The following is a 66,883-nucleotide window of genomic DNA, read 5'->3' as shown; positions in this document are numbered from 1 at the left end:
ATATATATATATATATATATATATATATATATATATGTGACCCTGGACCACAAAACCAGTCACATGGGTCAATTCTTGGAAAATGAGCTTTATGCATCTTCTTAAAGCTGAATAAATAAGCTTTCCATTGACGTATGGTTTGTTAGGATATAACAATGTTTGGCCGAGATACAACTATTTGAATATCTGGAATCTGAGGGTGCAAAAAAATTAAAACATTGAGAAAATCGCCTTTAAAATTGTCCATTTATGTTCGCGATTGTTCTGCATTCACTCACAAAAATAAATGTTTTATATATTTACGGTAGGAAATTTACAAAATATCTCCATGGAACATGATCTTTACTTTATATCCTAACGATTCTTTGCATAAAAGAAAAATCGATAATTTTGACCCATAAAATGTATTGTTGGCTTTTGCCACAAATATACCTGTGCGACTTGTGACTGGTTTTGTGATCCAGGATCACATATTTGAGGGTATTTCACTATTAGAATTATTGTGGAATGCCTAAAAACACACAGTCTTGCACTTCTGGACTATTGCGGCGGAGCCATTATTTATTTTCATAAAAGCGCCTGTTATCATCTTCCCTCACATGCTGCAGGATCAAAACAGCACAAAGTCTTTTTGAAAGAAATTCAATTAGAAGTTTTCAGTCTCTATGTTTCCACCATATAGCTAGAATGTAAATGAATGGATGCCTCACAAAATTATGACACAAAACTAGAACTCGACAGGGATGTCCCCTGTCTCCTACTGTTTACTGATTATGTTTGATTATTATTATTATTATGAGTCTCTTGCTCAGGCAAACAGACAAGATGAGAAAATACTAACAATATACAAGCATAAACCTTCTTTATGCTGCTGATACTAGTGTATCTGTTCAATCGTTTACCTAATTTGACCTTCAATGGTGTTTTGATGGTTTTTAGTGCATTTTATGAGATTATCTGACAGGTTGTATGAAGATATACAATGAAGATATATATATTTATGTAAAAGACCTACAGTGGACAGATCTTTAAAAGCCATTTAACCATTCAGGCTGTGACGTTATGCAGAGCACCATGGTTGTTACCTATGGCATTTGTTTTATTCCAGGAGGTCCAGAAAAAACAACAACATTTTAATAGAATAATATGTTATGAACCAGTTACATCAGGTTTTATATATGTTAATATTATACCTACATAAAGGACTATTTAAAATAAAGCTATGATGCAACATTCACAATGATATTTTAATATTCTTTGTTTACCTACAAACTGTCATTGGCTTACATTACACCTCATTCCAAGTGTGAGTAACTTTTTCAAAATATATACTTGAATGATATATTCTTGTTTTAGCAAGAGCAAAATAAGAAACAATAAAAAGAAATTAAAGAGAAACAAGATATTTTTCACTGTTCGCTGTGATTTTATAATTCATCCATCAGAGAGTTAAAATGGGGAAAAGAACTGGATGTCACTCCTGAGCAATGGGACATAGTGTGCACTTCTCAGCACACTTCCACAAGCTCGAGAGTGTGGTGTGAGTTCTGTTGGAAACAGTGAGTTCTGTTCTGTTGTCCTTTTTTTTTTTTTTATTAGCCCAAAAATTACAGCTTTACTCCTTTAGCTCCGCTCCTGTGCTGGAGAAATTGTAGTGAGAAATGCTCATCATTCTTATATTTTTTCACAATGCCAAACACTAAATGGGAGGGTGTAGGGTCAACTATTAATACAAGTTTGGACTTCTTTCTGTCCTTCAGTAGATAGTCCAACAGAAACAGAAAAATAAGTAACAAACAGTGTTGGGGAAAATTACTGTTAAAAGTAATGCATTACTATATTGCATTACTCTCTAAAAAAGGAACTAATTGCGTTATTTGGTTACTTTTTAATGGAAAGTAATGTTACATTACTTTTGAGTAATGCTGAATCTGTTTTTGTGCAAGTGAGATGAGTAAATACACGCTCACATTTAGTGTAGATCTACAATAAGCATTGTGTTCACACACACACACAACGCCTCTGCACTTACTCCTGATCTCTCTCAACATGGACAGGAGAGCTCTCAGTTAATTAAAGGGAAAACTTGCGTTACTTATTTGAAAATGTAAATTTTTTGTTGTAAATTTAAGAGTAATCCACTACTTTACCAGTTACTGGAAAAAAGTCATCGGATTATTAAACTTGTGTTACTTGTAAAGCGTTTACGCCCAAGACTGGTAAAAAGCCTGTTATGTAAATGTGACCGGACTTACGACTATGTTTGTTTGTAAAACAGTATTTCAATAACAGTATTTTACACTTTAACCACATTTCAAATACAATAGAAGTAATTATGATATAAATATTAAATGAAGTATTATTAAAATGTTCATTAAAAATTTAAATTATAAACAAAAAAAAAGTTGGTCAAAAAAGTAATTGCAATAAATTGTCCAAAAACATTACATTGCTTTTGCTGTTAAGTATATTCTTTTAAAGTATATTATTTCTATAATAAGTACATAAAGAATGCTGAAGTGCACTTCTTTTTCACAATGCAAAGACATGACAATTACACCAGAACATGAGTTTAACGATTTTTTCTTCACACAGCTCTTTACAAGGACAGTTAGATAACCATCTGAAATTACCCATAACTACAAAATGAATCAATATATTCCAAGTCTTTTGAAGCATATGCTATCTTTTTATACACAAAATCTTCCCCATTTCCGAAGCATTCAAAACTGTTTTGCGTACACATTGAAAAAGAGACGTCATTGAAGCCCAGTGCCATCTTCTTGCATGTGTTACAATCAAGCACAGCACACCAGTTCAAATATTCGAGAGCCGGAGGAACAACGAAATTTCAGTACGTTCCTCAAACAAAGCTTTCGATTGGTTCAGAAGGCTTCATATGGTGCACAAAACATATGGACCACTATTTTGGTACTTCATTGGTATGTTTGACCTTTTTGAAGCTTTGTATGGAGATGAGCTGCATAATATTCTCTAAATAACTGCAAACAAGATGAGAGTGAATACATTTAATTTTGGGGGTAAAAGGAGTGTCTTTTCTCAAATTTCTCATAGTATGCAATTTTATTTCTGTGCAGATATGCTAATGACAATATGCTGCACATTAATTGCATATTACCCTCCTGTATCATCTTGAAAAGCGTTCCACAATGCTAAGTTGTGCGATTTGCTCCTAGAGAGCTGGAACGGAGCCAAATCCTCATGGAGGAACATAACAAGTGGAAACATGCTGTGCACCGTGAATCTCAAAGACTGAATGAAACAGTGCACTTCCACATATCACTCGAGTCTGGGTAAAACATGCTGATTTATCACATATATTCAGTGGTTCACAGCTTAATGCTGTGAAAGTTTTGCAACAAAACCAGCATCATCCTCAAAGCTGACTATGAGAAAACTACAAGCCCTTGGAATAGGGAGGTATTCAGATAAGTAGCTATTTATGTTCTGAGAATTATGACTGTTGCTTTGAGATAAAGTCAGTCTGTTGAGGACAGAGCTAATGTTCAGCGAGTGGCCATGAATAAATGGCCCATTTAACTGTTCTTGTAATAAATTCATATAATTAATGGTAACACTTTACAATACGGGTGCACTAATATGCATTCATTTGTGCTCTAGTATTAACTAATAGTGTAAATTAATGTGTTTTACCGGGCTTCTACTGAGCCAGATGAACTGGTGCATGTTACCTAATGCCTTGTTGGTCATGGCACAGGAATATTTCTGTGGTTACACTTTATTTTGATGGTCTGATTTTGACGTTCTAAGTAACTTTGGGTAACACTTTAGTTTAGGGTCCAATTCTCACTATTAGCTACTTGCTTATTAACATGCATATTACTAGGATATTGGCTGTTTATTAGCATTATAAAGCACATATTAATGCCTTATTCTGCATGACCATATTCTACATCCGTTCTACCCAATGCCTATACAATACTTGAACTTAACTACCTTACCAACTATTAATAAGTAGTAATTAGGAGTTTATTGAGGCAAAAGTCATAAACGCTTGAACCTCTGATACTAAGGACAAATGGATTTGCAACAGTCTCATTGTTGCATCCAGTGTAGACCATGGCAAGCCAAAAGGGTCGGAATTACACTAAAGATAAATCATGTTTACATCCAAAAATTACATATTTGACAGCGCTAAAACGGTTTTAAACACCAACTTTTTGGATGTAAGCACAATTCTTTTATAGCAATTATCATAATTATGACCCTTTTGGCTTGCCATAGATCATAGAAGATTCTGGTGTGAGTGTGGAGGTGTGGCCTGCCATAACAATTATGACATATTACCTAATAATGAGTTAGGCCTATAGTCATGTGCCTCAACAATTAAAGTCATAACATAATGTTATCTTTGAAAATCATTAGCTAATGACTGAATGAATTAAAACAGGCGGTTGGAAGTTGAAATACTGGTTTTGACCCATGGTAGAATTTAACACATTCATTTACACTATTAGTAATATGTCAGCAAGTGTGTCTAGATAAGCGCACGACGAGGAGGATAATCCAAATGGGCTTTTAATGGAATAATGAACAAAATAACCAGGAGAATACTAAGGAGAAACACAACCACGTAGCACATTGACATTAACAAAGAACAGACAGAAACAGAGGGCTTATATACAAGGGCAAACTAAGGCGCTGACGAGTTAATGAAACACACCTGAACTGAACTAACACAATCAATTAGAAACCATAGTGACAAACTGACAGGGGACAAAGGATGGCAGAACTAATTAACAACCTAAGCATACTAGAAATACAACAAAGAAAAACAGAACACACATGTGACATATTACTAGATGTTTAGGGATCCATGTTTATAGATGTTTGTTAAATCCATGATAAAACATTTTAATTAATATCAATTAATATACTTTAATCTATTATTAATATACACTCTTTATCATTTAAGAATTGGTTTAGTTCTTCATAAGTCATACACTCAAGATTATCTGGGCATTAGCCTATTTGAGCATGAATGTATTCATATTAGTCCAAAGGTATTGTAAAGTGATATTGTGTGGTTCTGTTCATGGTCCTGTTATTCCTGAGTGTTTTGTGAAGGTTTGAGTTTGTTCTTGAAAATTAAAGTTAAAAGCTACTGCACTTAGATCCTGATTCATCTCTGCTGCAACCAACGCTGACAACACCACACTGCAGTGCTGATGGTCATTTGCAATGGCCTTGAGTGTATATGGATTTAAATGGATGCAGGAAATGTGGGGGATGTATAAGGACAGCTGAAGAATGATTTATTATTTCAGCCATATTTATTCACTTCTTTTTCAGTAAATGTCACAGCTTTCATGTTTCCCAGTGTGTCATGTGAAATATGCGGTAGCTGTTTCTTTGTGGTTTTCTGAGAATACTCAGCGTTTTTCATACACAGCTGCTTGTGGGCCGTGTGGTCTTGTGATTTTAAATTATAACAGGAGCATTGAACAAGAGTTAAAGGAAATGCAGCTTTTTCTAGTTTCAGTTCAATATTGGCCGTCTATTATTGCCACGTTCCAAATGCAGTTTTATTGAAAGGGTAATTAACAATCGTAGTCAAAAACAGGCAAGAGGTCAGAGCACAGTAAATCAGTCCAATCAAACAAACAAACAAATCTAGAGAGTTAGACAGGAACAGGAAAACCAGGAACATGGAAACCAGTAAAAACACTCAAATGCAGTGTTACACATACAACTAACAACCACTTCACAGAGACTAACAGAATGAAACAGGATTTTATAGTGTGAGCTTAACAGGATAATGAGACACAGGTGAATGTGATAATGGATGATGGTCAGGGCAAAGGATTGTGGGAAATGGAGTATGTTGATGGTTAACCCTCTGATGGTTATCCCGGCCACTCTCACTGGTGATCGTTACAATTATAGTGTCTATTACACATATACAGTGCTTTTTTTTTTTTTTTTTCATTAAAAATACATTTAGATGAGACATAAAGGACTGCTTTTGAGCTAACAGATATTATTTTTCCTTGTGAAAATTAATCTTAAGCTTACTCTTCTGAGTTTGTGGTAGCCTGTGTTATTACATTTTTCTTTTAGCTTGGTATGCTTGATAAAATATTTGGAAAATTAATTTAATTCCGAGGAATGCATAATAATGTAAGATAATTAAAGGGGGGGGGGTCTATATAAACATTTCTTCTTTGAAAAATATTATTTTAACTTTATATTCAACATTTGATTTTGCATGTATTGTATACACTAATGTTCAAATATTTGTGGTCTAAACATTTTTTGAGATTTATTAATACTTTATTATTCAGCAACAGCAAAGATGTATTGAATTGATCAAAGTGTCAGTAAAGAAAAAGATTTGTTTAAAATTAATGCTGTTCTTTTGAACTTTCTATTCATCAAAAATCATATGAAAAAAAAATGTTTTCCTCCACAAAAAAAAATAAAAAATATCACAGCTCAACTGTTTTTTAACATTGATAATAATAAGCAGTTAATTATTTCTTGAGCAGCAAATCAACATATTAGAATGATTTCTGAAGGATCATGTGACACTGAAGACTGGAGTAATGATGCTGAAAATACAGCTTTGCATCACAGGAATACATTTTATTTTTAAAATATATGAATATAAGAAAAGATCATTTTAAATTGTGATAATATTTTACATTATTACTGTTTTTACAGTATCAAATAAATGCAGCCTTGGTGAGCATAAAATACTTATTTTAAAAACTTCTAGGCCTGTTATTCATGTATTTTGGAAAGACATAAAAGGGGAGGAAACGGTCCTGGAGAGGGCAGGACATTCTGAGAATGAGGCAGAAGAAGTATGTAAGGAGGAACAGAAAGCGAATATTACAGTACATACCTGCACATGAGACCTGCACATCATTTTCTATCATCTACACAATTTAGTAGTGGCCCTTTATTCCACTTTTCAGAATCAATTGTAGATTTTGAATGTTTTGTTTGCACTTACTGTTTACTTTGGCAGTTGCTCAATAAAAGCCATTAAAGATTGACGGATGTTTTTTTGCCTGGCAATCCTGATGGGCTTCAGCACAATAGTGATTAAAGACGTCTCAGCCTGTTGTTGCTCTTCATTCTCTGGTTGTATTAGAGTGTTTATAAACTCAAAACTACTTACAGTCATTGTGAAGTATAATGCAAAAAAAAAAAAAAAAGTAAAAATCCACCATCCAAATCCATATGTATATTTATACAACAACGATGTTTACTAAAAATGGAAATGTTTTTTCTTTGCGTTTGTTGCGTACAGACGACAACGTTGTCAATATGATCCTCCTTCATACTGATCCATGAAAACGATTAAAAACACTGTATTCTGCTACCCTGGTAATCCAGAGTTCTCGCGAGAGAAGTTGAATTTGCTCAACGAGTTACTCTGGTGTCGAGTAATGATGCTCATTAAATATGCTCCTCTATCTGAGCTGCACCAATCACATCGGGTTATCTGATATAGGCGGGCTAGAGGCGAGATGACGACAGCGCTGTGATGTCGAAGTCATTAGTAAACATTGCAAGATGGCTATGGATGAACACCAGTTGTTTGAAACGGCTTTGGCCGCTACAATGAAAGATTTAGACTTGGCTTTTTATCTAAAAGAGGAACAGAAGACGCTGCTCGAATCGTTCCTTTGCAAGAAGGACGTTTTTGCTGTTTTGCCGACCGGATACGGTAAGAGTATAATCTACCAGTTAGCTCCGCTGGTAGCTAAGCGATAACTTGTTGTGATTGGTGGTAGTGTTATCCAATTGCGTGCAGTGAGATTTTCAAATGCATACTTGGTGTCGCCACTCGAGCTGGCCGATTTTCATTAGTCGATGCCAGACCATTAATCTTTTAGATTTAGGTCTGGATTTCCAGGCTAGTATTCTGCTGCCAGGCCAGTAGTTGGCGATGTAATTTTGTAAAGAAACACTACGCGCTTATAGACTGAAAAAGTAATATGCATGCGCAAGACGTCACCGCTTTCACAAATTCGCATTTTTGTAGTTTACATGGAGACGACAATGATATCATTTTCAAAAACCTGTTTTCAAACGTTTGCCTTTTCAGGCCCACAAAATGCTGTTTTCGTGTAAATGAACGGCCAAAACTATGGAAGTAAAATAATGACAAATGTATTTGAAACAAAAAAAGATGGTTGAATTAAACTAATTGGAAAAAAAATATGCATTAACCGTGCATTTTTAAATTGTAATGCATTGTGGATTATTGAATTTTTTATAATAAAAATGTGTGTGGAATGTTTTGAATTGAAATATTCACATCTTAAATATACGACCATGTTGAATTTCAACCCATAAAAATATAAGCCCTAAAAATACAATGCATTAAAATGCCAAGCACTGTTAATGCAATTCTTTTTTTTTTCTTTTTTTCAATTAATGCAATTCAACTAGCTTTTTTTGTTTCAAATATCTTTGTCATTATTTTACTTCCATACAAAACACATTTAGATGAAAACAGTGTTGTACAAATGGCCCCTTATTCAAGAGATCAAGAAGGATTTCTGATGTGGGCCAAAGAAACTTTTTAAAAGGGATTCAGAGATCATTTTTATTTGTTTCCACTCCATCATACTGTTGTAAAAGTGAACCTGACTTGCTTTGCACTTGAAATGGATGCTATAATAAAGCCTCAATACAGCACTTGAAAACACCCCAAGAATAAAAAAGGCACTTATTCTCCACTTGTCTCCACATGTTTAAAGGAAACTGAAAGTATGACATGGTAGAAAATTCTCAAATGCAACCAAGAGATGAGGCAAAGTCCATATGTGATCTCTCAAGTAATAATCCGAGCTTCAAATTTTCAATATGACAACCATTGTCTTTTTTTTTCTCTGCATGGGTTTATCCATGTCATAAATATTTATGTTGTCCAATCCTTCAACAAAAAAAAAAAGAAAAAAAGAAGCCTAATCTCTCTTCATACAATATTTGAAAAGCTGGCTTCAGCTAAGGAATATTAATGCATTAAATTAATACAAAACAAGTAACTTGTCTGCCTATGGATATTAATGTATTGTTGAGGAGAGCTATTCATTTTCTATGTGACCATTCCTGCCAGACAAAAAAAAAGAGATTGCAAAGATAATGTGAACTAAGCCATATCTAGGAACCAGAACCTGCAATGCCCTAGCAACCATCAAAAACACCCTAGCAACTTCATAGCAATTCCCTCGCAACCAGACACATGAATTTTGCATTTAGCTTTGAAATCACATTTAGCTTGAAAATCACATCTCTTGTGTACAATCTTGTGAACATCCCTCAGATGTATCAGATGTTATTCTATTTTTAAAAAGTCACGAAATGTTCACTCATGCCCTGTGTCAATGAAATGAGCAACTTGTTGTGGCCTTTTAACATTATATAAAGAGCCTTTGATCAACAAGAAAAAAAGTTGGTAGAGTGAGGGCTGCACAGATGCCTCACTGCTTTTATTATAGTGCTTATTCAAGTGTGTTTCTCTCCAACATCCTCTTAACTTCAGCGTTCAGATTGGATGACACACATGGATGCCACAAATAATTAAGACTGAAGTGTTTTGGATGCTTTTAGAGTGCCATGCACATGCTATATATATAAGTTGGGGCATTCAGACTCTTCCATTTCATGGCTATGTGCTACTGTGTCTTGATAAATGAAAGTAATGTTTTTTAAAACAAGGTTGTGGCCTCTGATATATTGTCATTCGTGACACTGAATTCAATCTTGCTTTGTGAGGTTTGACATTATAAAGGTGGTTCAGAATCCAGCCAGGAGACAAATGTTCATGTGGCCAGTAAAAACTGATGTTTTAACACCAAGTTGTTTTAATAACTCCGGATAATACAGGTAATGACAAGCGGTATTAAGAATCAAGTGTATTAAGTTTTTTTTAATGCCAAACTTTTGAATGTTATACCTATTTTGTATTTTGTACTATATGTGGACTATATATATATATGGTCACACTTTAGTTTATGGTCCAATTCTCACTATTAACTAACTATTGACTATGGCTTTTGACTCAATAAACTCCTAATTACAGCTTATTAATAGTTAGTAAGGTAGTTGTTAAGTTCCAGTAGCGTATATAGGCTATAGGATTAAGGGATGTAGAATAAGGTCATGCAGAATAAGGCATTAATATGTGCTTTATAAGTTCTAATAAACAGCCAATATCCTAGTAATATGCATAATAAGCAACCAGTTAATGGTGAGAATTGGACCCTAAACTAAAGTGTTACCATACGGCTTTGGTTGAATTAATGATTCAATGATTCAGTTATAACAGTCATATGTTTTGCATCTATTTCACTCACCAGTGGATCATGGATTTAAAGCAGGAATGAAGGATCATGGCACAGTCTACAGTCTTGGATTGGATTTTAAAATCAATGGTCGATAAGGATTGACCTTAAGGTGAACGTGATTTCACCAAGTACATGTTTCTGGATCAACATATTTGCTGATCCTGGAACAACATTGCAATCAACCAATCAGATTTGAGGATTTGAGGCTTAACCCAGAGTTAGAAGCTTCTACATCAGTGTTATTCATCTATCATTTCCCTCTGATTTTAGGGGAAAGTTGTAGGGTTCGGTTTAAGGGTAGGGGATAGGGTCAGGACTAAACTTTTGGACAGAAATGTTGTTCCAGAATCAACAAAATATGTTGATCCAGGAAAATGTTGAACTCGGCAAAATCACAGTGACCCTTTTTAGAGCACCTTTTTAGAGTGGGTGTTTGGTCAATCTAAGAGAAGCTAGTGAAGACACAGCTTGACTTTCGTCCATGCTTAATTTTGTTTTGTCCAACTACTTGACCTTGAACGAAAGAAGACTTTGCACATCAGCTCAGCTTTCATATATGAGCCACAGCACAAGCCAGTAATCCACTGTAGAGACAAGCCAGAGAAGAAACAAGCTCCATCGCTCACCTCTACCCATTTCCTTGGCACAGAAACCTCTGCACTGATTGCATTTGTATGTAAGGATGTTGATTCTGCACTCATTTATGGCTTTGCAGTAGCTGGAAATTGAAGCTGCACATGAGGCCCTTGGGGCACCTCAGACACAGTGTGATCTCTTTACAGAATGAATCAATTGAAGCCTAGTTGCCTGCTTGCTTTAACAAATAGCTCTGAACAATAAAGGGATATTTGCCTTTGCATCCACTGAATATATTAATTTGAGATTCTTTTTTCCGCTGCTCCTGCATGCCGAACAATGAAACGGTACATAAATTGCTTATCATTCAAATTTGATGAATTTTTCAAGGACAGATTGTAATTGTATGTTTATAGGCTGTAGTGAAGGGCATGCCTGGAATAGAAATGCTTTCCAAGCAGTACCGTTTATTCGAGACATGTTTTCATTTGAATACTGAGTAGTTGTTTAGCGTTAGAACAAACGTTTAGCAGTTGAATTAAAGGTGAGGTAAAAATGTCATTTTTACACATTTTTAAACATACATATTTAAAATACATATTTTAAAGCAGGTTTCCTTAGCACTACCCCTGTCTGCCATTGGTAAAAAAAATCAGAAATCCCGCCTTAAACTCTATTGGTTGAGCTGATGTTGCTATGCTGGGCAAACAGATCACCATTTTGATACAAAGGGCCCTATCTTGTACCCAGCGCAATTGACTTTGTACACTGACGCATGTTTCATTCCTATTTTGCACCCATCGCACAGCGGACTTTTCCCTCCACAGACGCACGTTGGTAAATTAGATAATGAACTTGCGTTCCCGGGGGCGGTTCAGCGAAAAGAGGCAGCGTGTTCCGGCGCAAACGTTCCCTGGTGCTATTTTGCAGTTCCAGAAAACAATTCCGCCACAGACCAGGAAAAACCTAGTCTAAAGTCAGTGGCGCGTTTTCAGTGGTGTAATGTATGTAGCGTGTGCACAACGCACATACACTTTGCTTCTCTACTCTACACAGACGCAGCAGTTGACATTTTTGCAAACCATATATAATTACAAGGAAAAATATTCCACACGAGGGAAATCACTGTGGTGTCCATGAAGATAAATATAAAATCTTTCCATAAATCTAGCTTACACATTTACATCTCCCATCCCCATACAATGTCACTTCTCTGTGTTTTACGGCCCTGATGAGAACGTCGGTCTCCTCGGCTGTGAACCGCTCCTGGCGTGCGCCTGGCAAATCCGCCGTTATAATAGCCATCCGCCATGGAACAAGTGCGCCTGCTCTTAAAGGGAATGTGAGATGACGCTCTGATTGGTTTATTTCACGTTACGCCCAAACCACACCTATGAATAATGAAGCTACTTCAGACCAACCCATTTTAGATTTGCCGAGATCCGCCCACAAAGTTACTTGCGTTTTGCGTTTGATACTTGCATTTCAGATCGTTAAAATAGGGCCCAAAGACTTCCACAATGTTTACACTTGAATGTGCACTTAAAATCTTAAAAGTAGGCTATATTTAAATAAATAAAAAATGTATTGTAGATAATATAATATTAATGAAATAAAAGGCCACTTAAGTATCCTTAAGAAGAGTACACTTTCATGACTGTTTAACAATAACAATCTTAAAAACGCACTTTATAATAATATAAAATCAAAGGTTTTACATTAAAGTACATTTTTAAATCATTGTTTTAATCTTTGTAATCCTTTGCCTTGTTCACTAACATACTAAAGCACATGTAAAGTACTTGTTTAGAATTTTATCTAAAGTGTTTTTTTATATTACATTTAAAGTTAATATTCTTTATATGTACTAAAACGCCATCATTATTCTTTACAAATGAATTTAAATACATGAACTGCTCTGAGACACAAAGGCTGAGGACCCAAACGCGGTTGTTTATTAAGGGGTAATCCAAAATCGTAAGCCTAATACAAATAACAGGCAGAAGGTCAAAACTAGTGATGGGACGGTTGATACTGGGGGTCCGATGCTTCGACGCAATTTTCAAAGCACTATTGTATCACACACTGTACCGGTGCTTGTATCGAAATGACAATACCATGTGATTGATTGATAACGTTTGAAGCTTCGGACAACAAGTGTGACCACCAGATGTTACTAACGTGCATTGTATTAAAAGCTTTGAGTAATTGACCCTTTGCTAAGCCCCGCCCTCCTTAGTTACTGACCATTCAAATGGGAAACAGCTATGTTCATGCACACCAGGATAAGTGACTTTTGAAAATAATCTAATAATTATAAATCAAACAGCTTATCCATAAATCTTGTGGAATAAACACAAGACATTAGCCTGACCACTTTGCAATGATAACATTCTCCCGCTTATATTTTTAGCGCGCCAGGCTAACTTTACTGCTCACACGTCGTGGAGCAAACGTAGGTGTTTTTGTTAATCCTGTCGACATTTAGTTGTGAATGGGGCCTCCCACACTGCTTGATCCACGCCCGGCATTTCTCCCCTTGGGTTTTAGGTTTCGGGAAGGGAAAAAATTCCATCCCTCTGTCCAAACTTTTAGGATACCGGGTATCAGATTTGCACAATCTATACGCGCAATGCTTCGGCATGTTTCCCTCGCTCGAAAGCTTGCCAGACCTCCCGCGCCTAGTTACGGTTGCTAAGCCACGATGGCGGTTTTCGGGCGTGGCTTAGCGAAGGGTAAATTAACCTTTTTTTCAGCACAATTTGATGAAAGTCTCAAATGCTTCAGAAAGCCTTGGTTTCCAATCACTAGTCAAAACCACAGGCAAACAATCCAGATTGCAACAGAGTTCAAGACACATGCAAATAGGATAAGGAAATAGAATAAAGAAATAGCAGAATTGTAGTATGACACTAAACAAGACTTCATAATGAGTGAATGAATAAACAGGGCTTATATCAGCAGAGTTAACAAGGGTAATGAGAAACAGGTGGCAGTGATCAGAACATAATGAGTCCAGGCAAAGTTTTATGGGAAATGTAGTTCATGATGGAATGGCAAAGGACTAGGGAGGAGTGCCCTCTGGTGGAAATCAAGGGCACTCCAGTTGGTGGATCTGACAACATGACTTCAATAGAAAAGACATTCAAGTATATTTTACCACATATGCTTGTCATTAAATTCAACAGTACACTTTAACCATATTTCAAAGAAAATATAGTGAAAATACAAGTGATCATGAAATTACTTATAAATATGGACTTAAGTCCTACTTAAGTGGGTCAAAAAAGCACACTCTAATGTTCAATTAATTGCATTTAATATACATTTAAACTATAATACATAATTTGATTGTAAATAAAATGCAATTAAATTCCCTAACACATTACAGTTTGCACTCAAGTATTCTTTTAAAGTATATTATTTAAGTACTTTTTAATAAGAGTATAATAAGTACTATAAGTAATTATAAGTACTCTTTTTAAACACTTTTTAAAGTACTTTTTTTTTTTTTTTAAATATGCTAAAGTGCACTTTTTTATTAAAAATAATAATAAAAGTAATTATTCATTTATTTTTAATGCGTATATAATGTAGTTAAGTGTACGAAAACATTACATTCAGTTCACACTTAAGTACACTATATTATTTCTGTAATAAGTACACTTTTTTTTAAAGTATGCTAAAGGAAAGGAAAGGCACTTAGTGGAAAATGTATGTAGGTAAAATTCTAAAAATGAATTAAACTCAAATCAGTATTTCATCTCCACATATTTATTCATTTGGTAAGTTTATTTTGCAGTAACGACTGGTTGACTGTACATTATCCCTTACATATTAACCTGAGATAGGTATATTTTAACATTAAATAAAATAAATATATTTTATTGCACACCTCAGATTTTATTAACTTAACGCTCCCTAAAAATCACCCATAAAATTTGAAATGTCTCCTATACAAACAGAGACATCTGAATCAGCATCATGAGCGGGAGGAAATGAAACATCTCCTGAGATTACAGCATCTCAAGAGTGTTTCCTTTCAAGAAACATTGAACCTCCTGCCATTTTATCACGCTCCTGTCTCACAGCAGCCCGACCCGACCTGACATTGTAAGCGTCTAGGAAAATGAATTGTCGTGCATTTTTATGCTTTATTATGCAGTGAGATACAGCGTGCCCTTCACATTACACCTTCATCTTCAGCAGTCTAGAGATGTCAGCCACCACAGCTTTAAGAGAGGGTGTTGAATTGATACACATAGCTGCATTCTTCAGTGATGTTTGCACACGCTTTGTCCTTTCAACAAGTTTCAGCAAACTGACAGTCGTCATTCTGTATTTTTTTTTCATTTAAGTTGGGCAAACATGGCAAAAAATAAGTCATATTTAATGGATTGTCTTATTTTAGAATTGATTATATGGCTCATAACACAAATAAATATCCATAATAAAATAAATATATATAAAAAAAAAAAATAATACAAATAAAAATCTCCAGTTAAATTTTACTTACACAAAGATGTAATTTGAGTATGATAATTAAGGCCAACTTTTTGTCCGAGAAGTTTCATCCTTTTGCAGATCAATGCCAGTTCTTGTAAAATAAAATATTTCTGCACTAGACGTGAAAAAACTCAAACTATCGATTTAACAATGGCCCTACAGGGAACGTGTTATGAATATTTTGTGTGTATGTGTGTTTGACTAATGAATTTTGCATTGGACTTGTAATTAATAACTAAAGGACATCTGGGTTGACAATTGGATTACAAAGTGTGGCCAAACACTGTTGTCTATGATATGCTGACATATTTTCAATTACATATAAGTCTTTTGTCTGTTTAAATCATGCCTGGCTGGCATACAAAATGATAACAAACAGAATGGATGAATAAACACATTTTGTTATGTTCTCTGTCTTTATCTGCCAATTGACTTTTAGGGCTTAACACACTCCTGCCTCAGCAAGAAACATAATTATTTTTCCATTAAATTTGTGCAAGATAAGAGTGGGAGTGACTTATGTTTGACAGCACAGCAGGGAATAACTAAAGAATGGGGCATGAAAAAAAATATTTTCACTACAAGTACAGAAAAGTATGGAAACATATATACCTGCAAAAATTGGAATAAAAATAATATAGCACAAACAAGAACATGCACAATGCTTGACAATCGTGCTTCACAATAATCTTGGCATCAGTTGGTTAAAAATAGCTGCAAACATGGCTTGGAAAACTTCAGTTATTTTAAAGAAAATGTCTAGTAGCATTTGTTTGCAGATTCCACTTGGTTTGGTATTGGATTGGTAGAGTGTCCGTGATAGCTAAAGTCTTAGAAATCTACCTTTTGAATTCATGTTGGTTTTATTTTGCAAAAGCTTTTATATCAATTCCAAGAAACATTTTTTAATTTAGTTTGACTCTAAAAATGTCATGTGATGTAACTATCAAGTAAAAAGTACAACCTGAATGCATGTGAGTATCCAATCTTTTAGTCCCCTGTGGTGAAAATCAAGCTTTTAATGTTGTTTATATGTCTATGTGGTGTTTTTAATATGCTTTAAGACAAACCATGTGCAAATTCATAAGTCGACACCATTGCTGAGTATTTTCTCCTTAAAACTGCAGTGAACCAAAGACAGTCTCTAAAACACGGTTTGAAATCGCTGGTTCATAGCATATTCATAGAACCGTGTATACCAAATGAGGCAAGGGTGTAGAGTTTTTTTTTTTTTTTTTCAAGGAAAAAATGTTTAAATATGTAATTTTGGTGATCAAAGATGAGTTTTAAGGGATACAATTATTGACTACAGGGGGAGTTAAATTATTTTTAAATGTGTTTAAATACATTGAGGTAAAACATGTTTTTACACATATCATGAATTATTCATTTGTAAGTATCAAGCTTTTTGGGAATCCCACCACTTGACATTATACAACCTGAACCAGTGGTGGAATGTAACGAAGTAAAAATACTTCGTTACTTTACTTAAGTACATTTTTCACGTATCTGTACTTTACTTAAGTAGAATCAATAGTGCATACTTTTGACTTTTACTTCGTTACTTTTTGCAGCAATTATTATACTTTCTACTCCACTACATTTCTACAACGTTTCGTTACATTTTCGTTACATTTTCTGATCAGTTTTTCTTTTTCCCCTTGCCAAAACAGGGATTGAAAAAAATCTCCATGTTTTCGGTGCTGACGCGTTCATGTAGGCTATAACATGTAGGCCGAACTGTGGCGCCGCCAATAAAGCACCTAAAAGCTGTCACAAAGAACCGGCAAAAGTAATGATTATGAATATGTAAAATATAGCCTAACAAGGAGACATTTTAATTGATGCTGACGCGCGATCTTTGCAGTGAACGCGCCAGAGAGAAATGCACATTTCATACGGATTACATGCAGAGAACAGTCTGTTTTCTTTCGTTTTGAATTGTTCTGTTTAAAAGTACACATTTCAAGCTTTCTATATATATATACGTCTCAGGTCTGTGAGGCAAGTACAGACCTGAGTTTCGGTTCATGAGTCACTTTCACTAGTTCACACGCCCGCGCCTCCGTGTCCTGATCTATTTTCTGCTATATTTACTTATTTATTAAATCCAGGCTATGAAAAACATTGATTAAAATTAAGATACAATTAATACGAAACGAAATTCACTTTAAAGAAGGGCTTTTGAGGTCTCTGTGAACGTTTTAAAGCAGTATTTTAGTGCCGCTTTCAGAGCGCTCACGTGCGAAACGGAGAACTGACACGTCCATAACATTGTTTTTTCCTCAAAAATGTGAACACAAAAAATAAAATGAATATTATTCTGTGGAGAGCCAACCCTTCTTCATCCGGTGGGTATATTACTTTTGGTTTGCACAGTGAAATTCACAGAATTACTAAAAAATATTTTGCCACCTAAAAGTTAAAGATTTTTTTTGTCACGTCCGTTACGGATTTATATTTCCCTCATATTAAATATAAAACGCATGTGTCTGTAGACTAGTATTTTTCTGATGTCTGTAGGCTACTTCTTTATTAAGGGAGTATGGGAGTATGGTTAGCCTATATAAACAGTTTCAATTGGTATTTGAGAATTTACATTTCAAGTTTTACATTTCAAGTTTTTACTGCAGTTGTCACGTCCATAACGCTGGGATTGCCCAATTTTAAAGAATTTATCCAGGTCTACGTATTCTATAATGTTAATTTCAAATAAGGGGTGTGTCGCGATTCTCCCTTCTCACACTCACACCGCGACACAGGTTCGTGGATCCGAGTGTCACGATTTCGGTTTCATAGGCTATTGCATATTGTTACAGCCCTAATTATTAGGATATAGACATTAAGAGAATAAATTGTTATGAAAGTACTTTTACTTTTAATACTTTTAAGTACATTTAAAATCAGGTACTTTTTACTTTTTACTTAAGTAGGGTTTTCATTGTGGTACTTTTACTTTTACTAAAGTAAATATGTCTCTGGTTATTTGTACTTTTACTTAAGTACTGAGATTCAGTACTTCCTCCACCACTGACCTGAACTGACCTTGACACACGCCCCTTACTTCTGATTGGCTACAAGTGTGTTCTGGTGTTCGGTCTGATCCACTTAAGAGCGTTTTTCAAAAATCGCTTACTGCACCTTTAAATATTTTATTGGCCTCTCTGTCTCCTTATTTAATACTTTACCAAAATATATTTGTTGCGATACATATAAAAACACAGACTGCATAGAAAATCTGTTATTTATATGAGGGGAAAAGGGTGGTCAGTGCCTGCTGGCACAGCACATGTTGATTAGATGGCACACATGCACTCCTGGCTGATCCGGATTCATATCCGCTGGATTCTTTTTTGCTTTGTGACAGCGCTGAATGGAATCAAAGTGTCTTTTACTTCAAAAGATGTAATGACAGCTCAGTGAACCAATCATCCAAATGCCTGAATCTCCTTTGCATATTTGAATATTGAAATAGCATCAGCACCACATGTAATAACAGCTCAAAATGGAGGCGAGCCGAGCGTTATTGAGGCAGATGGTGTCGTTTTTTTCTTTCCAGTAATATTCCAGCTCTCTGGATTTGTCATTCTGCTGTCTTTCACAGAGGGTGTGGGGAATGTCATCCATCACACGTATCATTTCATGCCTCAGACCTTTATCAGAGTAGATTCACATTTAAGGTGGAGTTTTTATGCACTGACATTAAGCTCACATGATGGATGATATGCCAAACAAAGCCTGAACTTCAGTCCTCAATCATACAGCTGCAGGTAATGATTCCAAATGTCTACACATTCACATTGAATGATACAAATGTTGATGTTTACCACCCAGCCACAAACAATATCCTTAGATTATTTATCACTGTGTTATACATTACAGATGGGCAGGAAGCTTCCCAAAGATTCTTGATTAAATATTCCTTCTGTGAACTATATCTCAAGGCAACTGTATCATGCACTCAATACTCAGATAATGGAAGACTGAAGACATTTTTCCATATGTTTTTCACAGCTGCGTGACAAAGGACTTTAATTTTCAGAGCAAATCGACAAGAACATTTAAAGAATAGTTTAAAATCATTTTAACACAGTCAAAAATGGAATTCTGCCATTCTCACGTTCATTTCGATTCAAGCCCATATAATATAATATGACTCTTTCTTCCATGGAACACAAAAGTAGATGTTTATTTAAATGTTCCGGCTGCTCTTTTCCTTACAATGAAGGTAAACAAAGAGCTTTCTTGCCCCAGAAAATGCCAAAAAAATTAAAAATGCACAATTATTACTATTTCTGCTTTCTGACCGCACATTTGAAGTTGTTAAGCGATATATCTATATTTACATTTACATTTAGTCATTTAGCAGACGCTTTTGTCCAAAGCGACTTACAAATTAGGACTACATTAAGCGAGTCATCGTGAAGAGGCAAAAACAACGCAAGAAGTGCTCAAAATACGAAGTTCAGGTATTATTCAGAGTAGCATAAGCCCGATAAGCAAAGATTCAAAGGAAAAGGAAAGGGTTTTTTTCTTTTATGAGGTCAAGTGCTCACGGAAGAGATGGGTTTTCAGCTGTCTTTTGAATGTTGTCAGGGATTCTGCATTCCGGATGAGGGTGGGGAGATCATTCCACCAGCATGGAACTGTGAATGAGAATGTTCTGGAAAGTGATTTTGTGGCTCTCTGTGATGGAACCACGAGACGTCGCTCGTTGACCGATCGTAGGTTTCTGGTAGGGATGTAGACTTGTAGGAGCGAGGTAGGAGGGAGCTGAGCCTGTGATAGATCTGTAAGCAAGCGTCAATGCCTTGAACTTGATGCGAGCAGCGAGAGGTAGCCAGTGCAGAGAGATGTACAGAGGAGTGACGTGGGCCCTTTTGGGCTCGTTGAAGACAAGACGAGCTGCAGCATTCTGAATCATTTGTAGAGGTTTAGTTGCACATGATGGAAGTCCAGCCAGAAGAGCATTGCAGTAGTCAAGCCTATATGACCAGGGCCTGGACGAGAAGTTGTGTTGCATGCTCAGTTAGGAAAGGCCTGATCTTCCTGATGTTGTGCAGTGCAAACCTAGCCTGGTTAAAACCAGACCATTCTCAGTAGTAACTGAGTTAGGGTCTGGCAAAGCTCCTTTAATAACTCATTTCCAAAGGGGCGTCACCAACGGACGTCGCTCAAATGCCTCTGGGCGCAATTGGATAGACCTAAAACTCCTAAAACCAATCAGAGCGATCGTCATGTGTAAAGCCAGATGCTGCGTCCCAATTCGCCTATGTTACACTATGCCATAAAAGTATTTACTCTTTTTGTGAAGAAAATGTATTTATTTTTGAATGTGTAGCAAAAAAGTAGGCAACTTTGGGACATACTACTTCGTCATCTTTATCGGACTTTATCTGTCGCGTGCATCCCGTCATGTAAACTGCCCTGTCAATCATCTTGTCACAGTTAAAATCCTCTATTAAATCTAATTTAATTTCCTACCGTTTCGGAGAGAAATGTAGTAGCACGTTCATCTGCCAGTGGGTCTTTCATGGAGACTGTCCTCACGTGTTTGCAATTTGAATATAATAATGCATTTATAAGTTGGTGCGCTTCATATATATATTAATTGCACCTAACATTAAAGTTTTTAATATATTTTTATATTGTAATAATTTCAATTAATCTCCAAATTAATGTAGAAACAACAATAAGGACAGTATATTTTAAATATTTGATTTAACAGGTAGGAAATATACAGAAATTGAATAAAGTTATCAAACACTCAAACACAATCTTCATTGCATAAATTATCATTTAAATATAGATTAATCTTTATTAAAGCCACGAGAGCAGTGAATGATTTTCTCTTTTGTATTTTGATTTACATTAATGACAGACAGCAGCAGCAGGTTTATTACGCTGCTGTCACTTTAAGATCTGAAGCACATGACACGGATCTGACACATATCACATGGCCTCACAACTCTTTATGGTCATTTAAGACTTTATTTAACTCATTTAAGACTGTGCTTACGAGGATACTCGACAAAGCTGGCATTTTGGCATATACTTTTGTGTGTTTTTGTCCGTTCAAGCTCGAAAGAGAGCTCAATGTGGCCGGCGCGCTGTCTGACGCAGCTTTCTGTGCGCATGAGTCCTGTGTGTGTCTGTCACACAGACAGGAGATTCACAGACAGTGTGCCAGTACAGATTTACCTTCTTTTTTTTGCGTCTTATCGCACTTGAATGCTTTAATAGAAGTTGAATGAATGATAGCGTGATCATGACATATACTGTAGCGCAGCCAAAGGATGGTGGAAAAATGTATATATATACATATATATCTGCATAATAGTAGTTTGTTTCTGGAGACAGAACGTGCTTAAAGATTTTTTAACAATGTTTCGGGTCCCAGACCCAACCTCGACCTCCTGGTTCTACATTTATCATCCTTCAGTCTGAGAGCCATTGCTTTGACGTAAAAGAATGTGATGGGACTCTTGGTATCTTCTGACTCTATCTAAATCAGATGCACACAGAAGCATCAGGCAGAGCTCTATGATGGTCTTTGTTTGGTTTTCACTCTGAGAACCACTTATCTCAGAGGTAATTATGATGGGTTTTAGGGGATACAGAAAGTTACAATACATGAAAGAATGAAAATCAGTGTGTCACAGTAAATTGCTCTCTTTTGGAAAATGCAGCAGCCCACATTGAATTCAGTCTGGCACTTCTCTCACTGAAACTTGATGAGTCCAATTTAGAGTCCAAATGGACGCTATGCTAGGCCAGCCACAATAAATAATCTGAAAATAAAATCAATAGGCAGCGCAGAGACCTTCCTGACAAGAGTCACTAAAAGGATTTTCTATTTAAAAGTCACTATCCGTGCCTTACTCAAAAATCCCATGGTTTTCATATTATAATATATATTTTCATATATATAATGATGGAATGAATATAATACATTAAACTAGAATATTGTTAAGAAGTAACCATAGAAACTAAATTCATACAGACATTTGGTTAATTAAATTAGAAATACAGATTCAATTTGTTATCTCTGTTTAAAAACAACTAATTAATGCCTCAGAAGTTCATAAGTGCCTGATTAGTTCATATTTGAGCCTATTCGCACATACAGTACTGATTTTATCTGCTCATATTTATTTATTGTAAAATCTTTTTTTTTTCTTTTTTTTTTTGGTGTCATTTATATTTTGATTAATTTAAGCTATTAAAAGGTGCTATAAATGACTGGAACACTGCACAACGCCTTGTATGTTTGTTGGCTGACACATTTTGGAGGACGGGGTTGTGGTTTGTACTTGAAAGGATGGGTGGTCTAATTCAGTGGCTAAGTCTAGTGAAGGTTTGCCTTATATCTCGCAATTCAGACTTTTGCTGCGTTCATGTCATGTCATAATTACTGTAATTTCAAGGAGACAAAATGTGACGTTCTACTCGGAGCTGGAATAGTTTTTTTATGGCAGCACTATCAACGCCTAAATGAATCTTCCCAGTGAAAATTCCCAGTTTCCAAGTTGCAATTACAAGCTCTACAAGGACAAGTTGGAAATCTCCTAATTACAGTAATTACAACATTTTACGCACATATTATAACTTGCAATTGTGAGTTTATATCTCACAATTCTTACTTTTTTCTCAGGAAACATCTTTGTGAGATATATACTTGCAATTGCGAGTTATAAAGTCAGAATTTCGAGATATAAACTCAGAATTGTGAGATAACCCAATTAATAGAAAAAAAGCCTGAAATGTGAGATAAAAAGTCACAATTAACTTTTTATTTTTTTTATTTTTTTATGGCGGAAACAACCTTCAATAACAATTGCACAAAGTAAAGAAAATATGTATCATAGTTTTTCTCTCACAAACTTCCCGAAACATTTCTTTCCTGAGTTTCAACAGAGAGCATGCCTCAGTAATCTCTGCTTTCTAACGGTTAGTACAAAGTGCTCTTGACAGTAAAAATATGGTGACTGCCAGCACTGGTGAGCAATTCACACAGCTGTTTGACTAACCACCTCAAGTGTTTGAGTGAACACAGACCACATACCTGGAATTTGTGTGAGAGGCAGGTAATGAAATCAAGGTCCTTAAAATGGAAAACAACAGCTTTGGTGAAATCTGTTGCTATGTCTCCTGAAGAGCTGGATTGGAGACAAGCACCCATTAACAGCTCTAGTAGCAGCATTTACAGCTCTGCATTGGTGGAGGTGCTCTACGAGACATAAGAGCTGCACAGGCCTTGTTTATATATAGATGCAGTGGATCTGGGGCATCATGGGAACCCAGGGTAAGTGGTTCAATGCAGTTTTTCCTCCATATCAAACCCTTGAACAAACAGCATTGGTCTGGTTCATATTACAGCTTTTTGCGTGTAAGAAGCATCTCCAAGTAGCATTGGAGCATTTGACTGCATTTTATTTATACCATGGCCTATATATATATATATATATATATATATATATTATTATTATTTTTTTTTTTTTTTTTTCTGCACACTCTTAATGTTCTAAATAGAACAAGGGTTCTTGACTCCATTTTAAAGAACACTTTATGCCAAAAAGGTTCTATATAAGGTCAAATGTCTTAAATGATTGCATAACATTTTCATGTTTAATGGGATATTTGGTCTTTTTTATAGTGATGATGTATGTTTAATTTATAGAATTTAATTCAAATGTATTAAAACTAAATTAATTAAAACTAAATCCATAAAATGATCTCATCATGGGAAGATTGAGAACCAAAGGTTCTAAATATGAAGCATCTAACAGAACAGTTTAAGGTTCTATATTAAACAGAGTGAGTTTTAAAAATGCAATTATGAAATAAACTGTATTTCTCGTACAGAATAGCATTCAACACTACGCTGAACCAGTCAAAGATATTTGGAATAGCATCTCAAGGACTCTGTAAGCTTAGACAAACACATGCACACATGCACACACACACATAATCCTACACCAGGGTCACTGAGAACAATGCAGCCAATCAAACATCTCAAATTGTACATGCAGGGTTACATGAGTGCAAATACACACTTCATAAATGACTTCTATGGATTCAATACATAGATCCTGCATTCTATGGACACAACGAACAATGAGAACTAACTGAATGAAAATAAACAGAGATAATGCAGTAATAAACTGATTTTCTGCCTGAATGAATTCATGTCATGGTCGCAATAATATATTTATGTAGATTTTTTTAAAGCAACATTATTGAGATTTACTCATTTTGTATCATCTATAATATAGAAAAAAAGTGTATGATGAATCACAATCTGTGAAAATCAGCTGGAAAATGCTACAAACCACTCTTTCAATTCATTTTGTGTTTAAATCGTTGTCAGCATTTGTTAATGAAACTGTTCAATTAAATAGTATATTAACAGATACAACTGTATTAGTTAAAATTCACATAAACTAAGATTAAGAAGTGCTTTGGAAGTATTTTTTTCATTGTTAGTTCATGTTAGTTATGTTAGTTATTGTTAGTCAGCTAATGTTAACAAGTGGAAACTTATTGTTAAGTGTTACAATTGTCATGAACTGCACCGGGAAACCGACAGGTGATCCAAATGCAGGCTTTTATTTGAAGGATAATCCAAAGAGCACAAACGGGGAAACAGGCAGTAATCAGAGTCCAGATAAGCAATCCAAATCAGCAGCAGTACAAACAGGGAACAGGCAGTCGGATAATCAAGACAGGCAGGCAAGAGGTCAGAAACACGGAGACTAAAATACTGGATAACTTAGAAACTAGAAACAAGGCTAGATAATGCAGTGTGACACGTACAATCCTGAGCCCTGAACAAAGGAAACATACAGGTTTAAATAAGGATACTAACAAGCATAATCATCACACAGGTGCATGACATAAAGCATAATGAGTCCAGGGTAACAATACAAAATAAAAGCATAAACTAGGAAAGGACGCCCTCCAGTGGCTCACACGGGCACTCTAGGCGCTGAATGCCACAACAATGTACTTAAGTACCTTAAGTTTGACTTTTATTTGACATTACTACAAAGTGTACTTTTTAAAAGTGTACTTAAGTGTGCTAAGAATCATAGGCCTGGTTTCACAGACAGGGTTTAGATTAAGCCAGGATTAGGCATTAGTTCAATGATGGCATTTAAGTAGCTTTATAAACATGCCTTAGAAATAAGAACATTACTGGTGTGCAACAAACAATGGACAACATCGTTTACAATATTTTAAGATCTGTCAGTGCAAGTTGCTTTCAGTTGAAAACAGCTCAAACATGCATTTTAGTTTGGGACTAGCTTAAGCCTTTTCTGTGAAACCGGGGGTACGTCACTAAAATGCACTTTCTTTAAGTACAAGTGCACTTTCAATAAAATTAAGCACGCTTCTTTTTCACAAGGGTATTTTTTATCACATGACTTGATTAACCCACTGTGCAGATACAACCCAAAATATTTTAGCAAAAATACAATAAATGACACCACAGTATTCATTCCACATCTGCACCCCTCAGTCAATCGCAGCAGTTATGGCTATAATAGCTATAATATGTAGTCTGTACAGAGTATTGATCCAGCACTGCACCACAACCCATGCAGTATTGCTCTTGTCTCAGAGGTAACATTAGTGCTCTTTACTGAATGATGAAAGGAATGCTAATGTTTGCACAGGTATTTTTGCATTTTGAGCAACTTGGCACAACTTTCCAACAATTATGTATCACCCTGGCTCTGTGCAACTCCAAACTCATAAGCAATTTTTTTTAGTTGTTGTCCTCATAAAACTTTGCTTTGAGGTTAAAAAAAAGTAAAACAAATTGCACGCATTTTGTGGAAGAACATTGTTTTGGTTGTGCTTCGGTCAAGTGACGTATGTATGCAATTTCCCATGAAATCATTAATTTAACCATTATTCATTTTGTTAATTTTGAACAAAAAAAAACAGGTTACATAGTGTAGCTTTCATTTGTTTTCGCTTACTAAATGCAACATGTCTCATTCAACCAATAAACTCTTGTCAAGTCAACCACAGATTTCTTATTCAGCAAATTAGCATTTAGAAATGCAAGACATTTAAATTGATCACCATTTCATTTGCATCAAGGATGTATAAGAGAAATGGGCAATCTTACAAACAAAGACATTACATTCAATAATTGTATAAAAATGCACATGTGGCTCATCACTTAATACACAAACCCCAATAATCAAAAATATGAGCTCTTAACAACACCAAAAATCACATAGCAAATAAACAACAGTTATGGCATCAACAACAGCATAATAATAAATGCAGAAAAGAATATAACACCAACTGCTTAAATTAGTCATGCAGCAATGCATGCTGGGAGCTCGCAAATCAGCAGCATTATTCAATACGAACTTGCTTATTCAGACAACTAGGAGCTGTGAAATATTGTTGCTCCAACATGTGATTCAAAGTAATTAATTCCTTAGTATCTGTGATTCAATAAGCCCCGTATGCTCGATAAACCACACAGATTACTGGAGACGAGCTTATTTAGAGTAGAAGTGCATATGCAGATGAGTGTCCGGTGTGTTATAGCACAACAACCTACTTGAGTCAATACGCTGTGAACCCTTGGCATAACAGAGTCAATATGTAGCAAGCAGTTGATGTTAATATAAATGATTAATACAAAAATAAAACATAAAATAGATTTGAATGCACTCATAGTTCAGCATTTTTGAATATCTGTATACCCTTGTGAAAAAGAAGTAGGGCCTGCCCTACACTTTAGCATACTTGTAAAAAAAATAGATAGGCTAAACGACAGAAATAATAATTATACGCAAATTGAATGTGATGTTTTTGGACACTTAATTTAATGTTATTTACAATTAAATGACAATGTATTATAGCTTAAATTTGTAGGAAATGCAAATAGTTTCTTAAGAGTGCTTTTTGACCCACTTAGGACTTAAGTACAATTTCATAAATACGTGTTCTGCCGAATGTACTGCCAAGCATTTATGGTAAATTAATGAGGGATCAAAGGGTTTTCAATAACAATCTGTGTTTTACTTTAAGAAAGCAAAAACATGGTCATGAAAGTGGACTCTCTTAAGTACACTTAAGTGGTCTTTTATTTCATTATATTATTACTGAAAAAACGAGAGTTAATAGAATAATACATTATCTGCGAGTACAATTAATATATATACTGTATGTATATATATATATATATATATCACTTCTTTTCCACAAGGGTAGTCATCATGACTTTACAACATTTGTTATAGCAAATCACTATCTCAGGCCTGTGGCTCTGCTGCCATTGAGCTCTGTCTAGTTTGCAAAGAAACAAATCATGTGACAAAGCATAGGATTTAATCTCTCACCCATACAGCTGAAAATAAATTATTCATAATGGCAAGCATTTGAAGTGAGTATAATTCATGTAAGCAGCTATGAGTACAATCTATTATATTTGCATAGGAGAGTAGCAGATTTAATGTATAATTGTGTCCATAGTTTCTCCACTTGCAATGGATCTGAGCTCTTTTGTCCTCTGCTGTGACACAAAACCAATAAGCCCTTGTCTCTATTTGTATTTATGGGCTTGTAATAGCTTTTTTTATTACTTGATTTAAAGAAAGGTTCACTTTGTAAGCATGTTGACAGCATTACAGAGAAAAATAAATGGCACATCTCAGTGAATAGCTGCTATCTATCAATCATCTCAGAGAAACTCTGAAAGAGCACAACAGAAACACAAAATTACTGAAACTGTTACAGTGGGCCATTCATAAACATTAACAAATTTAGATAAACAATGTATTTAGATTGTCTTCAGCATAAATGTGGATGATACAGAATTTTATTCAAAAAGAATGACTTGACAATGGTTTTTAAATCTTAAAATAACAGATTTTTTTTTATTTTTTTTTTATCTGAATTGGTTCAAATAAGAAAGAGCAGATAAATCAGGAAGGAAAATTATTAAAAAGTCACTGTCCCCATCTGCTGGTTAATGTTGTTCAGCTCAGTCCACATCCAACATATATCACAGGCGTTCAGGGTTGCCAGTTCTGCGCACAAGGGAATATTAGTTTAGTTTGAACATTGGGGGGGGTTGAAGTGTAAAACCATGGGGGTCCCAGGGTATGCTCCCTCAGGAGGTTTATTTGTTTGTTTGTTTTTGCAAAATGGTCTTTTGTGGTCTCATCTACACATGCATTGAACAACTACAATAAAGTAATAGCCTAGTTAACAATTACTTGTTTACATAAAACTAGCCCAATGGCTAGATCTTCAACCCACGCGGGGAAAAAATCAGCCCACGGCAACAACCTAAAAGTATCTATGGATTTTTTGGTTGCATGTAAATGTAGCTAGAAAATGTTTGATATTTGCTGTATGGATACTGACTGAGTCCCCCGAACATAAGGTGAAATCAGGTAAATAGGGCGACATTTTGACTGTAGTCTCAGATGGCAAAAATGGTCTCATTTACCTGAAGTCAGCCTAAGTAATTTAGACACTGCATCTAATGGTAAAGGTACTATACACTATATGGACAATATTGGGACAAACGTCTTAATTATTGAATTCAATCAGACATTTACAAACATTTGTGGAAAAAATGGGTCGTTCTGAAGAGCTCAGTGAATTCAAGCATGGTACTGTGATAGGATGACCCCTTCACAATATATGCTAGATATTCCATGGTCAACCATTAGTGGTATTATTGGAAAGTGGAAGCATTTAGGAACAGCAAAAAATCAGCCACATGGTGTGTGAACGTCACTAGTGTTCTGCTGATTCCATAGATTTCCAAACTTCCACTAATATCAGCACAAAAACTGTCCAGCAGGAGCTTCATGGAACGGGTTTCCATGACTGAGCAGCTGCAAGCAAGCCTCACATCACCAAGTACAATAGCAAGCCTCGGATGGAGTGTGTAAAGCATGTCGCCACTGAGTGGAAATGTGCTCTGTGGAGTGACGAATCTGGGTCTGAGTTTGGCGGATGCCAGGAGGACATACATTACCTGTCTGACTGCATTGTGCCAACAGTAAGGTTTTGTGGAGGATAATGGTGTTTCAGGGGTTGCACTTGGCCCATTACTTCCAGGGATGGGAAATCTTAATGCTTTCGCATATACCAAGACATTTTGGACAATACTATGCTTACAACTTTGTAGGAACAGTTGGGGAAACCCTGTTTCTGTTCCAGCACGACTGTGGATCAGTGCACAAGTGCCCATAAAGACATGCTTGGATGAGTTTGGTGTGGAAGAACTTGACTGGCCGGCACAGAGCCCTAACCTCAGCCCCATCGAACACCTTTGGGATTGAACTGGAACGGATTTTGTGAGCCAGGCATTCTCGTCCAACATCAGTGCCTGACCTCACAAATGCTCTACTGGATGAATGGGCAAATATTTCCAATGGAACACTCCAAAATCTAGTGGAAAGCCTTCACAGAAGAATGGAAACTATTATAGCTGCAAAGGGGGGACCAACTCCAGATTAATGTCATATGTATTTAGAATGCTGTCATTACAGTCCCTGTTGGTGTAATGGTCAGGTGTCCCAATACATTTGTCCATAAAATGTATAGGTGAACTGCTAAATAATATAGCCTAATAATAATAAATCTGTCCTTGTGTTAGACAGTCAGTAAACTTGGAATTAGTTCTCAATGGTGTGAGTATTGGGGGTCCAAATGGCACCATGATCTTCCTTGAATCCACACTTTCATGATGCAATGCTGCTTTGACTGTCAGGTAGAAGTCTGCAGAAGTGCCATTGTACAGGCCAAAGTATGGGTCTATCCCAATACGCACTTGCGGTTTTGGCCACTTGAGAACACATGCACGTTGGGCAGTAAGTGTGCAAGACTGTCCCAGGTCTGGAAAATGCCAAAGTTCAGTGCTCTTAATGTACTCTAAATCCACACTATCTCTATTACCGCTTCGGAGTCAGTCCTGTCATTCATCATAAGCACATGTGCCCTGAAAATGCAAGATTTCAAGTGAAACTTTCCAGTGTAAGTTGAATGTATTATAAATCAAAAATAACTTGGTAGTAAAGCATAAAGTGTTGCACATTTTATTGATGAGAATGTGCATTTGGTAAAACATTAGCAGCTGCTTTTTATCACTTAATAACACCACAATAAGTAAAATGTGATGTCAGTCTGATACTGTTACATAGAAACTAACAGATATAAAGTGCAAGACCGCAAGTATGGGTATTGAAACAGACCCTAAAACAGGTGTAAACTTCCTTGTTTACGTGTACACTAGAGTATATGTACAGTGTGTATACTGTAAATTTCATTATCTGCATATTATGTTCATTGTACACACAAGCAGACAGATTTTTCTAAGCCCAAATAGTTTATTAGTTTAAGTACTAGTACGTTTTTATGCGTACACTAAAGCATCTCAGCTCCACCCCCCCTTAGGATGTGAGGGGAGGCTGCAAGGAAAGAAAATGAGTATATTGTATACATATGTATATTGAAATATTCTTGAACACTCGAGCGTCACTTCACAGCGTCATCAGCTATGCTCAAGGGATCTGCCCTAATGTTGTTAAGGTTTGGTTATTTAAGAAATTCATAATAAATAGTAATAACACAAGATACCCTGTTAAAATTTGTGAGATGTATGGTTTATTTAAACTGCAAAGGAAAAGCATAAATTAAAATACAGTAGTCAACATTTGAAGTGGATCAAAAAAAGTTCATCAAAGTCCCAAGACAAGAAAGGGGTATTGTTCAAAATGTATCTATAACTTTGATGAAAGGTTTTGTTCCACTTCAAATGTTGACTACTGTAATTGTGACAAATGTGAAGGTGGAGGAGAATTTACACATGCTTCAGGTTTCAACAAGAAAGACTTCCGCGTAGGATACAGCTGTGCATCCTCACTCATAGCTCCTCGGGAAGCTTCCTCACTCCTCATTCCACATTGAGATGTCCTTCAAGATGGCTAACTTTGATCGGTTTCCAGGAGGTCACGGGCTGGAGGATGGAGGAGCGAGGAAACGAGGAAGCATCAGAGTATGGCTATTGAGAAGCACCCAGTACGTTTTGAATGCTTACATATCTTCTAAATGCAAATGTTGTCAATGTTTTGGAACACACTAGCTTATAGATAACCGTAAGACTGACATATTCACATCTAAAAGCCAAAAATTCAATGTTGATGTCATGGTGACTTTAAAGATTATGAAGGCACATGAATTCAGATAAAATAAATAAAAAATATTGATGCGGACCAATAAATAATTTATATTAAACACTGCAAAATTCCATAAAAAAATAAGATTTGTCAATTTTGATTTCATGGTGACTTTAACGAAGTAAATGATTCAATGACTCGCTCATAACACTCGTCGCCACCTACTGGCGAAACGATAACATGCAGAAAAAAGACCACTGAACGAATCTCAGCGGACGAGCTCTAAAGACATTGATGAATCAAAATCCCCACCACCACCACAACTCAGCATCCTAATTTTGTTTTGTCAAGTGTGTAGGTGCAGCGAAACTTGATGATGACGTGCCATCCAGCATGTTTGACGCGTTCCATGAATAAAGTTGCGGCTGTCCGTGACGTCAGGTCACACAGTTCTCCTCCTCACACCGGTGCGGCCAGTTATCTCAAGGCGCACTGTTCCCTAACCATATTATTATTAACGTTTAAGTACAAATCGTCTTCTTTTCTCATCTTTTTTCTTTTCCTTTTTGGTAACCCACCATCATCAAAGCTGAAGTTCTTTTAGAAAAGGTAAGATTTGTCTGACTTGCATTAGCCAGTGGGTTGCTGCTGTAAAATGGCTCCGATTGCTCTCCTGTTCTTGCTTTCTACCTTTACTAGACCATAACCGCTTCCAGTCAGTTATCCAGGCGAACTGACCGACGTTACCGGGTTAAACCTAGAGGTTTAGTGCTGTATGTGAGATACTGTGTGTTTATATGTTAATTGTTCGGCTGTACCGACTCGCTTTATTGTCGCTTATGAGAAAATGGCGTCTGGTTATTAAATCAGCTGTTTTCTCGCACCACCCTGCCGGTAAACCGCACATTTGACCATAAACCGGCTTATATTTTAACACCAAGTGATCCGTTATCAAACTTGATGCCTGGTTTAAGTTTCCACTTGTTTATATAGCTGACTTTAAACGTTGGATACCCCGATCGTGGCTGTTTTGTTGTGTGTGTGATAATTAGCCTCAATGCTAATGGCACGAGAAGAGCTCTATGACAACAACTCAGTGTGATTTGTCTATCATTATCATCATCAACGTCGTCATAAAATGTTAATTATTTTACCGCTCAGATGCCGCCTCTCTTAATTGATCATAAACCTTTAAGTGAACACAATTGTAATGTCGCTCAAATGTGTTGTTTAATAAATCAAGAGTCTTTTGTGAAATCTGATCTCATGGCAGAGGCCTTGTGCTTTGTTCAGATTTGATGGCAGTTCAGTTCTTTACATCTATCCTCGTCGTTTTTCTCAGGAACTGAAGAACCCTTTAATCCCTGATATGTTTTAGTTGATGTTCAGTGCGTGTCATTTTCCTTTATCGTGTAAATCTAATAAATAAAGTGTTTTTTTCCTCTCTTAGGCCGTGTTTCTACACCCCCACCCTTTCACTCATTCTTTTTGAGGATCTTTCATTGTCAAGCCGCCAAAGTGGAGAGTGTGATTGCAGAGGGGGGTGCTTCTCGTTTCAGGTACAAATTTCACTTATTATTCACTGTTTTTCATGTACCTTACGCCATTTGAGAAGACTGTTAAGCTAGCTAAGGTTAAATTAATGAAGAGGTTAATATTTGAAGCTTATTAATTAAGCTGAGAACATATTCAATTCACATTTATTTGTATAGCGCTTTTCACAATACACATTGTTTCAAAGCAGCTTTACAGAAAATGCATGCGTCTATATTACAATTTCAAGTGATCTGTTATCAGAGGTGACTGTTCAAGTTATAAATTTCAGAAATGTACATGCAAATCACGCAGTTAGCTAACGATATATTAATTTAAACAATGTATTAAGGCAGAAACAATGAGCTCATTGAAGTAAAGAGTATGTTGTTAACAATGATTAGGATAAATTTGAGCATAACATGTACATACCACTTCCTGAGGATGTGTGATATAAGGAGTTGCAAGCATTTCAATTCAAATCTCTCAACCCCAATTTTCACTTTTATAGTGCTTCTTCGGCCGGAGGAGGAGGTAGGGGTGCACCTCAGCACTATCCCAAGTCTGTCGGCAACAGGTTAGTTTCAACCAGAGATGGGAAGTAACGAAGTACTTCGTTACTGTACTCAAGTAGATTTTTCAGATATTTTTACTTTACTATTTATTTTTGAGCCGACTTTTTACTTTTACTCCTTACATTTTAACATGAATATCGGTACTTTCTACTCCTTACATTTTAAAAAATTGGCTCGTTACTTTAGTTTCAAATAATTTCAGTGGAGTCGTTATTATTTTTGCGTCATCAACCCTTCAAAAGGAGTTTGATTGACATGCGATCTTACCAATCATAATCTGCTATTTTGTCCAACAAAGCAGTCAGGAGAGTTAGTAGATTAACATTGGAGGATTTAAACTTGAAAAATGGAGTGTACCGACGTATTTTCGCGTAAAAACATCATTCCCTCTTATGTTCATTCATGTTTATTTGATGCTATAAATTAACTAGAAGGAAGAGATGATCAGTTCACGAGCAGCTTTAACTGAGGCTCTACAGCGATCTGTCAGACACATTAAAGAGCCACAAAACGGTATTTGTTTAAATTTCTTTAAAAAATGACCCAAATTTGGTGAGACTTTGTTTCATATCTAAAGTAACCTGGTCTGTCCTGTCTGTCAGCGCGTTGTCAGTGTCCTCTCTGCTCCGCAATGTATTTTTCACTGCGTGAGAACATGGTGTGGCGTGAGAGCGGCGTCGGACATAGCAACAGTAACTAAAGGGAATGGTTCATTCATTCGCGGAAAAATTATTACATAGCCCACATGTAGATTCCTTTAAATGTTAAGGGGAAGATTAAAAAAGAGAAACTGGGTCTGTGAATTCTCACAGAATCACAATTGAATTCACAATTGAATTCATATCTTGCTAACGTTACTCAGTCAGAATCTCATTAACCTGGAGTCCCAGTCTCTGTCACAATAATCATATAGGCTATGTGATGTTTTAGGCCTATTGGCAGACATCCATTTAAAATGTAGGTAATGGCCTATAAAGAACCTTTTTTCCATATCCACTTAGGTTTCTCAGCTTGCACTCTAGTAACATTTGTGTGGTCCATAGCTTTGCATTAAAAAAAATGGTTATCATTCGCAAGGCTACTTTTACTTTTATACTTTAAGTAAATTTCCAAGCCTGTACTTTGTTACTTTTACTTGAGTAAAGAACTTAAATCAGTACTTCTACTTTTACCAGAGTATTTTTTTAACACGAGTATCTGTACTTCTACTTGAGTACGAGAAGTGAGTACTTTTGCCATCTCTGGTTTCAACCATGTAAACTTGGTTTATTTGGAAGTGATTGTGCTGTAGACATTGGCTATGCTTCCATCCACGTGTTTTTATGCGCATTTTGGGATATCACATTAAATAAAAAACCTGCTTGATGAAGACACCAAGATGTGTATAAATTCAAAATGTGCATGAAAAAACATGCACTCTTTTGAGTCAGATAAATGTATCCGATAAGAAAACATGCGCATAAACTACGATGGAAACGCATTTACCGAATAAGTCCCTAAAAAAAAATTTGACTGTGCGATGGGACTGCATAACTGGACTAACCAGTGGACCGATCTCATTGCACAGCATTTGAAATGCTGTATTGGTCATTCTGAAATGCCCAAGTGTGTCATCAAAGTGGTTTGGTATTTATAATTACCGTGACAAAAGGAGATGGAACCCATTATAATCAGTGATGCGATACACTGGATTCGACACGACACAACAAATTTCCGACAGTAAACTCGTGCAACTGACACAAAGAACAAATGGATTTGCAATGGTCGCTTTGTCACGTCCAGCGTAGACAGCCTCGAGCTGTTGCAGCACATTGTGACTTGACAGCTGTCACTTCCAGTGTAGAGATGGTGTCAGATAGAGGCAGAAACCTTTCTGTGTTCTTATCTACATCTAAAGGGGTTATTATAATGGTGCCAGATTTACGTTCGCAATCGGTCCATGACTGGTTTGAACTAATTTCCTAGTAAACAAATTATTTGTTTGGACAAATCATCACTTTGGTTATGTACATCACTTTTATGTCGGAAAACAATTAAACTTTAAAAAGCTCCACCTCTACATCAGTGACCATCAATTACACCTGTGGTATTTACTGGAGATTCTTTGACTCTTCTGAATAACTGCCAGCAATGATTAACTGCACAAAACAAAAGTTTTACTGAGGTATTTCTTCTTTTCCCCTTCCAATGACACTTCTGATGTTTTTACTTTCACACAAATTCAGGAAGCTGTTTTACTCATGTCACAACAGGAAAGAAAAGATTATCAAACTTGTTTCATGCCAACTTGAAAGTGCCCCATTATGCTTTTTCAGTTATTACCTTTCATGTAATCTGTAATAAAACTGATTGTGAATGTAAAATGTCTGCAAATTTTCAATGAACAATAAATGGAGTTATTGTCTCCCAAAAAAAAATAGATTCTGAAGTGAGTCTTCAGTAATGCCCACCTGTGGTCTTCACTGGTTGCCCTTGAACAAAGTCTACTTTGACCCACCCTCAAACACAAAAGAATGAGGACTCGGGCTTGAATTGATATGATAAAATCAATGCCATTGTTCCTGTTCATATCACTAAGTATGTAAGGAAGAGCTGAAATTCAGATATGGGAATGAGCGTTTCATTTCCAAAACATGCTGTAAGCGATAGACCAGTCACAACAAACTGGGCCTCTGACCAATCAGAGTGGAGGATGGTCACGAAAAGGCTGGTTTTAGAGAGACTATGAGAAAAGAGGTGATGCAATGTATATTATGAGAGAATGAAAGTGTTTTTTGACCTTGGATGCATGTAAACTATTGTAGGAGACCTCCAAAACAAAATTAGGAACCTTTAAAATGGCATAACGGGCACTTTCATGTCTTGTTTACTAAGTCACAAACATTATTACTAGCTTGTGAGGTAAAATGGTCTCGACCCCATGTGATAAAAAATAAGAGAAGGCATTTAATTGTCTTAAAGTAGAAAGTAGAATCCTTTCTGATTGGCTCAAAGATATTTTTGTACTGATGTTGTATGTCTGACATTAGTAAGTCAATGAAGCCTTTTCAAAACATTAAACGTGGTTTTGTTTTCTAGCGAGTTCCTGGGGAAAACCCCAGGGCTTAGCGTTCAGAGATGGGTTCCTTCACGAAGCACTAGACGAGATGTCAACTCCTCCAACGAAAAAGAACGACACGATGCAATCTTCAGAAAAGTGAGAGGGTAAGGCACTGAAATTAAGTAGAGTTTGCCCTGATTTACCTTTCAAGAATGATATATTACACTACGGAAAGCTCCCTAGTCCTACTCTAGACGTGTATAAAGACAAGCTTCTGGCATAGCAGAACTTTTCCTCTTAGATTTGAATATCCTTGGTTGCAAACATACTTGAATTGGCTTTTTTTAATACTATTTGCAACACAAGTCTCTGAATAACTGACTGTTTTGCTTCTTTGTCTTTCTAGCATACTTAATAAACTGACCCCTGAAAAGTTTGACAAGCTATGCCTTGAGCTCCTGAATGTGGGCGTAGATTCAAAGCTCGTCCTCAAAGGAATCATCTTGCTGGTGAGGATTTGGTTCATTTATACATGTAGACTAGAGTTGTAATTAATTAGTGATTTAATTAATCACTCTTTTTAATTAGTGATTTTTCTTTTTCAAAATGAAAACAATGTCTAGCATTGATTTTTAAAAGCTCTAAATTAAGTAAACTGTTTTTCCAAGCAATTCAAGTAAACCATTTGTAATAAAGAGACTAAGACCAGTCATTATATTAGTAATATGATTAAATTTAACATGGTTTGTCTGTTTGGCTGCATTTTATTTAAAGTTGCTTACCTAAAAGACAAATGCTTTCAAATGATGTTGACTTTTCTACTTGTTCGCTTCAACTAGATTGTAGACAAAGCCCTCGAAGAGCCGAAGTATAGTTCGCTATATGCTCAGCTATGTCTGCGTTTGGCAGAGGATGCTCCAAACTTTGACGGCCCATCAACAGAGATCCAAACATCACAAAAACAGAGCACTGTAAGAATTTCCTATTTATTCATTAGCAAGAAGCTTCACAACACAGAGTGCTGTATGGGTACATTTATTTAACTTTTTCATCATGCCCCTACAGACATTCAGGAGACTTCTGATTTCCAAACTTCAAGATGAATTTGAAAACCGCACCAGAAATGTTGACAGTAAGTAGTGGAAGGGCTAACATTATTACTGCTGCTGTGCTAAATTGCCAGATATTTACTTATGTATTTTCTTTTTAAGTCTATGATAAAAATGATAGCCCTCTCACCTCTGAGGAGGAGGAGCAGCGTGCCATTGCCAAGATCAAAATGCTTGGCAACATCAAATTCATTGGAGAACTTGGCAAACTCGATCTCATTCATGAGTCTATCCTTCATAAATGCATCAAAACAGTGAGTTATTCATAAATCCTCCATTTAAATGGTTGTCGGCCGCTCAATTTCCATCCTAATGTTGCTACATGTGAAAACTCTTAATTAAAGCTTCTGGAAAAGAAGAAAAGAGTCCAACTTAAGGATATGGGGGAGGATTTGGAGTGCCTCTGTCAGATAATGAGAACTGTGGGGCCAAGACTAGATCATGACAAGGCCAAGGTAAGCTGCTTTTAGACTACCAGGGCTTTGAATAGGTTAAGACGCATGTATTTCCTTAACACCCCTTTCTCTCGTAGTCTTTAATGGATCAGTACTTCGGCCGTATGCGATCCTTAATGAACAACAAGGACTTGCCTGCTAGGATTCGTTTCCTGCTTCAGGATACTGTGGAGTTGCGAGAGAACAACTGGGTGCCTCGGAAAGCTTTCATTGATAATGGACCTAAGACTATCAACCAGATCCGTCAGGATGCAGTAAAGGTGAGTTTAGGATGTTGCCATTGACACTGGTGTTGTTTCAAAGCAACCTTGCTGTTATCAGAATTTTGTGAAACCATTTCGACCTCTGATTCCAAGAAATTAAGGAGAAAAATTCCCAATGCTGACATTAGCCGCTTTCCGACCGGAGGAACCTTTTCACAGTTCCTAGAACTATTGGCTAAAGTACCCGGATGTCGGCGTGTTCGCACCGCAGGAACTAGGAACGATTTTAGTTCTAGGAACTCCATTTGGAGGAACTAATTTAGGTCCTACTTCAGAGTAGGGTCTAAACCAGCACTATAGGAACTACCCGTGACGTTAGTGTACGCTGATTGACCGAATGCACGCGGAGCACCCGCCATTTTTAAAACAGCTAGAATGTAAACACACAGATTATAGCCTATATATTTACTCCAGAAACTAACTATACAAACATGGAAAACAGTGATAGATGGGTCTCTAAACCTTTATGCTGAAGAGAAAATCCAACGCAACTTTGAGGGGACCAAGCCAAACATGATTATGTTTATCTGCCCAGCTAGCAACACTGGACATCAACCACACGGCATAGGCTAATAACCTTTTTTTCATATACTGTCTACTTTCTATAACAGTTCTATCTAATAAGATATTAAACAGTACTGTTAGACAGATCGCTAACTAATAAACACAGAGAATGCGAGCATTGTTTGCTCTGGTGTTCTCAGCGCCGCCAAAATAAAGGTCCGTCGCTCCGTCAAAATAAGTCACCGTGCTTGCGTCACTCCCTTACCCCTCCTACCAGTTCTTATGGCCACTTGGCCAGTGTGAACGCAAACAGCAAAACCGAGTTTGGGGGAGAGTAGTTCTTAGAACTGTTTAGAAGTGGACAGTTCCTAGAACTAAGTTCCTGTAACTACTTGGTCGGAAAGCGGCTAATGACCTGCTGGCTTAATAGTTCTTTTTCTTTCAGGATTTGGGTGTTTTTATTCCACCGATGACTCAAGGAATAAGAACTGACTTCTTTCAAGAAAGTCCTTTCTTGCAGACGAGAATAAAGCCTGATCGAGAAACTCTTGGGGGATTAGCGGATATGTTTGGGCAGATGCCAGGTATGTCCTGTAGTGCGTTGACATTTCTAGGACAGGTGGTGCATGACTGGATTTGCACTGGTTCATTGCGAGCTTAATAACTCTGTTGTCTGGTTGTAGGCGGTGGGATTGGAACTGGCCCCGGGGTCATTCAGGACAGGTATTCCCCCACCATGGGCCGTCGCACAAATCCTCTTTTCAACGGCCATGGTGGTCACATGGCCCCTGCAGCCCAGCCTTTCATGAAATCCAACCAGGTAAATGCCAATCTACTAAAGAACTGATGTTTCAAGGCATCAAAATATTATTCTGACCTAAGTCTTTTTTTTTTTTCCTCCTTTTTTTTTATTAATAAAAGGGGCAGAATCCGCTTTTTCAGAACCAGACTCATTCATCTCAACAGCAAGCTCAGTCCAAGGATTTGCCACCACGTTTCATTAAGAAAGGACAGCTTAATGCTGATGAGGTATGAATGAATTTCATTTCAGATGATGTACTTGTATAGCTGCCATTTGTAATAAATGGTAACGGTTTTTATTAGTTTACACCAATTTCAGTGTTGGGTACAAAAAAAAAATCCAGACTTTGTAGTAGGGCTGTAATCAACCAAAGAAAATCTTGGTCGACTGAAGTCCTGAAATTTTCGACTAAAAATGGCGTTAAATTAATTAGCTGCACACTGTGCGCAGTACTTGGTAGCCTTGTTGTCTGCCTAAATGAATTATAAATAAACATAAAAAACTAGTAGGCTATTTGCAGTATTTTAAATCGTTTTTGACCTTATTATTTTGCACTGAAATGAGTCTGACACACGAGTCTGTCGGCTCTGACAGCGTTGCATCACGTGCACCTGCGCAATATCCTATGATTTACGAAAATAGTGATATCACAAGCACTTTTGAGGAATATGCAACATAATTTAGACAATTGTTTTTGTCATATGTATTATAATAACTGACAGACACTAACGTTATCATTTCAGCCGCTCTGTGGAGCTCAGCTTCGCGGCTGAGACACGAATAGACTATTAACTTTTAAAAAAATGCTGCCACACTGCCGATGTCTTTGTTGACATGGTAGAAGAGGACTGACTATGAATTAAATGCTCTCACAATTAAATAATATTCAGCAAACCTTCTAGTAGCCTACTTTCTTCAATCTGTCTCTCTTCTCCGGTGGGTTGGGCTAATCCAAAAGAAGTGAAAACAAGGGGGGTGTTCTGAAGACAGGCTGTTACCTGTGAAACAGGGGTGCTCTGAAAACACCCCCATTAGCAATTAGTGCTTTCCACCTGATGAAATGAACGCGGCAAAAAATCGACCAATCAGAATTTTGGTCGAGCCAGAATGTATCAACTAATAATCGACCAAATAATCGACTAATCGACTAGGAGATTACAGCCCTACTTTGTAGCATATCAAAAGTAACAAGTCACAAAGTTTATTCAACTTGCTGAATAGTAGCTGCCCTACAAATGATGTTCAGTGAAGTTTTGTTCACGCATCAGCTGAAAGCAGCATACTCTAAAAGAACTAGGTTCAGCAAAATGAAGATTGATTAAAAAGGAACCGATATTGTCAACCCAGCGCTTGCGTCCATGCAGCTGACGTGTACCTGTTGTAGCGTGCGTTCTGTGTAGTGTGGGCTTAATTTGAAAAAAAATGTTTCGTGATCTCTGATTGACTCCTATTAATTTATTGTTTCAGATTAGCTTGAGGCCTGCTCAGTCATTCATCTTGAACAAAAACCAAATGCCAAAGTTGCAGCCGCAGATACCTACCATGATTCCTCCTAGTGCTCAACCTCCACGCACATCCACACCACCTCTGGGACAGGTAATGAGTGCTACATTTCACATAGAAATGGAATTTCTTTTAATTTTAAAGGTGTGTTTAACTCTTTTGGTTGTTTGCAGCCACCGCAACTTGGCCTGAAAACCAACCCGCCTCCAATTCAGGAGAAGCCACAGAAGACGACTAAGAAGCCACCTCCTGCTGAGGAGCTGCTTAAGATGACTGTACGTACCACTCAACAATTCATTAATGAAAATTGTTCTCTGAAACTTTTGAGCGAGCTGTTCTTTAAATTTGTCAGGAAGCTGTTGTGACCACTTACCTGAGCAGCAAAAACATGAACGATGCAGTGAATGGTGTGCGAGAGATGAGAGCTCCCAAACACTTCCTGCCTGAGATGTTGAGTAAGATGATTATGTGCTCACTGGAGAACCCAGATGAGGACCGAGAGCATGTCAGCACACTGATCAACACGCTCCGCATGGAGGGACTGGTCACAGGGGAGAACTTTATGCAGGTTTGTGTATACACAATGAAATTTGCCCTCACTGCGTCTTGACTCAAATTGGGACTCATCCTTTCCCTAAATGGCATGTTTTTACAGGCTTTCCTCAATGTTCTGGACCAGTGTCCCAAGATCGAGTTGGATGTTCCCTTGGTGAAATCTTACCTGGCTCAGTTTGCTGCCCGGGCAATCATTGCTGAACTCGTGAGCATGGCAGAGTTGGCCCACCCACTGGAGAACGGCACCCACTTCCCACTTTTCCTCCTCTGCTTGCAGCAAATGGCCAAGCTGAAAGATCGAGAGTGGTTGACCGACCTGTTTCAACTGAGCAAGGTCAACATGCAGAAGATGCTGCCAGGTTGGTGCTTTTGTGTCCTCCCTGAATGGAAACGGGGGTCCCTTCAGTTAATGCACTGATCAATAAATACTCTAACAAATGTTTTGATCATTGTTAGTGTTAATGAAAATACAACTGTTCATTGTTAGTTCATGCCAGATCAGGTCCATTTAAATATTAACAAATAAAACCTTTGATTTTAGTAATGTATTAGTAAATGTTGAAATTAACCAACAATAAAAAATACTTCTAAAACTTTTATTAATCTTAGGGGCGGTTTACAGTTTTCAACTAAAAACGGAATGGCTGGTCATTAACACAATAACGTTTTGGGGGCCTGAAAACGCGAACTTTTGAAAACGGGTTTCAACGCGCAAGTTTTTGAAAACGATAGCATTTGTTGTCTCTGTGTAAACTACAAAAAAAGTGAATTTGTGAAAATGGTGGCGTCATGCGCATGAGTATTACATGTTCAGTCTATAGGCGCTTAGTGTTTCTTTACCATGTAACATCGCTAACTACTGGCCTGGCAGCAGAATAGTGTTTATAGTAGTTTTCGTGGATCCGTGTGAAAGGAGATCGTTTTGACAACATTGTTGTCTGTACAAAGAAAAATGCAAAGGAAACACTTTTTAGTACATTGAGTGCATTGAGCAATGCAAGTAACTCACATTCTTATGCCATTCCAATGCAGTGTTATGAATGCCCGTGCCTATTTTAGTTTCGCTTTCAAATTAGCGCCAAATCTGGGGCGGATTGCCTGAATGGTGAGTTCATTAGCCTATTATTCTTAATGAAAAATACAACAACAAAACAGTACAAAGGCAAGTTCGCTTAAATAGGCGCTTTTACATTCCGCCATCTTGTCAGTCAGCTCCTCACTCTTGCGTTTTTCACGCACTTTCATATGAATGCCTTATTTTCATGACTAAATTCTACATCCCTTAATCCTGCTCTATACCTAAACTTAACTACCGTACTAACTATTAATAAGCAGTAAGCCTATTTAGGAGTTTGATGCAAAAGTTGACTCTAAAGTGTGACCAAAATCTGTTTTCATGTGTGTATCTTTTATCTCCATATGTTATCGAAACATGTTTGTCAAAATGACAAATATTACACTTTTTTTTTTTTTCTTAGTTATAAAACGGTAATTAAATGTCACCACCTTTTTCAGTCTATGATTTCGGCCCTCAAACTCTTTCAGACTACACTACATCAGCCTGATTTTGGACTAATTTAATAATTGAAACCTAATTGAAACAATCTGTATTGTATAAAGCGCTATATAAATAAAGGTGACTTGACTTGATGTAGGGTGTGGTGGTGATTTGTAAATGACAATGGCCATCCGGACACAAATCTATTGTTTTGTCATAGTGGATGACAACTGATGCCACGTCTCGACTGAAAGATTAGCATGTTTCATTTTATTTTCGGCTCTCCATGAATGGTTCTGTCACATCTGTGAAGTTGACCAATAGGAGCACAGAAGCTCTTCCATACACTGGTTTCAAACATGGGGAAAGGAAGACAATGGCATTGGTGCTGCTAGGTGGAATTATGCAATAGAGGAAAGATTTGTGGAGCGGGACAATACTCCTGCCTTTATGATGTTTCCTCTATGAGTGCTGACATCATGCATGTTGTTAAACATGGCAAGTGATGATTGGTTGGGAAGCAACGTGTAGTCTGATATGTTTCTTGTCCATGAAAAGACAAGAATTTAGGAGTCAAAATTGCGTAATCTGACACGGTGACTATTGTAACAAAAAAATATCATGTAGTCTGAACCCGGCATAACATCAACAAAGCAAATCACTTTGTAATAGAAAAGGATTGAGTTTATTTGGTGTGGACTCATGTTCATTTCCCACATTCCTGTCTCTGCCCACAGAAATAGATCAAAACAAAGATCGCATGTTGGAGATTCTGGAGGGGAAGAGCCTGAGCTTCTTATTCCCTCTCATGAAGCTGGAGAAGGAGTTGCTGAAGCAGATCAAAGCAGATCCGGCCCCGCAAACCATCTACAAGTGGATCAAGGACAACATTTCTCTGAAACTGCACACTGATAAGGGTTTCGTTAACATTCTGATGACCAGGTATGATGATGATGATGATGATGGACCTGCTGGCCGAAAGCATTAAAAGGTTTATTCTGTGTACCCTTGATTAACCGCCCAAATTCTTCTAGCTTTTTGCAGTACATCTTCCATGAGATGTATTCCACTGAAGAAGAAGAGCAATTATCTTCACCTACGAAAGAGCAGCTGGACCAGGAAAAGCAGCTGCTACTCGCCTTCAAACCGGTGATGCAAAAATTCTTGCATGATCACGTGGACCTGCAAGTCAGTGCACTGTATGCCCTGCAGGTCCACTGCAACGCCCATGCTTTTCCCAAAGGTGCGTCGAAAAATGGAGGAATAGCCAATATATCCATCTATCAGAGAAAAGTTTTTTTTTTTTTTTTTTTTGTGTATTTTATTATTATTATTATTATTATTATTATTTATTTTTATATATATATATATATATATAAAATAGAAAACTATTTTATTTTAAATTTCATTAGCTTTTTTTATTTGAATTAATGATTTAGTTATGTTTTAAATGCATTTATTTATGCATTTATTTATGCATTTATTTATTTGTATTATTTATGCATTTATTTGTATATTTAATTTATTATAAACAAACTAAATACACTTTATTTTATAAAATAAAACAAAGTAATAAATATATTAAATAAATGATAGGAAAAAAAATATATATTTATTTCATAAAAATAAAGATTTAAAAAAAAAAAAAAATTTTTAGTTTGTTTAAAAACACACCTTATGTGTTCATTTATTTTATTTATATATATATATATATATAAAATGCATGTATAAAGCAGAATGATTGAAAGTCATGGCAATTCATTGGTCTAAAGGTGTGGGAATCATGGAGTTTGTTTACTGAGAGATTTTTGAGAGTAATAAGAGGAAATGCTTGTTTTCCTGTGTTTAATCGTCTCTCATCTCCTTAGGAATGTTACTGCGCTACTTTGTCAACTTTTATGATATGGAGATAATTGAAGAAGAGGCCTTCCTAGCATGGAAAGAAGATATTACCCAGGAGTTTCCAGGGAAAGGAAAAGCATTGTTTCAGGTAACGCGCACCACCATTATCCTATTGCAGTGAACAATGGCACTCTTTCATCGGAAGACACGCCACTTACTTTTTTTATTTATTTTTTCCTGTTGTTTAGGTGAACCAGTGGCTCACCTGGCTGGAGACGGCAGAAGAGGAAGAGTCTGAAGAGGAAGCTGACTGAAGAACCAGCCAAAGCCTTGATGTGTCATCTCTCCCGTTTAGTTTCACGATCTCCTGCATTAACCGCCGCACTGCTGTTTTCTGCAGTGTCAAGCCAACGTATTACGTCACGCTTCTCTTTGACCTCATCGTTTAAAGCATGTAATGACTAAGAACCACAGATAAATGGTATTAACAGCTTGAAACTGCATCGTTTTCTTTTTATAAATTTTGCTTTTAAGAACATGCATTTGCAAGAGCCTTTTCTGCTGCTGTTCATTTCAGCGCAAAACCATAGAAATGCACTTTTGCTCAGTGTCATATTTTGAGTTACTGCAATATTCACTTTTGTTTGTTACAAAGAATCCTCAGCAATCATTGGTTACCATCAATGCTTTGTTCATACCTCACAGTAGTGGGCATAGTATGCAGCGTGTGTGTGTGTGTGTTTGAGTCAAATGAAAACTCTCCAGGTCTGCAAGGTGCTTGAGTCTGAAAAATGGTTTACTTTCCAGTTGTTATATGATTGTAAAATGTCATGATGATTTTTTTTTTTTTTTTTTTTTTTTTCCTCCTATGTCTTATAATAATGAACAAAGCCATGTGGGAGTGATGAAATTATGCGGCCTTTTTTTAAAAAACTTTTTTTTTTCTTTTTTTTTTGCCTCAACCCGTGTTCGTCCCCTCCACTACTTGTCAAGCTGATACTTGAATTTTTTTTTCTTTACAGCATGTTCAGGGATTACCAAAACACAGCCTGTTTAGATGCGACAATTTGATCCGAACAGAAATGTGTCTTTTTTTTTTTTTTTTTTTAAATGCATTTTAATTGGTCAAATAAAGATGAAACGAAATTTGTTACGGATGTTCAATTTACAGTCACTGTTTTACAACCTAATGTTTTCCCATGATGTCTATGGATATTATACATATTTATTTAATCATGAGGAGGAAGTCGAAGCTTTATCATTAGGTAGGACGACAAACGGTGACCTACTCGTGGCCTCTGTACAATGATTTGCTGTTTCAAGTGTTACTGTACGGTGCAAGAGCTCAGAATGTTCAGTGTACCACTGTTGCTTTCAATAAAGTTACACACCAGCGTTTATCTGGCCTTATTTTAATGTGTGCTTGGGTGTGAATTTGTGGAACAATGAACTTTTGTCATCAACTGAAGGTCAATCTTCCGGTTTAAGAATAATTGGTGACTTGGAAATAGAAAATGCATTTTTTTTTTTTTTCTGGATGAAAGTTATGAGGACAAATTTGAACCTCTATTACATTTATAACTGATAACAGTTCTTATTTTTGTGCTCAATTCCAGTTTCTGAACACCGAGCTCATGGTTTACCTGAATAACAACTGAATTCATACTGTCACAACTTGTGTAATTTGATAATGTATACTTGCAGAGTGATTCATAAATGTTTATTCAGGAGTGAACTAAAAACAATGCTTAAAATCCCTAACTGGAAATGCAATGTAAGATGATGTTATGGTTGAATATACTGTATTGGTATATGAGACGCCCCATAAATAAATAATGCTTTATGTAAATTTTTGAAAGATGTTAATTTTTATCTTGTTTTTCTGTAGTTCTTATGTATCTTTCTCATTCGTATTGTGCAATGCTTTTAATAGTTAGGCTGTTATTGTGTTATTGATGCCATGTTGGAAACATTTTCTAATAAAGTATGAGGGAAAAAGGCACACTGGCAGACTAATTGCATCTACTACTGTTCAAATATATATATTTTTAAAGAAATAATGCTTTTATTCAACAAGAATGCATTAAATTGTTTAAAAAAAATGACAGTAAAGACATTATTAATGTTCATTTGAACTTTCTATTTATCAAAGAAAAAAAATCTATCATGGTTTCCGCAAAATATTAGTTGCACAAAGTATTCAACATTGATAAGCAAAATCAGCATATTAGAATGATTTCTGAAGGATCATGTGACACTGAAGAATTGATTTTGAAGAGAATTGATGCTAAAAATTCAGCAATGCCGTCAAACATGATAAAACAATACAGTTACTTAAAAAATATTTTTTATATATATTAAACGTTTTTTGAACAAATAAATGTATACAATGTACATATATAGAGAGAGAGGTAGAGAGAGAGAGAGAGAGAGGAATTGGAGAAATAATATATTTTTTAATTATTATTATTTATCAATGAATAACAATTTAAATATTGTCGCTGTCAGGAACCTTTCGGCATTTTTATTTATTTATTTCTCATAATTCCACTATTGGTCACCCATTACTTCTGTCTGTGGGTTTAACAAATATTTAACCAATAAAAAGTACTAAAAAGAGCTTGTGACTCCATTGGCTCCTCATACGAGGGACATTTGGCCCTCACTAGCACTGGTTACGTTTTCTTCAACTTGCAGGTTATGAAGTTTATTGTAGCTATATGTGTGTCATTTGGTCAAAATCTCACACAGGCTATTTAAGACCGTGTTGGCTATGACTCGACCACAAATGCTACACTTTTTTATTGTAGTTTATTGTAGCTATTCACTTATTGTGAAATATTATGACACCCAAATAGTGAGGACATTTCACTGGTCCTCACTAGTTAAAGTCGGCCAAAACATGTTTTTATCAAAACCGAAATATTTTATTTAGGTCATGGAAAATATAATTAACCTAATATAAAATCGTCTATGCAATGTCCTCACAAATATGTCAAAGAAATGTGTGTGTGTGAATGTTTTTGTTGCAAATAGGCTTACGTACAAATTCAGAATATGTAAAAAAACTAAAAATTTATAATAATAATAAAAAAACAAACTGCAATACTTCCAAAGAAGACAAAATAGAAAACATTTTCAAAATACTTTTTATTCAAAGGGATTTGATATTGTACACCAACTCTGAATCACAGTGTGTGATTGTCCCTTAAGATTAGATAGCACAATATATGCCGCAATGCTCATCAAAAACGCCTGTTAAAGAGGTTTCAACATTTCTAACTCAAAAGACTAAACAGAAAACACGTTCTCATTAAAAAAAAAAAAAAAAAAAAACATACAAAAAAAAAAACATTATCCTGGATGACATAACTCCGTACGCTGTGATCCGAACATTACAAGAACAAAGGCTTGGTTTTCCCCAACCGACCGAACGCTCAGTCATCTCAGTCACTGTCGTCATCAGATCCTCTGTTGGAGGCTTCATTGTTGGACCCCTCGGGCTCAGATTCGTTCTCGGACCTCTGCGGAGAGCCCTCGTTCTCTGACGCCGGGGCCGGAGATCCAGCCGGAGAGCCAGCCGGAGACCCGGCCGGGGATTCGTCATCAGAGCCTTCGGAGCGGCTCTTTTTGCTCTCGTTGTCCGACTGCTCGGACTCGGATTGCTGCCGCGCTCTCCTCCTCTTCACCGGACGGTCACTGCCGGACTCATCCTCGTCTGAGTTCGCGGAGCGCTGGGGGCTGCCGGCCTCGCTGCCGGATCGGTTCCGCTCCTCGTTGGAATCGCTGTCAGAAGCGATGCGTTTCCTGTGGCTTTCGTCATCGTCTGAACCCGAGCCGCTGTGCCTGGCGTTCCTGGACATACAATCCACAACATTAGGAAATGAATAAACTTCAAGTAGCGCTGAAACTGAAGAAATGACATAGACACCGATTTGGACTATCGTGTATATCGCGGTTACGCTCCCGTGACGTTTGCATGTGTTTTTAAGTATTGTGGACAACTCATTTTGCAATATGCACGTGCAACGCAATGAAACGTGCCAAATTGTGCTGACTTCATTTTGACCAGGCTGTCATTCAAAGAAATGATGAAAACATGCAAAAACAAGAGAGAACCAATGAAATGTTAATAACTGATTATGTTGTAGTCAATGTATGCATTTTTTTAGCTGTAGTTTGCTAGCCTGGCTCCGCCCTCCTACATACTTATGCTCAATTTTCATTTTCCTTCAGTACGTCGTCTGGGTTTGCGGTATATTCGCAGGGTTTCTTCGGCCAATTCTTACCGGTCCAATCAGCGAACAGAGGGAGTGGCTGAGAACGATGACGCTGAGGTCGTGCGCTAGTTTGAGTTGTAGGGTTACGTCACGACCAAACGTTAGCGATTGGTTATGGCAGATCCAGAGTGGCTCTGGGCAGATCCAATAGTTTTAAACTTCAACAGAGGTTCAACTTGAACAGTCTTCAAGGAAGTTAACGCTTGCCAATGGGGAGTGGCCAGACTCTTTGTACAAATGAAATGTACGAGAGTCTGGTAGGACCAGGCTAGTAGTTTGCATTTTTTGCCACATAATTTTGTCAGATAAATAACCAAGTTTAGGGTTTTGTTTTTCCTTCATATTTATAATATGTATTGAAAAATGCTAAAAGCTGCACGATTCTGGATAAAATGAGAATCACAATTTTTTTGTTTCAAAGAGATCACGATTCTCCCCAGATGATGAACAGACAACTAAATAAAATAACGCAATTTACTAAAGGTTCTGACAAAATGTTAATTGCTGCAGTTTATATAAAATGTTGAATTATTGTTGAATTATTTTATTTTTTTTAAATAGTTTTGAATGAATGATTCAATGACTCCACTTATTTTATTACTGAATAATTGAGCATTTTTTTCACTGAATCAATGAAATACATTTTTTAACAGTTACTTATTGTCACCGTAATGTGCCGTAATGATGTAATGGATAAATTTCAAAGTTATTTTCAAAGGATGATTTACTCTATTTTGATCGCTACTGTAGACATCAGTGTTTATATCCGACCTATAAACTTCTGTGATAATATGAATATTTGTAACAGAAATACTGATACTGATAAGATGTGTGATTGTGAAGCTGTTTAATGCCTATACATGACAACTGCTCTCTCTGGGTCAGCGGGATTTTAACGATTAATCGTGAAGCTCTAATTAATGCAAGCATTTAAGTTCAGATCTATGCATGACAGTTAACAGGCTCATTTAAAAATGAAACGCATGCATGGAGGAAATATACAGGGTGGATTTCTCAAGTGATCGTCTCTTACCTGTCTTCTGCTATTTTCAGGCCATCCTCATCGGAGGAGGAATCGGAGGATGAAATGATGGCCTTGGACTTGATCTTCCCTTTAAGAGATGGCGGCATGCGCTCTGGCTTGGACTTAAAAAAAGAAAAATGCAATTAGATGTAAATCTCTACACCCAGGAACACTTGCACAGTAACCGGAGCATCTGTACCTTCTCGGCCCTCTTGCCTGGCCTGGGTTTGCGCTGCTTTTTAGGCCTTGAGCCTCCTTCCTCATCATCTGAACCAGCTGGTCTGTGGAGGCAACAAGACAAACACACTGAAACTCAACCTGGCCCAGCTTGAGTCGGGTTTAACTACAAATCACTAGGGATCAGAAAATATATCATTATTAATATTATTAACATCATTAAAAAATATTTGATTTATAATTAAATTGATAGAATTTATAACTATTCAATTAGATGACAAAAAAACTAACAAATACAAGTTCAACACGATCATATTTTGCACTTTTTGAAGCAAAAGAATAGCATTGCTAAAAAAAAAAAAAAAAGATTTTATAATTTAAATGTATAATCATTCAGTTACATAAATCAAACTAAGGTCAAAACCTAGAGTTAAGGATTTAAGAAAGTTTCTGAGCTTGGTCATATTTTATTGCACTTTTTCACCCATATGTAAAACTCTTGATCATATAGATTCCTATTGAAATTACTGGATTTTGCCCATGAAATTTTGATTAGCATGGGTAAATGTGTCCACCGTTGTTAAAAAAAATATTTTGTAATTGCATTTTGATTCTCTGAACTGATGTTGTGAGCAAACCGAAAACTCGCCCTTCATGTTCCACCTGGGTTATTATCATTAACTAAAAAAAATGTATAATATTATTAAAAAAATAAGAATACAAATCAGGACAATTACAATAGGGTTTCAGCACTACGTGCTTGAACCCCTAATAATAAGTTGTTAGATCAAATAAAATTAGATTGTCAATTAGTTGCCAAGGCAGCATTTCTAATTTTGTTTAGTTTAAGTTCAAGCACTAAAACTACTAACTAGAAATGAAATAAATCAAAACTAATGCTGAACTAAAACTATAACTGAAATAAAAAAATAAATTAAACCTACAGTGATATAACTATACTGAGAGTATAAAAATAAAAGCCAATTCACAATATTAATACAAACTATAAAGGTATATGAACAATGCTAAAATAACACCGCATTCCACCACAATCTGCTCTCGTTAACGTTTACCTCCTCCTCTTCTTCCGGGGTTTCTTCTCTCCATCCTCTCCTGCATCCTCAACTTCACTGCCGCTCCCAACTTTCTTCTTCTTCTTTTTCTTCATTGGCAGGTCTTCATCAGAGTCATCATTGACAAAGTCATCAAAATCGCCTCCTTTTTTGCGCTAATAAAAAGTAAAAATGAACATGTAATTAAATAACGGCCTTGCGTTTTTAATTACTAGATCCCAGCTCTCCAGAAAAGCTCACCCGTCCACTGCCTCCTTTCCTCTTCTCCTTTGCCGAATCCTTCATTCCCTCTGAGAAGGTGAGCAGGTTCTTGGTCTTCTCCACATACTGGGCTCTCTGCTCGAGCAGCTTCTTCTGCTCCTCAGCCACTCTGCTCTTCCTCTCCTCCTGTTCTTTCATCACTTGCTGCCGCAGTGTGTCTCTCTCCAGCTCCTGTTTGGCCCGATGCTCCTTCTCCTCCTCATCTTGTTTACGAGCTCGGGCCACATGGTACTGAGCCTGGCTTAGCAAGTCAGAGCACTGCCTGAGAGACAAAACATACATCTATACTAATAAGATCGCTGGAGATTCTGTCATCATTTATTCCCTCTCAAGTCATTCAAAAATCTACAAAAATCAACCTTTCTGTTTGTGAAGGAACAAACAAATGGATGGATGGAAGGAATGAACGAACAAAGGATGGATAGAAAGGAGGAAGGAAGGATGGATGGACAGATGGAATGAACAAAGGGTGGAAGGAATAAACAAACGATGGATGGATAGATGGATGGATGAAAAGAACAAAGAAATGAATGATGATGAATGAAGGAAAGAACAAACAAAGGATGGATGGATGGGATGAACGGATAAACAAAGGATGGAAGGAAGGAAGGATGGAAAGAATGAACAAATGAATGATGAAGAAAGGAACAATGGAAGGATGGAAGGAACAGATAAGCAAATGATGAAAGGAACAAAGAAACGAGCAATTGAAGGAAAGAATGAATAATGGAACGAATGAACGATCGAAGGAAGAAATGAACGAACAAACAATGGCTGAAACACACAATGGATGGATGTATATATACATATATCTATATAAAAACATTAAGCATGACATATTTTCTTGTCCCGCAGTTCTGGGGAGTAATCGTGCAGTAAGACGAAACTTCCAGAACAAAAGTCTGTGACTCTGTGAAAAGCAACTTTACCTGGCTTCGCTCGCGGCCAGCGCTAGGTCAAACCTCATTTTGTCTCCAGCCTTACTGAGGTAGCTGAAGTACCTGTGAGAACAACAACAGAGAGTTATGAGTAGTGCGTCACAGGTCATGGAGTTCACACACACACACACACACACACACACACACACCTGTGAGCCAACTCCAGCTCCTTCACTGCACTCAACACAGCCTTCAGATTACTCTTCTCATCCTTCAGCACCAGCGTGGCCAACCTCTGCAGAACCAGCGCCACGTTAAACAGCAGCACAGTGTCATTGGGAGCCACATGACGAGCCTGGAGGAAAACAAGTCAGAAACATTTACAATTAATGCAAGGAGAGCTCCTCGAGATCCTCCCGTCCCATTTTAGGGGAAAATCGGGTCCATCGGAGACGTCCAATAGATTTCTTAGGAAGAACACCAAGTAATCACCATGGGAAAAAAAGACGAGAAGTTTATCTATGTATCATCGTTTTACTATTTTAATTCATTTTATAACTGTATCTTTTAATTTCTTTAATAACCGTTTTAATTTTCCTTGCTTTTATTTTGTGATTATTTCAATTCCTTTCTGTAAAGCACTTTGATTTGCCATAGCGTATGAAATGTACTATATAAATAAACTTGCCTTGCCAATTAGGACTGCTAATAGATTCAAATATTTTAAATAATACAATCTAAATAATTATTCATACTTAATACAATATTAATAAAAAATAGTCATAAAACATTTTGGGGGCATTAATCTCATATCAATGTGATGAAAAACACCTTTAAAATGTTTTTCTTTTCAAAATGTACATTGTTTTAATGAATTGGGTTCCTTTTAAAGATAACTTAAAGGGATAGTTCACCCAAAAATGAAAATTACCCCATATTTACTCCCCCTCAAGTCATCCTAGGTGTATATGACATTCATTTTTTTCGATAAGTTTGTGTAAGAAAAATATTCATATTTAACACGTTACAAAGATGCACTTTTATCATGGATAGATACACTTAGATTGACTTCAAAACAGAAACGGCCATTCACTGCCATAATAAAGCTTGGATTAGCCAGGACATTTTTTTATATAAGTCCGATTGTATTCGTCTGAATAAAGAAAGTCATATACACCTAGGATGACTTGAGGGTGAGTAAATCATGGGCTAATTTTCATGTTTGGGTGAACTATCCATTTAACATGCAACACGTCAAATTAATTGTTCAATACTATGTACTGAATTATTCAACATATTAAATAACAATATAATCTTATTCAGCTTAATAATATATATGAGGCAGCCTGATTTATAATACAAGACAAATACAACCTAGAGTCACTGTAATAAAGCAGAGATTCCCCCAAAAAATAAATTCTTAGCCAAACCGCTCAAACCCAAAATACTTACTTTTAAACTATTTCAATAATTCACCAAAATTTGCATGTTCACAGTTCTCTGAAGTTGGTTAATGGTCACCTGACATGCAGGTAAACAATTTTATTTAGCTTTTTTATTTTGATTGTTTTCATTTTAAAATGAGTTTTTTTTGTAATTTTACATTTTTATAATTGAATTATTTGCTTTTCATAAACTTGTGAAATCCAGTTTGGGAAACCCTGCAGTAGAGAAAAGAAAATGCCAAGTTGCATGAAGATTTCCCCACCCTGAGAAGAGTCTGTTTGCACTCCTGCAGCTTGCCACATTTGAAGAGCGCTCGGGCCAGGTACAGCAACACCTCTGTGTTCTGATATTTGTAGAATTTCTTCAAGCAGTTTTCATACTGAAGAGAAAAACAGGCGGTGAGTACAGATCCGCAGCGAAACCCTTCCCGTTCAGAGGAGTTTTCCTTCAGTTTGTTCTCTCACCATCTGCACAGCACTGATGTACTGCTTCTGCTCCACATAGATGTGTGCGAGATTCAGCCAGACATCACTGATCTCTGCTGTGGCCTCTCTGACCTGGGCAAAGACATCCCGTGCCTCTCGGAAATAACCCTTATGTGCCAACACAGCCCCTGCGTCACACAGCAGAAACATGCTCACGATGAGCTGAAGCAAAGCGATGGGTAAACAAGTCCACTTTAACCACGTCTACACCACGAAAGCAATCCGGTCAAATGTATTTCCAAATGCTCAAATTGTTTTAGACCCATATTTAGCGTCGTACACTTGTGACCCGATGGACCAAAACGCATCTTAAAGGATTAATTCACTTTCAAAAAATGTATTGCTGATAATTTACTCACCCCGATGTCATCCAAGATATCCATGTCTTTCTTTCTTCAGTCGAAAAGAAATTAAGGTTTTTGAGGAAAACATTCCAGGATTTCTCTACACAGAATGGACTTCAATGGCAACCAACTATACCAAGGTTCAAATGTCCGTCTCAATGCAGCTTCAAAGTCTCGACACGACCCCAGTCGAGAAATAAGGGTCTTATCTAGCGAAACAATCTGTCATTTTCTAAATAAAAAAAAATATATATATATATATATATATATATATTTTATTTATTTTTTTACCACAAATGCCCGTCTTGTACCATCTCTGAGATGTGCCACGTATTACGTCATCACTTAGGAAAGGTCACGAAAAAAATAAAAATTATAATAAATTAAAACAAAGATGTCGGACGATTTTGAAGTTGGAGGAGAAAATGAGATGACACACAGAAAATGACCGATCGCTTCGCTAGATAAGACCCTTATTTCTCGACTGGGGTCGTGTCGAGACTTTGAAGCTGCATTGAGACGGACATTTGAACCTTCTTTGAACATTGGTATAGTTGGTTGCCATTGAAGTCCATTGTGTAGAAAAATTGTTTTCCTCAAAAACCTTGATTTCTTTTCGACTGAAGAAAGAAAGCCATGGATATCTTGGATGACATCGGGGGGAGTAAATTATCAGCAAAAATATTTTTGAAAGTGAACTAATCCTTTAATACCAGGTGTAAACGGCCTAAGTTTATACTGCTAGTTACGGGTCTAGCCTGGGAAGGCTAATTAAAAAGCAGATAAAGCACCTATTCCATTGGCAGCATATAGATTTTTGGCATCATTCCTCAGAACTTGTTTGTAAATCGCCAAAGCTCGATCCTGGTGCCGTTTTTCCTGTAAAAAAAAAAAAAAAAAAAAAAGAGTAAATAAAACAAATTCAGGATACACATGATGGTTTGTCAACTAAATAATGCAAGGCACCTTTTCTCTGTCTCTAGTGGGCTGATGCAGCGTCTGAAGCCACACGTTTCCCAGCGCCAGCATAGAGTAGGTGTCGTTCTGAGTTGAGGGCTGTTTAAGGATGCGTTCAAACTTCTTCTGGCCGGGTCCCCACTCCTGTTTGGCCAAGTGCAGGTTACCAATCAGCGACCAGGCATCAGGGTGGTCCTACAAAACACATTTTATTAATACAGATCTGAAGAAATCACCAAAAAACTCAGCACACCTAAAAAAGGACAAAAAGTCTAGGTGCGTAAAGACAACAAAAAAGCAAATGCTTATAAATGTCTATATATATGATATATAGATGTATAAATGATAAATATAATGATTAGTTATAATAATATAATATTCAACTGAGATTACAAATGTTATACTAGACAATTCATCTCAAAATCAAACCATACAGAATTCCAAGGAAAGATGACTGTTAATTATTGGTTTTTCCATGTGCCGTTTGCAACCATGTGATTTTTGTCTTGCACCTAGCGTTGTAATTAGGCACTGAAGAAGGTCATGTTGTGACTGAAACGTTTGCTGGTCCTAAGTACAGCTGTGGTTTTTCTCGCATTTGCTTTTTTGTTGTTGCTTGCAGGCCTTTTTTGCTACTTTTCGCCTTTTTAGATTAACACAGATCCAGAAGAATGACAATATATGCATATGTATGGCGGCAAGAACTATCTACCTGATTGATCTGAAGGGCTTCTTTAAACCAGTCAGAAGCTTCGTAGAAATTTCCCTTGTCACGTGCCATCGCTCCAAGACGCAAGTAACCTGTTACAAAATCAAATAAGACAAATGAGCGGACTGTTTCCTGAAAAAAGCCACACAAAATCAACACTCTGTGATGATGCATACAGTCCACATAGTTGGGATGCTCTCTCAAGATGTTCTTGTAGAGTTTCTCAGCCTCGTGAAACTCGCACATGGCTTCATAGAGTCTGGCCAGGTTATAGGAGGTTGTGACAGAGATGGCGTTGTAGTAGTGCTCATCATGCTCGCCCTCAGCTTTTGCCCTCTCCAAAGAAGCCAGGAAGTATTTCTACAAAGAAATTGAGATGTGACTGACTTATTTAAGGCATTCCTGATGCTTTTTTTCCACAAACAAATTGTCCAAGACATTCCATTCCAATAATTTCCAAGTCAAATGTAATTGCGGAGGTAATCAACAGCAGAACCAGAACATTCATTTAAAGGTGAAGTACGTAAGATGTTAAATACATTCCCTCAATTCAGTTTATTGTTCATTGACTACTGTTAGTATGCTATTCATAGGTTTATCTCCCTAAAATGTATACACATTGAGCCTCCCAGGCACCATCAAAACATTGAGATTGACAGATCTGAACGGACAATCTCTTTCCAGCTCAACCTATAGCAAGAGTTTGGAGGCGTGGCTAGTGTAGTAGGCGGAGCCAGAAGGCATTTAGCTAATGAGGGACCATGACTGATGAGTTACATGGGAAAATAAATTTAGCTTCGGTTTAAGAAATGCAAGACAAAATTCAACCTTCAAAGATTAGACGGGTCAAAGTGAACGGGGCATTGAGATGCAACGCGCTACAATGGACACTTCAATACCATACAACATCATCATGCACCCATTGAGAAAGACAATTGTACAGTTCGTAATGTTTACTTTGATGTGCCCAGTGTAGACAGAAACAGATTTCTGCTCATTCTAAATCAGATACAGGAAGTAGCACCGTAAAGATTACATTTATATGAATGCATTATTGAGAGAGCGATTGCGTGTGAATTCGTTCTTCCTGGCAGCGTCTCTCTACTAATAGTGAAGCTGTGGGTTTTAGTTACTAAGAAATATATGCTCGAACCTTTCAGTTTCTAAGCTATTTTACTGATAAATCACAGAACAGTGTTGACAATGATTGTTGACGCTAATGATTCTGTGTGCGGATGTGTGAGCTATAGTTAGTTAGCATTAGTTCAGAACGGCGATTAACTTACATGTACAATAAGATGTTTAAAATGTGCATTCACCCAATTTTGAGCATCCTGATGGTGTAATTAAACATGTCATGTGGAGCGCTCTCGGAGTATGCATTTATTTGTCACTTTAACTGTTCGGAAACGGAGCGTAAAAGATTTCTTATACACGTACAACACAGCTAAAAGTATTCCTAGGGCCCTATTTTAATGATCTAAGCACATGGTCTAAAGCGCAGGGCGCAAGTTCACTTAGGGCGTGTCCGAATCCACTTTTGCTAGTTTAACGATGGGGAAAATGGTCGGCGCACGCGGCGCATGGTCTAAAAGGGTTGACCCTATTCTCTTAATGAGTAATGGGTGTGTTTTGGGATTTACTTGCGTTAAACCAATCAGAGTCTCATCTCCCATTCCCTTTAAATGCCAGTTGCGCTCGCACCATGGCAGATTTACTATTTACATGACAGAATTTGATAGTGGAAAGACAGAACGCGTCTCCAGAGCGCAAACAGACAAGCCGGATTCCACCATATCTTTATGTACACAATAATAATCTTTTACATTGTAATCCTTTTATTTTAAATATTTGGCATGTTTGTGTGCTGCTGTGCGTCCCTGTGTGTTTAATAAGCAGAGTGTATGCGCGTTGTGGACCCGCCTATAGGCGCACATTACTAACGCGCTCTTTAAATAAAAAAATAATAAATAAAAAAATAGCGAAATTGACTTTAGAGCAGGTTTCAGTTGGCCAATGGCGCAGTCTATTTCTGTTGCCTCAAAATAGCAACGCGCCAACAATGCGCCAGAACACATTGTTTTCAGATCAGCGCATGGGCCCTGCATGGGCGCACAAATGGGCCCAAATGCATTTGTTATTCACGCAGGACGTGAAAATGATAACTGCGTCAGACTGAAACTAGCAAAAAACACTAAAAGGCTATTTGTGATGTTTTGAGTATGGAGAGGCGTGACACATGAAAGGGGTGTTTGCAAGGTTGCTGGAAAATATGTTTTATTTTTGTAACTCCGCTAAGTGCCACTAGTGTCGCAGAAACAACACACTTCACCTTTAATTTGAGCCAAAAATTTATTTTTACCTTGGCCTCGCCGAGGTTTCCCAATCTGAAGTGTAAAGCCCCCAAATTATTGAGGATCTCAGGGGGAACATCAGCCTGGACCTTCTCTTGAAGGATGCGAGTGGCAGTGCCATATGCGGATAGAGCACCCTGCAGGAAAGATGGGCGATTCACAGTGAGAGAGGTGTATGTTACATGAGTCAAAACACAGGCGCATATAGAAATAGCTCTGTTACCTGAATGTCTGTTTGTTCCAAAATTTGGGCGAGCTCAATCCAGGCTTCCACATCATCGGAATATTGTACTGTGACTTTTTTCAGATGTTCCTGCAAGTAAAAAAAAAACAGACTTATAATCTCTGAGAAAAGCATTTTTTTTGTAATTCAGTTTTTGATATGTAATGTCATACTTTAGCAATGTCTCTCTTCTCCTGGTCATCCGATGTGGCATAAAGTGACCCAAGGATTTTCATGGTTTCATAATTGTTGGGATATGCCTTCAGGACCTTTTCAAAGCACTGTGCAGCATTCTCCTTGTCTCTACGATACACATACATCTGGCCCAGGCCAAAGAAGGGCAGTACAAAAGTAGATGAAGCAAACTGAGTGGCCTGATAGTAGTACTGGAAGGCTTGGTCGTAGTCCTCCTAAAAGCAAAGATGTGTGCAAGTTTATTACCAATGGTCTCTACGATTAACTTAGGCTTAAGATGCTTTTGGGAAACGCAGCCCAGGTCAATTCATGTTTGGCTTCGGTCCACATTATCAGTCTTCAAATATTTGAAAGTAAATTTCAAATGAATATTACACTTGATACTTAAGTTTGTCTAAAACTCTATCTATCTATCTATCTATCTATCTATCTATCTATCTATCTATCTTGTCATGCCTATTTATTTATTTACTATATAGCCATGTTAAAGGTGAGATAATATACAGTTAGTTAATAGTGCAAAATAATGACCGTTCAATAGAAGTGATCCCAGACCTCAACACTCCTGATCATCCTTTTGGCATCAGCGTTGTTATTGTTAACTAAAACAAACTACTAAAAATCTGTTTTGGAAACTGAAATTGAGCTGAAATAAAATAAGATTAAATATAAATATTAGATGAAAAATGTAAGCATTAAAATTAGAAATGTTGCTTTGACAACTACCTGAAATAAATTAATTTCAAGTATTACTATTACTACAATTGAGATAAACATTAATTAAAAGCTATAAAACCCTTATAAATTCAATAAAAGCAATTAACAAAATTACTAAAACTATAATATAAAAAATATATAAAATAAAAGTCAAATTCAAAATATGCGTTATATTTAGTGGACGACTGATATATCGCCAAGGCCAGTATATCGGGCGATATTTGGCATTTTTAAAATATAGGCATCGGCCAATACGTTTTTCTGATTGGCCGATGTGTTGGAAGCGGGACTTTTATTTTGACGGCGCTGAATGTAAAATTAGCGTTACCTTGTCTTTATTTGAAAAAATATGATTACCAGTCTGCACAAAATTACCAGATTACTGAGTGCCCTGTTACAGTGTTTACTTCCTTTTTATTCACATATTCATATATTTTTTAACAATTACTTTATTTGTGAAAAATACTGTAATAGGATTGCAGATTCAAGAAGTTGCCATCTTAAGTATAAGCATGTTTATTTTAAAGATTTGTTTTCTAATTTATTTCTAATTTATGAAATATTGATTAAAATAAATATAAAGTATATATATATATATATATATACAGTATATATATATACACACACACACACACACACACACATGAATTAAGTCCCTTTCTTACCTGGACATGGAAGGAGCGAGCTAACTGATAGCAGCTCTCAGCTTGCATAGCCTCCACCTCTGTGTTGTGAAACGCATGAAGAGCCAGATGCTGCACTTTGCTGTAGTCCTGAAAACCACAAAGAACATATAAAGTACAAGATCTCCACTTCTACACTGTAGATCTCAAGAGGGACCTAGCTTTACCTTTTTGAAGAAGAAATGATTGGCGAGGTGATTGAGCACCATAGGGTTGCTGGGGTCAATGGTGTAGGCTCTGGAAAGCAGCTGCACACCGTTCTTGATGGAGTCGGCCTCTTTATTGTTGAGCTCCAGCACAGCCAAACCCACCAATGCTCCCACACATTTGGAGTTGAGCTCCAGAGCTCGCCCAAAAGCCAAGCGAGCTTTCTCTAGTTTGCTGAGCTTGACAAAGCAGTGGCCCATGCCTAGTCTCACCTCAGCTGCAATAAGACAATCACACAGAAATGAGCTCTGTCAGTCTTGACCAGATAAAAGGTTAACCTGCTGACCGGCACTTTTAAACAAACATACGATAGTACGGTCGCTAATAGAGCTGTCAAAAACAAAATATTCATTTATTTTAATAGTTATAGGGTTAGTTCACCCAAAAATGAAAATTCTGTCAGTAATTACTCTCCCTCATGTTATTCCAACCCCGTAAGACTTTCGTTCATCTTCGGATGCTTTTCACAAATGAAGATATTTTTGATTAAATCTGAAAGCTGTCTCACTCCTCCATAGGCTTCTATGCAATTGAAACTTGCCGGCCCAGAAAGTTAGTAAAGACAATGTTTAAAATAGTCCAAGTGACTACAGTGGCTCAACCATAGGACGTAGGCTCACTATTGGCCGACGCTGGTCATGTGTGTGATGCTGGCCAATAGTGAGCCTACGTTCTGACGTACAACCCAGAAGCGCTGCGCTGTTACACAACGTGAACTCACTCAGAGGCCCACACAGAAGAAAATGAAGAGTTGAATAAAGTCATTATTTTTGTTTATTTTTCACACAAAAAGTATTCTCGTCGCTTGATAAACTTAAGGTTGAGCCACTGTAGTCGCTTGGACTATTTTAAACATTGTCTTTACTAACTTTCTGGGCCGGCAAGTTTCAATTATAGAGAAGCCTATGGAGGAGTGATCCAGCTCTCAGATTTAATCAAAAATATCTTAATTTGTGTTTCGAAGATGAACGAAAGTCTTACGGGGTTGGAACAACATGAGGGTGAGTAATTACTGACAGAATTTTCATTTTTGGGTGAAATAACCCTTTAAGCTTATTATGTCTCCTCACATTGACTAGCATCACAGAATATGATCATGCTATTGATTCCGCTCACCGGCTCTGCAAACCGAGAGAGAGCGGCCAACAGAGGACGGACAGCATCTAAACCTATCCTATGATCAGGTCAACAAGTAAAGGATAACAGTATTTTCAACATCTGGCAAACTCACCTGGACAGCCAGGGTTAGTGCGAAGAGCTTTCTTGTAGTAGGCCAGAGCTCCCCTGTAATCCTTTTTGTTGAAGGAGATACACGCCTTACCTGTTGAAGGACATAAACATAAATTATCATTCATAACAAGACAATATCTATCAATAACCATGAAACAGCATTCACATCCAATTTAACTTCCCTATTACGCTTACATAATAATGTGACTAATGTGGACTGATAACTGCACATAAAGACCAGGAACATGTATTACAGGATATCATACTTTTTAAGACCTTCACAAATAAAATTAATACAGTATTTGTGTACAAAACAAACCTAAAAATATCTCAAAATAAATCATGTACACTATCAGTCAAAAGTTTGGGTCTCTCATTCTCACCAAAACTGCATATATTTAATCAAAAGTACAGTAAAAACAGTAATATTGTGAAATATTATTACAATTTAACAGAACTATTTTCCATTTTAATAATTTGGAAATGTAATTTATTCCTGTGATGCAATGCTGTATTTTCAGCATCATTACTCCAGTCTTCAGAGTCACATGATCCTTCAGAAATCATTCAAATATGCTGATTTGATTTCTTATTATTATCAGTGTTTAAAACAGTTTTTGCTGCGTAATATTTTTGTGGAAACCCCAATTTAAAACTTTGGGGTAAGTAAAAAAAAAGAAAAAAAAAAAAAAAGATTATATTTAAAATAAATGGCTTTCTTTTGAACTTTCTATTCATCAAAGTATCCAGAAAAAATTACACATTAAGCAGCCCAACTGTTTTCAATAATAATAATAAGAAATGTTTCTTAAGGTCTCTGTTTTAAGTTGTAATGATATTTCACAATATTACAATATTTTTACTGTATTTTTGATTTTAAAAAATGCAGCCTTGGTGAGCTGAAGAGACTTCTTTCAAATACATTACAAAAAATCTTAATTATCACAATTACTTAATTATTATTACAAGAGCACTGTGTTTTGAATTTTTGACATTTATTTAATTCAATGAGCTCATATACTATAAAGTTTAATAATCACATTAGGCGATATCATATTTTATTGTCCCCACATTTAACATATAATCTAAGACCTCTTAAAATTATAATTTATAACGTTAAATCAAATCAAACTGGATTTAAGAAATATTAAAGGTAAGCAAGGTGGATTTTGATTTCATGTTGGCTTTAAATCAGACTTTTAAGTATATAATGATCATGTGACTTTTACCCAGGAGTGCAGGGATGTTGTTTGTCGACTGGTTAAGAACAAACTGGAACTGAGCGTCTGCTTGATCCATCTTATCTCCTTCCAGGAGACAAAAGCAAGCTCTTCCCAGCAGATGGCTCTGTGGAAATGAGAAATATCGTAATATAGTAATAAAAAAATAACAGCGATTTCTACAATATGACTATGAACACTGGAACCCTGATTTACCTGATCGTACATGATGATCTTGTCTGCCATGGTGTACAGAAGAGTGGACTGGTTGATGAGGTCCTTCTTTGCATCCTTGTTCTTCTCCTTTCGAGCCTGTTGGACATAATAAGCAGCGAGTGTGTCCAAACACGTCATCTGGTCCTTCTCGTGGTCTCTGTAATCGAGGTTTCCATCAATGCGTGCCGCCTCCAGAAGCTTGACAAAATCCTCCGTCTTGCCTTGTTTGTAGTACTCCAACTGAAAAAAGCAATAGTCGTGAGATTTCTGCGCACCAGAAAACCCTAATGAAGTCCTCATACACAAGCTTGTCACTTACAGCGAGGGCAATCCATATGTGGAGCTGTGTGTGCTCCTGTTTGAGAATACTGATGACTTCATCTCCTTCTGGAAGCTGGTCGAAGTCAAGCTCGATGACCTGAGAAAGAAAAAACATATATGAACTCATATATCGGCCACCATATCGGTATCGGCCGATACATGTTCATTTTTAATGTTATTGGCCTGATGAGAAAATTTGGCCGATATATTAGAGCCGATAAATATTGGATTATTTCCTTCAGATGTGCACTGTTCGTCGTAATGGTTTTGAATTGCTCGAAATATGACTGAAATCATTTCAAAAAAGAAAAATATGGTTAAGTGCAACATGTGCAGCACGAGTCCAATAAATAATACAATAATAAAAAAATATATAATATAATAAAATCATGTTTTTTGGTAAAAAAAAAAAATTCCCTGAGCATGTTACACAGCATGACAAATTAATAATAATAATGATGACAAATATACAATGATATGACAATAATATAATTATTATCTTAAATGATCATATAAAAAAATATATAATCATATAATAATATATAAATTATATATATAAATAATAATATATAATATATAAATAATAATATATAAAATATATAATCATATAATAAATATTTTTTTTTTTTTTTGTTGTAAAAACGCCTATTAGTCACTTACTTATTGAACAATTTTTTAGAGAGAATTAAAACATTTATTTACAAAAAGAAGTGAAGATTGTAATGTAGATTGTAAATCTAGTATTTATATTTAATTTAATTATTATAATTGTGCGTTATTGAGGTAAAATGTAATGGAAAAAATGTCAACGTTTGAACGATTTAAAATTTTACATTAAAACGCATTTGGAAACAGTATATAAACATAACAACTTACGAACTATGTTGTTCAGTTGTACAATTACAAATGTTGTTGTTGTTGTTGTAAATACCCCTGGCATATTTGTTTACATTATATGTACTATACATATATATATATATTGCTTAGTTCTAAATAAATACAAATTAAATAGCACAAAATATATCATATAGACATAAACTTCAATAGGAAAGGCTTAAAATATGATTGGATAATGTTTGTTGGCAGAACCATAAACTAAAGTATTTAGTATTTTACATCATTGCATAAGTATTGTATAATTATGACCGAGTAGCCCAAGTCTCGCGGAAGTACTTCTGTCATTCGCCTTTGTTAGTTTATGTACACTTATCAAAAGCGCGTAAATGATAGCATGTTAGCAGATGATAGCTATTCATAGATCTGTAATAAAAATACACTCAGCACCACACAGTAACAAAACGAGTCCAAACCTCATCTGTGTCCCGCAGAGGGATTTCAATAGATCCCCGAGACATAGTTGCGACTCGAGCCTAAAACCCAATATTGCAGGTTTCGGTTTGTACTTGTTCGTATCCAACAGTGATCGGAGATGCAACAGCAGCCTCTCTCTCACACACACACACACACACACACACACCAACTGAACCTGAACAACAAACTACACTACACTTCCGGGTTAGCGGTCAGACGCTTCAAAATAAAAGTCCTCAGAAACTCCTCATACATGCGCTCGACTCGTCCATCTTTAAATCGACAACATTTTAGTGACCTTTCTGTCTTTACTAGTTCTTTTTCTTTTTTTAGTCATCCTGCGCTGTGACAAATGATTAAAAAATACAAACATAAGCCAAAGTTAAGGAAGTAAATGCTGTTAAAAATAGTTTTTAAAATAGTTGAGTTTAGTATAGCATGTTAGTTACACAGATAATAATAATAATAATGATGATAATAATACTAATAACAAATATACAACGATGTGATAATAATATAATTACATCTAAAATTATAATATTATATATAATATGACTAGTAGACATACTGCTAATAATAATATTCAATGAAATGATCATGTATAATTATATATAAATTGTAATATAATTTTATATAGAAAAATTATAATAACCGCAACAAAATATATAATAGTATAATTATTATTCTAAAATTATAATATTATATATAATATTACTAGTAGTATTACTGCTGCTGCTGCTGCTACTATACCAATAATAAATATACAATTAAATTCTAATGCATAATTATATCTAAAATTATTATATAATATGAAATAGATAAATAATACTAAGAAATATACAATGAAAAGATAATGTATATATATAAATATTAATATATTATATAGATAAATAATAATAACCACAACAAAATATACAATATTATAATCGTATAATTACATCTAAAATTGTAATATTACTAGTAGTACTACTGCTATAGTATATATAATATATATATATATACATAAATATGATAATAGTGATATCTAAAAATATAATATAATATTATATAGATAAACAATAATGTTGTTGTTGTTATTATATTTAGAAATGATATTTTCTGACTGAGAGATGCGTTGGAGGTTGGATATGTTTGAAGAAATGGACAAGGACAATGAGTGGGTGGTGCTGATAGTGATGAGTGCTGGCCTTGAATCATTTGATATGGAAAACTGCCGAATGTTAATGAAATGGTCCACTACAACATTGTTCAGTCCTGCTAGAGGCACACGGGCGGTGAATGGAGGGTGTTTGGGGG

At 36.4% G+C, this 66,883-nt stretch overlaps 2 protein-coding genes across 2 annotated transcripts; one reads left to right on the top strand and one right to left on the bottom strand.

Moving 5' to 3' along the window:
* The first annotated feature begins 32,018 nt into the window (after positions 1–32,018).
* Positions 32,019–46,676, top strand: eif4g2a (eukaryotic translation initiation factor 4, gamma 2a). The gene is made up of 21 exons (XM_084109794.1): positions 32,019–32,206; positions 33,048–33,156; positions 33,642–33,707; positions 36,784–36,909; positions 37,152–37,254; positions 37,585–37,716; positions 37,811–37,877; positions 37,957–38,108; positions 38,199–38,309; positions 38,387–38,569; positions 39,522–39,660; positions 39,760–39,896; positions 39,998–40,105; positions 41,346–41,474; positions 41,555–41,656; positions 41,734–41,949; positions 42,037–42,295; positions 44,172–44,376; positions 44,469–44,677; positions 45,303–45,424; positions 45,525–46,676. Exons 8-21 carry the CDS (start codon positions 38,025–38,027, stop codon positions 45,588–45,590), a joined length of 2,070 nt encoding a protein of 689 aa, XP_083965920.1. The 5' UTR covers positions 32,019–32,206; positions 33,048–33,156; positions 33,642–33,707; positions 36,784–36,909; positions 37,152–37,254; positions 37,585–37,716; positions 37,811–37,877; positions 37,957–38,024; the 3' UTR covers positions 45,591–46,676.
* Positions 46,677–48,407: 1,731 nt separating this feature from the next.
* Positions 48,408–65,764, bottom strand: ctr9 (CTR9 homolog, Paf1/RNA polymerase II complex component). The gene is made up of 23 exons (XM_084107896.1): positions 65,587–65,764; positions 64,275–64,373; positions 63,956–64,195; positions 63,749–63,866; positions 62,521–62,610; positions 61,250–61,506; positions 61,065–61,172; positions 59,661–59,897; positions 59,488–59,577; positions 59,273–59,401; positions 57,087–57,270; positions 56,914–57,002; positions 56,211–56,396; positions 56,036–56,123; positions 54,880–55,028; positions 54,678–54,794; positions 53,179–53,324; positions 53,021–53,092; positions 52,071–52,353; positions 51,831–51,985; positions 50,780–50,861; positions 50,590–50,702; positions 48,408–49,131 (listed from the first exon to the last, which is right to left on the bottom strand). The coding sequence occupies exons 1-23, from the start codon at positions 65,629–65,631 to the stop codon at positions 48,723–48,725; spliced, it is 3,486 nt and encodes a 1,161-aa protein (XP_083964022.1). The 5' UTR covers positions 65,632–65,764; the 3' UTR covers positions 48,408–48,722.
* Between the last annotated feature and the right edge of the window lie 1,119 nt (positions 65,765–66,883).

This window comes from Abramis brama, assembly GCF_963993115.1.
Source record: "Abramis brama genome assembly, chromosome: 3".
NCBI lineage: Eukaryota > Metazoa > Chordata > Actinopteri > Cypriniformes > Leuciscidae > Abramis > Abramis brama.
This window is presented reverse-complemented; position numbering and strand designations above follow the sequence as displayed.

What these genes read in the sequence shown, in the direction of transcription:
- ctr9 (XM_084107896.1), bottom strand. Translation starts at nt 65,631, where the DNA reads ATGTCTCGGGGATCTATTGAAATCCCTCTGCGGGACACAGATGAG. An exon ending in ATCATTTCTTCTTCAAAAAG is followed by an intron (nt 61,173 to 61,249) that starts GTAAAGCTAGGT and finishes TGTGGTTTTCAG; the next exon opens with GACTACAGCAAAGTGCAGCA. An exon ending in GCAAACAGACTCTTCTCAGG is followed by an intron (nt 53,325 to 54,677) that starts GTGGGGAAATCT and finishes GTTTTCCTCCAG; the next exon opens with GCTCGTCATGTGGCTCCCAA.
- eif4g2a (XM_084109794.1), top strand. Translation starts at nt 38,025, where the DNA reads ATGCTTGGCAACATCAAATTCATTGGAGAACTTGGCAAACTCGATCTC. An exon ending in TTCATAAATGCATCAAAACA is followed by an intron (nt 38,109 to 38,198) that starts GTGAGTTATTCA and finishes TCTTAATTAAAG; the next exon opens with CTTCTGGAAAAGAAGAAAAG. An exon ending in CGCCCATGCTTTTCCCAAAG is followed by an intron (nt 44,678 to 45,302) that starts GTGCGTCGAAAA and finishes TCATCTCCTTAG; the next exon opens with GAATGTTACTGCGCTACTTT.